General features: G+C 41.3%; 1 protein-coding gene across 1 annotated transcript; it reads right to left on the reverse strand.

The window, feature by feature from the left end:
- Positions 1–16,922: 16,922 nt before the first annotated feature.
- LOC112262978 (angiopoietin-related protein 2) lies at positions 16,923–40,019 on the reverse strand. The gene is made up of 5 exons (XM_024438898.1): positions 39,490–40,019; positions 26,529–27,469; positions 19,010–19,203; positions 17,541–17,811; positions 16,923–17,361 (listed from the first exon to the last, which is right to left on the reverse strand). The coding sequence occupies exons 2-5, from the start codon at positions 27,436–27,438 to the stop codon at positions 17,162–17,164; spliced, it is 1,575 nt and encodes a 524-aa protein (XP_024294666.1). The 5' UTR covers positions 27,439–27,469; positions 39,490–40,019; the 3' UTR covers positions 16,923–17,161.
- Between the last annotated feature and the right edge of the window lie 32,070 nt (positions 40,020–72,089).

A 72,089-nucleotide genomic window follows, 5' to 3' on the forward strand; every position in this document is an offset into this window, starting at 1 on the left:
ACCGAAGGTGAGCATTTTCTCACTGAAGTCGGTTACGACGCTGAACTGCAGACAGGTCCAGACCTTGGTGATGATGACGAGAATGCAGATGAGCTTCTTCCCTAAGGTGGTTTCTGACAGTTCATTATAAAAATATTTGGTTGTGCAAAACCACCTGTTCATCAGTTGTCTGGGTGGCTGGTTTCAAATGGTCCCGCAGGTGAAGAAGCCAAATATGGAGGTCCTGGGCTGGCTAAAAGTGATCTGCGGTTGTGAGGTCTGTTGGATGTACTGCCAATTTCTCTAAAATGATGTTGGAGGCTGCTTATGGTAGAGAAATTAACATTAGATTCTCTGGCAACTGCTCTGGTGGACTGTAGTCAGCATAACAATTGCACATTTTAGAGTGGCCTTTTATTATCCCCAGCACAAGGTGCACCTGTGTAATGATCATGCTGTTTAATCAGCTTCTTGAAATGCCACACCTGTCAGATGAATTATCTTGGCAAATGACAAATAATCAATAACACGGATGTAAACAAATGTATGCACCACATTTGGGAGAAATAAGCTTTTTGTTCATATGGAACATTTCTGGTATCTTTTAGTTCAACTCATGAAACATGGGACCAACACTTTACATGTTGCGTTTATATTTTTGTTCAGTATATATTCCATTTTGGGGCGGCAGGTAGCCTAGTGGTTAGAGTGTTGGGCCAGTAACCGAAAGGTTGCTAGATCGAATCGCTGAGCTGACAAGGTAAAAATCTGTCATTCTGCCCCTGAACAAGGCAGTTAACCCACTGTTTCTAGGCCGTCATTGTAAATAAGATTTTTTAATTAAATGACTTGCCTAGTTAAAAAAGATTACATTTAAAAAAATAAAATATCCTGTGGTTCCACTCCTTGTCCTTACTACATGCAGGGTTGGGGAGTAACGGATTCAATGTAAAACCACAGATTTCATGGTGGTCTCTGATTTGAAGGATGACAGCACTCTACGGCGATACGGATATCACTTATTGATATCTACATAGCGCATTGATGTGAATCACACTGCTGCTCTCTCATTTAGCCATTTGCGCCTTACGTATTGTGGTTGTTGTGGATGGCTGTTCACAAATTTAAATGTGTATTTTAACCCAATATAATGGTTGAATTCAATCATTGTTTTTGAAACCAGTGGACAGCAGGTGAAATATGAGCTCTTGCAACAGCTGCATAGTGCGGATCCCAGCCTATGGGCTTTCATTATTCAGTCTAATTCATGCTGATAGTTTTTTAAAATCCATAGTCCTAATGGAAAAGTGCTCAAACTCGCACAATTTTGATACACTTAAAAGGGCAATATGTAGTTGCTATATCCATTTTTTGACTTATTTAAGCAATAAGGCACTAGGAGGTGTGGTATATGGCCAATATACCATGGCTAAGGGCTGTTCTTATGCATGACGCAATGCGGAAGTGCCTGAATACAGCCCTTATCCATGGTATACTAGCCGTATACCACAAACCTCCGAGGTGCGTTATTGCTATTATAAACTGGTTACCAACTAATTAGAGCAGTAAATGTTTTGTCATACCTGTGGTATACAGTCTGATATACCACGGCTGTCAGCCAATCAGCATTCAGTGCTCAAACCACCCAGTTTATAAATATATCCATTGAATCTTGAAAAATATAATAAATGCCTCATGAGCTTAGTTAAACTGTTACACTCCATGAGAACCCAAAATATAAGCTTGTTTTTCTCCAATGTTTGTAAACATTTTAAATGTAAACAATCACTGTATAGCCTCATAAAATGCTAAAACAATCATTTTGATATCATGTATGGTCAGTCCTTGCATCCATAGCTCTGTCTATTAATCTTAGTGGTTACATTTCTCCTGGCCCATCCCTCAGCTTTTTACCAAAACAGAGGCATGGTGTTCATTTTCTTATTGTTTCATCTGTAGATTTGCCCTTTAAACAGTTGCATATTATCAAGATATCTAAGTGTCACCAACAAAAAGGTAAACCTTAGGCCTATAGCAAATGGCATTCATTTGTACACATATAAATAGCACATTTCAGTAGTGCTCAAAGTATGCCATTCAATGAACGCAGCATTTATTGTTCAACTAGAATCAATGAGCCCAATCAGTCCCCCATGACAACAAAATCATAAACAACAGAGTAGGACTGGCTAATAGGTCCTTAGTTTTGGGGTCATGCTCAGGTTAAACAATTTGGCTAATCTATACTTCCATATTTCCAAGTCCTATTTTTGAAGATTAAGTGGTATAGCATTTACTGGAATGACTTGAATTCTGTAATATAATTTTGGTTTTTAATGTAAAGATATAATTTAATCATGTCAGAAGAAGCCTACGTACCCAACCCAGTAAAATGTATGGCCAGCAATTTTACAAGCCCTTAATAGAATAACAAATAATTAAAGAGCAACAGTAAATAACAATATCGGGGCTATATACAGGGGGTACCGGTACAGAGTCAATGTGCACCGGCATTCAGGTAATATGTACATGTAGGTAGAGTTATCCGATTCCGTTACTGAGTTTGGGTAATCCAAAAGTTACTTTACTGATTACAATTTTGGTCAGGGAATTGTAACGGATTACATTTAGAAAGTAACCTTTCCAACCCTGACTACACGTACACTGCCCTACAGACAGTCATGCACTGATACACTCCAGCTACATAGCCTTTAGGCCCAAAGCCACAAAGACTAACTGCAGGGAGCCATGAAATGCATCTAATGGAAATTATCTCTCAATGCCCTGCCACAGCCATTGATGTATGAGGGAGATACTGGCGTCAATGAGCCTGAACAGTAATATGAGTCAGTCAGCGTCATTATATGTGTATATGTAGATTCAACACTAGAACATGGTTTTGTCTGTTTGGGAGGATGCAGTGGCGGTGGGGACTCAGCCTCACTGAGTGGGTTTTTCCATTGTGGTGTTTCCACAAACAGACGCAGCGGCAGCCGAAGTGGCTGTTCTGTTTATGGAGACAATGAGACACCTATTGTAACTCTGTTTTGGCAAAGTTGAAGCTGGCTGATGAGCTGACACTATATTTAGCTGACAGTTAGGCTACACTCACATTCATGTCCATGATATACAGTACCTCGCTCCTCAGATTTAGATCCATAAATGGAACTCTCTTATACCATTTCACTTACCGAGATACATTTTGAAGCAAACAATCTGCTTAGACCTGAGCATATGAGTTATTGCTTAAGGTTGAAGAAATGACATGTTTAGGCCTGTTTCTGAGTGCCACTCTAGTAGATTCTTGTCCCAGCAGGTTGGTTGGTTCTTCACCAGGCTGGTTAAGGCTCGATGTGCCGACTCAACTCAGTGAATAGCTGATTGAGAGCCAGCCCACTGTCAGAGCAGCTTTACAGTCCACCTTGAACATAGACTGTTACATAAGAAATTGTATTTGTGCTCTTCTGGCAGAGACCTGAACATGAAAGGGGGAGGATGAGCTCGGCTTAAGTTGTCCTGTCTCATCGGTCTATGCTGATATGTGACACACAACTACTTCCATTCGTTTGTATGGGTTACCTTCGGTCAAGTCACTTGAAACTTGTGGGGAAACGGAGAACACCGTTATGTTTGTGGGATTCTCATCCTACCTTAGTGGTCATATTAGTTTGTAGGCCAGACGTTTTTGATTTTTGGGATGTCTCACAGTCTGACAAATGCGGAGGCCGACATAGGAGGATGTGATGGATTGAGACGCAGCCCCTGCAAAACTGATATCTCCAGCTTAAACTGACGGAATTTAATGTGGATTTTTTTGTTACTTAGATTTAAAAATATATATTTTTTTACCCCTCTTCGGAGGACACAGCTTTGTTTTTTACAGCTTTTTTGTTACATATACATACATTTTACATATACATTTTACATACATATTTTGCATACATGGTACTTTTAGAGAAAGCAATCACATTACAATAACACATTACCAAACATACGCTCTTTTATCCCACCCCTCAGCTACTCTCAGCCCATCCCACCTATCACCATAAACTACCCTCGCATGGATTCCATGTGCCATATATTTTTAAATTGTGCTGTGATGTTTTACGTACATTTTGAACCTTTCTAATCGTATATTGTCCACAGATTGTGAGCTAAAGATGAAAACCTTTCCTACGAGTATTATGTTATTTATTGACTGACTATGGCTTTCCAAATCGCCCAACATTGCTATTTGTAAGGTTAATTTTCAGTGAATGTTGTGATTTGTAACCATTCCTGAACCTGTGACCAGAAACAAAGGATCAATACCAGAATAAATGATCATGTCTCTTCGCACCAAAATCTACAGAACTGAGATCGTTGTATGCCCTGTAGCATTCTGTTGGTGGCAATAATTTTGTATAATTTAAATGGAAAAACTTGACGTTATGAATTAAGTGTAGTTTTTTGTATCAGTTCATATACCATGTGTCATGGAATTGGTACATAGCTGTCAACATCTATGTCCTCAAATTAAACTGGTATAGTTTTCTATTTATGCCAATTCCTTTCAGCCAATTTTAATCTTTAATATATGGCAGGCAAACAAGTTACCTACTTTCTCCCTTTTCCGCTTTCCTCCACAATTGTTGTGTTAATGCTGCAATCACTTGGTTCTAAGTTTGGATTGAGCAGACATTTCTATATCTTTTCGATAGCTGCACATGTTACATAACTCCACCGTTTCTTAGTAAATATAATCGTTTTTTTTCCATGAAGAATGTTTTTTTAATCAGTATATCTGAGTTTAACCATAACATTTGTTGTAATATTTGTTCTATCTTTTCTGGAGGATAAAACTGAAATTGTAACTAGCTTTGTATGGCTTCTTTAAGAAAGAACGATACTTTAAACAAAATATCATTTTAAATGAGTTGGAAATGAGAAGTTGTAATCTGTATAAAGGCAATTTTTTTAAACAAAGGATGAGTCTTTCTTAATCTACTGGAGAACCATTTTGGGTTTAAGTATAACTTAAGTATGAGCGAAGCTTTAATATTGAATCATTTTAGTCCCCCAAACTCATATTAATTATATAAATAGGCATGTTTAATTTTGTCTGGCTTAGCGTAACAAATAAAATGATTTTTGTTTTGCTCGTATAATTTTAAAAACTGAGTCATCTGGAGTATGCAGCGCCGTTAGTAGGTAAGTTAACTCTGATAGGACCAAAGAGTTCATCAATGGGATTTTTCTATAAATAGACAAGTATCTACCTTTCCATGGTTGCAGAATCTTATCTATTTTTGTTAACTTTCTATTGAAATTTATTGTGGTAACTGAATACCAAGTATGTATACTACACCATTCACCATGTGCCCATTTTATTGGTAAACTACAAGATAGTGTTTACACTGTGTCTTTAACTATCCAATACATAATATGGTACACTTGTCATATTTAGGTTTTAGTCCAGTCTAAAAAAAAATATCAAGATGTTCAATGAGACTGTGCAGGGATCAAGATTGCGGACTCAAGAAAAAACTGGAGTCATCAGCATACATTGAAACACTCTGTCTTATCAGGATAAACAATATCTGGTAAAACCTTTTTTATTCTATTTTTGCATCACAACATTGAAGTGTAAGAGACCTCCAGGTTTTTTAAATGGACTGGACCTTTATACTTACCACCTGGGTCCTGTTTTAGTTGTAATGAAATCAGACCTTCTTGTTGAGTATCTGAAAGTCTACCATTTTTACAGGAGTAATTAAATAAAGAAAACCCTGGAATGAGTAGACGTGATAAAAACCCACTGATTTTTGCCTACTACTTAATTCATTTTTTTCATTTTTTTTCAAATTTAGGCATGACATGCCAGCAACAAACACTGACACTATACACCCAAGTTAAGCTGATCAAATTATGAAAGACAAAAATTATATTTTTGAATTCTGTAAAGTGAGTGTGGAAGAAGTAAATAAATTACTATTGTCTATCAACAATGACAAGGGTCTGACAACTTGGATGGAAAATTACGGAGGATAATAGAGGACGATATTGCCACTCCTATTTGCCATATCTTCAATCTATGCCTACTAGAATGTGTGTGCCCTCGTGCCTGGAAGGAAGCAAAAGTATTTCAGCTACCCAAGAATAGTAAAGCCCCCTTTTACTGGCTCAAATAGCCAACCAATCAGCCTGTTTGCAACCCTGAACACAAAACTTTTGGGAAAAATTGTGTTTGACCAGATACAATGCTATTTTACTGTAATCAAATTGACAGCAGACTATCAGCCTGCTTATAGGGAAGTACATTCAACAAGCACAGCACTTACACAAATGAATGATGATTGGCTGAGAAGTTTATAATAAAAAGATTGTGGGGCTTTAACGTTATGTGTTATGACTTTACGTTATGGCCTCCTGCTATATTGTGGATAAAGAGTTACCTGTCTAACAGAACACAGAGGGTGTTCTTTAATGGAAGCCTTGAACATTTAAATCGCTTGTCAGCAGATGTTTTTTCTGCAAGAGCACTTCAAAAAAGGTGAAATTGAATATTTAAAGAGGAGCTGGGTTGGAGAGGCCTAAGCTGCCACCTAATGTAGTAACAGCAGAGGTGTAGGCATCTTGATGAATACGAATACACCCTTTTCCCTTATATCCCAGCATATGGACCAAGACAGATGTTTTCTCATTTTGAATTGTACCTTACACGAGGAAAAAATACACATTGATTTCATTGTGTATTCCCCAGGGGAAACCTGGTATTTTGTAGATAGAATTCAAGCTATATTAGATCAAACCCAGACAGATACGATTATTTCAGCAGGTGACCTAAATCAAGCATTCAACAAGTTAGACAGACGTAGCAATACTAAAGGGAAATTCATGGATCCTCCAAAGAGGCTGAAAAATGTCATCTCTACAAATATTTCACAGCACACCTGGAGATTATTCTGAACTCTGAAACTCTCTTTTTTTTCTCAAAGTAAGAAAAGCTATTCGTGAATTGACTGCATTTGCTTTCCCCAAAAATGGACTCAACAATATGCCTGGTTCTAAAATCGATGATAAAGTGATATCGGATCATTCTCCTGTATCATACTTAACACCAACAGAAAAATACACACTGACAGAATATGGAGAATGAGCATTTTCAAGACATTTAAATATGTAAACAAAAAAATAAAGACTTATCATTACAAACCTAGACAAAGAGGACAAAGAAAAGCTGACCACGACAACATTTGGGATGCTTTTAAGGTATACATTCTGGGAATGATAATCTTATACTCAGCTACAGTTAAATCTGAGTTAGAAATGAAAATGGAAGAAAAATAAATCACTATATTAGAAAAGGCCTGTAAAACATCTTTACAAGGTAAAGAAGAATATACCATTTTTGAACTTAAGCAGGAATACGATCTTTTACTTTTGAAGACGGCCAACGACTCCAGGTTAAACTCAAATAAAGCATACTATTTAATGGGAAGTAACCTGGTAAATACCTCACAAAACCAATACATGCCAAACTAGTTATAATTGTCAAAGATAAGGATCCAAATGCTTTAATTAGAAACAACACTAATAATATTTAAATCAGAACTAAATAACAGTTGGACTGATCCTACTGCCGCCTTAGACTCAATAACCCTGAAGCAACTATCAGCAAAAATGGAAATCACCCAAAAATTTTAGACACTGTTAAAACATTTGCACTCAGAAAAGCTTTCCCATAGAATTGTATTTCATATTCTGGAAAAAAGTAGCATCCCTATTTACTTAAATAACACAAGTCAATTCACAACTCTATTCAGTGCTTCTGAGTTCCATGTATCTAACAGTTATTTCAGGAAAAGTGTCATGCAGATTATAGACCCTGAAATGTAATAAATTGCGACAATAAAATAAAACTCATAAGCATAAGAATGGAAAAACTATTACCATACTTGATACATATTAATGAAACAGGGTTTATAAAAAATTGCCACTATTTTAGTACATATTTTAGTATAATACAGTATGCTAAAAAACAAGTTGGGAAAGATGAACAGAGCAAAGTACAGAGAGATCCTTGATGAAAACATGCTCCAGAGCGCTCAGGACCTCAGACTGGCGTGAATGTTTAACTTCCAACTGGACAATGACCCTAAGCACACAGCCACAACAACACAGGAGTGACAAGTCTCTGAATGTCCTTGAGTGGCCCAGCCAGAGCCGGGACCTGATCGAACATCTCTGGGGAGACCTGAAAATAGCTGTGCAGCGACCCTCCCCATTCAACTTGACAGAGCTTGAGAGGATGTGCAGAAAAGAATGGGAGAAACTCCCCAAATACAGATGTGCCAAGCTTGTAGCGTCATACCTAAGAAGACTCTACTGTACTCGCTGCCAAAGGTGCTTCAACAAAGTACTGAATAAAGGGTTTGAATACTAATGCAAATGTGATATTTCTGTTATTTTTGTTTGCAGAAATGTATAAAAAACAGATTTTGCTTTGTCATTATGGGGTATTGTATGTAGATTGATGTGGGGGGGAACTGTTCAATCCATTTTAGAATACTGCTGTGACGTAACAAAATGTAGAGAAAGTCAAGGGGTCTGAATGTTTTCTGAATGCGCTGTATGTATATATGTGTCCCCCCAACCCACACCCTTACCCGAAACCGGGTTTGTATCCTCTACCAATTTTGCTACCCAACCCTTCCATCCTCTTTTTATCTGTTTAGTCTGGTCCTTGATTCAAATTTTACTTTGATTATTGCAAATTATTTCATGATCTTATATACTGCACTTGCTTGTATGTAGGCCTACTTTTAATGTAAGATGTCCTTGAGTACCCTTAAAGGCATCCACCAAATAAAATGTATTATTATTAATATTACATATTGACGAGGTGCTTTCTCATCCCCAGAATCTTGAACATGAACAACTTCTTAGTGAAGAGCACTATAACAACATGGAAGAAAATGAAATGGATTCTACAAGAACCAATGTCAGCCCTAAAAACACACCCCTATGGAATAATTATTGGATAGCTTTTCAAAATCCACAGATAAATTGGCCCACATGAAAAACTAAAGGCATAGAAACCGTGGTAATTACATGGTAATAGGAAATACAATTATTTCCATAACAGAATTAAAAAGCAATTTTGGACTGCCCAATGAAGCCATTTTCAAATATGCAACTTAATTTTTAAATCACTAAGTTTTCACCGGAAAGCTTTTGAAAATCAAAGTAATTTTGAGGGAAAGAAAATATACTCATATGATGAGATATATGATGAGATATACACAACCTTACAGAGAACCTAACCAACTGACAATCTCTTAGAAAATATATAAACTATTGGAACCAAGACTTTAAAATAACTGATATTAGCACAAGATGGAGGGAGTGTTGGAACATAATGAACAAACATGAATTACAGCTAATGAAAATCTACGCTTAATCCATTATAAACTAATGTATAGAATGTATTATACAACCAACCTAATTCACAAATTCTACAGCACAACAGCAGAGTCATAACTAAAGTGTAAAACTAACAAGGACTCAATAATTAATTCCTTCCGGTAGGGCTATAAAGTCAAAAAGTTATGGGCAAAGTTAGAATGTTGGCAGTCAGAAGTTTTACAATAAGTTTACTTTTAAACTGTCTATCTGCATATATCAAGACATGGCATATGAGGTTACGGTCAGATACCCAATGGGATGGACCCTACTTTTCTCAACTACTTAACTGGAAATCAAAGGATCCTCCATCACTACAACAGTGGATGGGTCAAATGTACTATCATTTGAATATTGAAAAGATGTGGGCTACAGAGAAAAATAGAACAGTGCAATTTGAGGCCATATGGCATAGAGTGCTACAAGCACTGGAAAGTTCCAGGGGATGAAGAATGAGGGCGAGTGTGGTTGTGAGACATATGAGATGTGTATAGTTGAGGTGGGAACATGTGGGTCTGTGCAGGTGTCAAGTTATTGACGTTTGTTGGAATTTGTGTGCATCTGTTTGTCTTCTGTTTTATGTATGGTTGTTATTGTTTGAGGATAAAATATGTAATCATACAAAACTAGAATAGTAGAATACACAAGGTGCAATTAAAAAATGTGGTTGTGCATCAGGAGTTTTCTCTTGTCATGTCAGTCACATGTCAGAATCAAATGTTAGATTGGTAAGTTAGTCAAGCCAGCTATCTAAACTTGTAGTAATCATGGCCGAATACCAACTGTTAGCTGAAAAACTGCACATTTTTTTCTCTCTGCCCCATAGCAAAATGTGTAGAAATGAGGAAAGCTTGCTTTAAAACTGCAGCATTTTCGCAACTCCCCATGGTAAAATGTGTAGAATTGCAGGAAATTCACCTTAAGCTGTTTTTATCTCAATATCAAATTGTTTTCAATTAAAATGGTCAAAAGCAAACAAAAATAGCTTCTTCGCCACGAGCAATTTCTCAAGCAAGGATTTTGCTAGGACCGTCTAGGAGTAGTCTGAGTGGGAAGGAGAAAACTAGCTGTTATTGGCATAGAGGGTTGGAACTCTCTTTCTTATAGCTTAAACAGGCAGAAATTTCAGGCGGTCTGTTCAAACAGCCCTTCCACCAAAAGGGCGTTATCATCATTTTGCTAGGTGGCTGTGCTAACGTCTTTTAGATTATTTTATTCTTAAGAGCTGTTATAAATAAACATGCACATCAAGCTTTTATCTGACTGTTTATTATTTGTTTGGACACGTCTCATTGGTTAACAGATCCCACTGAGCACATATGTCAGTTTAACGTCTAGATTTGATTTACATTTGATTGAGTTGTCAACTAATGTAAATTCACAAAAAAAATGAATGTCATTGGATTAAGTAAAAATGTCAGTGAAACTCTATTAATTGCAGTGTAACCATGGATATTGCCCATCTCTAGAGAAAGGATATGCATCTACTAAGTTTTGATATACTGCTATAGTTTCTTAATGCATGAATGTCCTGTCAGCTCTCCTAAAGGGAAATATTTTCAGACTGCATTACAAATGGCGTGCTTAACAGTTTGCCATTAGTCCATGAATGTGCCTCTCTCTCTCTTTCTCTCCTTTCTATCTTTCTTTCTTTCTTGCTCGCTCTCCCTCTCTCTCTCTCTGCATTTTCCACCCTGGTTTGGAAATCCCTGGTTCAGTCAAATAAAAGCACTGTCTGCTGTGAGGGTAAGGGACTGTAGCATGCCTGGGGTTTTACAGGCTGTCAGGTTTCATTTGTCATCCCATGTTCCACTGGCCCTGTGGTTGATAAATGCTACGTCAGAGACTTGAGACAGTGGCTCTGTCTCCTTAGTCACATGTGGCCTAATATTGTCCACAGGAGAGGAGAGCAGCTAGCTGACATCTTCATCGCAGACTGCCTGTAATTAGCTTAATCTCCATGGAGCCATGCCTTGTCTGGCTCGGCCTCTCAAACATTCTCGCTCGCTCTCTCTCTCTCTCTCTCTCTCTGTCAATCAATCTATCTATCTCTGTGTGTGTGTGTGTGTGGCCTGTAATAGTAGATCCAAGACACATGAACATATACAAGATCATACAACAGAATGTACAGTAGTGTCTGTACATAAAACTAGAACTCCCAAAGAAAAGCAAAGAAGCTGCACATAGTTTATTGCAGCTGTATAGTGATACATGTTAGCTTTGTTACATTATATTACAAATTATATTTTATGTACAGACAAAATGTGTTGAGTCATTTTACACCAACAATACATTTATACAGTACATACATTGTTCCTTGGTTGCAAGCAAAATTCAGTTTTCATGTCAGAAAGCAATATTGAAATATGACATGTAACCTTTATATTTGATAAAATATCACTCTACCATCTAGACTTATGATCAAGTCAGTTGTCATTGTATAGTCGTAGCCAACAGTTTTGAGAATGACACAAATATTAATTTTCACAAAGTTTGCTGCTTCAGTGTCTTTAGATATTTTTGTCAGATGTTACTATGGAATACCGAAGTATAATTACAACCATTTCATAAGTGTCAAAGACTTTTATTGACAATTATATGAAGTTGATGCAATGCAAGAGTCAATATTTGCAGTGTTGACCCTTCTTTTTCAAGACCTCTGCAATCTGCTCTGGCATGCTGTCGATTAACTTCTGGGCCACATCCTGACTGATGGCAGCCCATTCTTGCATAATCAATGCTTGGAGTTTGTCAGAATTTGTGGGGTTTTGTTTGTCCACCCGCCTCTTGAGGATTGACCACAAGTTCTCAATGGGATTAAGGTCTGGAGAGTTTCCTGGCCATGGACCCAAAATATCGATGTTTTGTTCCCTGAGCCACTTAGTTATCACTTTTGCCTCATGGCAAGGTTCTCCATCATGCTGGAAAAGGCACTGTTTGTCACCAAACTGTTCCTGGATGATTGGGAGAAGTTGCTCTCTGAGGATGTGTTGGTACCATTCTTTATTCATGGCTGTGTTCTTAGGCAAAATTGTGAGTGAGCCCACTCCCTTGGCCGAGAAGCAACCACACACATGAATGGTCTCAGGATGCTTTACTGTTGGCATGACACAGGACTGATGGAAACGCTCACCTTGTCTTCTCCGGACAAGCTTTTGACCGGATGCCCCAAACAATCGGAAAGGGGATTCATCAGAGAAAATGACTTTACCCCAGTCCTCAGCAGTCCAATCCCTGTACCTTTTGCAGAATATCAGTCTGTCCCTGATGTTTTTCCTGGAGAGAAGTAGCTACTTTGCTGCCCTTCTTGACACCAGGCCATCCTCCAAAAGTCATCACCTCACACCTGCAGATGCACTCACACCTGCCTGCTGCCATTCCTGAGCAAGCTCTGTACTGGTGGTGCTCCAATCCCGCAGCTGAATCAACTTTAGGAGACGGTTCTGACGCTTGCTGGACTTTCTTGGGTGCCCTGAAGCCGCCTTCACAACAATTGAACCACTCTCCTTGAAGTTCTTGATGATCCGATAAATGGTTGATTTAGGTGCAATCTTACTGGCAGCAATATCCTTGCCTGTGAAGCCCTTTTTGTGCAAAGCAATGATGACAGCACGTGTTTCCTTGCAGGTAACCATGGTTGACAGAGGAAGAACAATGATTCCAAGCACCGCCCTCCTTTTGAAGCTTCCAGTCTGTTATTCGAACTCAGTCAGCATGACAGAGTGATCTCCAGCATTGTCCTCGTCAGCACTCACACCTGTGTTAACGAGAGAATCACTGACATGATGTCAGCTGGTCCTTTTGTGGCAGGGCTGAAATGCAGTGGAAATGTTTGTTGGAGGATTCAGTTCACTTGCATGGCAAAGAGGAACTTTGCAATTAATTGCAATTCATCTGATCACTCTTCATAACATTCTGGAGTATAAGCTAATTGCCATCATACAATCTGAGGCAGCATACTTTGTGAAAATGAATATTTGTGTCATTCTCAAAACTTTTGGCCACGATTGTACTTCGGTTTTACTGGACCCTGTACCTTGGACTACTGTGCCACACAAGCATTATGCATAGTTGAATGATATACATCATTGTTTACTGTGAGTTTGTAAGACAGATATCAGGTGATGATTGTTGACAGTACCAGACTATTGTATCTGTGCCTCCTTTAACATCCGTGGTAGACGGATGTTAGATTGTATGTCTTAACAAAGATGATGGCTAATGGTGAATGAATTGCAGGTACCTGTACCAAGAAATGTGATTATTGTTTCCTATAAATGACTCACCTGAAGAGCTTGCTTTAAACAAAATAAGGCTAGTCACTGGATATAATGTCCTGTGTCATCTTCATTCTAATACAAATATTTATTGCATTATAATACATACGGACTTCAATATAAGATTGCAATCCCAAGCTACTTTGTGTAAGTACTGTGAACTGACGGACTCTCTCCTCATTTTCTTTTTATCTTTGTTTTATCCCAACTGAATCACGCCGTTCCATTAGTTCTAAGGCAGCAGTACACCTTACTCAGTGTAAAGTTAACAGACACATTTTAATAGAATTTGAAGGGAGAGCTGTGCTAGTGCATATGTTTGTCTTTGGAGCAACATTTGTTTTTAATATGGATCCCCATTAGCAGCAGCTACTCTTCCTGGGGCCCAGCAAAATTAAGGCAGTTATATACAATTAAAAACACAACATTCAAATTCACAACAGATTTCACAACACATTAAGTGTGTGTCCCCAGGCCACTATTCTACTACCACATATCTACAACACAAAACCCATGTGTACGTGTGTGTATAGTGCGTACGTTATCATGTGTGTGTGTGCCTCTTCACAGTCCCTGCTGTTCCATAAGGTGTGTTTTTATCTGGGGGTTTTCAATCTAATTTAACTGCTTGTATGAGTTACTTGATGTGGAATATGTATAGTCTGTTCTAGACTTGGGGACTGTGAAGAGACCTCTGGTGACATATCTTATGGGGTATGCATGGGTGTCGGTGCATTCAACACGTAAAAACGTCTCACAAATACAAGCAGTAATAAAGTCACTCTCCTATATTTTGAGCCAGGAGAGATTGACATATTAATGTTAGCTCTCCGTGTACATTTAAGAGCCAGCCGTGCTCTCCTGTTCTGGGCCTGTTCTGTCCAGTCGCGTGGCACCTGACCACACAACTGGACAGTAGTCCAGATCCTACAAAACTAGGGCCTATAGGACCTGCCTTGTTAATAGCATTGTTGACAAGACAGAACAGCACTTTATTATGGACAGACTTCGCCCCATCTTAGCTACTGTTGCATCAATATGTTTTGACCATGATAGTTTACAATCCAGGATCACTCCAAACAGTTGAGTCTCCTCAACTTGCTTAATTTGCACATTATTCATTACAATATTTAGTTGAGTCTTAGGGTATAGTGAATGATTTGTCCCAAATACAATGCTTTAGGTTTTTGAAATATTCAGGACTAACTTATTTCTTGCCACCCATTCTGAAACTGACTGCAGCTCTTTAAGTGTTACAGTTATTTCACTTGCTGTTGAAGTGTATAGTGTTGAGTCATCAGCATACATTGAAACACAGGCTTTACTCAGAGCCAGTGGCAGGTCATTAGTAAAGATTGAAAAAAGTAAGGGGCCTAGATAACTGCCCTGGGGAATGCCTGACTATACCTGGATTATGTTGCCGAAGTTTCCATTAAAGAACACCCTCTGTGTTCTGTTAGACAGGTAACTCTTGATCCACAATATACCAGGGGATGTAAAGCCATAACACAAACACTACCGTTCAAATGTTTGGGGTCACTTAGAAATGTCCTTGTTTTTGAAAGAAAAGCATATTTTTGGTACATTAAAATAACATAAAATGATTGATCAGAAATACAGTGTAGACATTGTTAATGTTGTAAATGACTATTGTATCTGGAAACGGCTGATTTTTAATGGAATATCTACATTGGCTTACAGAGGCCCATTATCAGCAACCATCACTCCTGTGTTCCAATGACACGTTGTGTTAGCTAATCCAATTTATAATTTTAAAAGTCTAATTGATCATTAGAAAACCCTTTTACAATTATGTTAGCACAGCTGAAAACTGTTGTGATGATTAAAGAAGCAATAAAACGGGCCTTCTTTAGACTAGTTGAGTGTCTGTAGCATCAGCATTGGTGGGTTTGAGTACAGGCTCAAAATGGCCAGAAACAAAGAACTTTCTTCTGAAAGACATCAGCCTATTGTTGTTCTGAGAAATGAAGGCTATTCCGTGCAAGAAATGTCCAAGAAACTGAATATCTCATACCAATGCTGTGTACTATTCCCTTCAGAGAACAGTGCAAACTAGCGCTAACCAGAATAGAAAGAGGAGTGGGAGGTACATTATAGGGTCTAGTTTGAGAAACAGACAAGTCCTCAACTGGCAGCTTCATTAAATAGGACCCTCAAAACACCAGTCTCAACGTCAACAGTGAAGAGGCGACTCCGGGATGCTGGCCTTCTAGGCAGAGTTGCAAAAAAAAGCCATATCTCAGACTGGCCAATAAAAATCAAATAATTAGATGGGCAAAAGAACACAGAGACTGGGCACAGGAAGATTGGAAAAAAGTGTTATGAACAGACAAATCTAAGTTTGAGGTGTTCGGATCACAAGGAAGAACATTCGTGAGATGCAGAAAAAATGAATAGATGCTGGAGGAGTGCTTGACAGCATCTGTCAATCATGGTGGAGATAATGTGATGGTCTGGGGGTGCTTTGGTGGTAAATTGGGAGCATTGGACAGGGTAATAGGGACCTTGAAGAGGGAAGGCTATCACTCCATTTCGCAACGCCATGCACTGTGGACGGCGCTTAATTGGAGCCAATTTCCTCCTAAAACAGGACAATGACCCAAAGCACAGCTCCAAACTATGCAAGAACTATTTAGGGAAGAAGAGGTCAGCTGGTATTCTGTCTATAATGGAGTGGCCAGCACTGTCAACAGATCTCAACCCTATTGCGCTGTTGTGGGAGCAGCTTGACCATATGTTATGTAAAAAGTCAATCCAACTTGTGGGAGGTACTTCACAAAGCATTGGGTGAAATCTCTTCAGATTACCTCAACAAATTGACAACTAGAATGCCAAATGTCTGTAAGGCTGTAATTGTTGCAAATTGAGGATTCTTTGGCACAATTATTATTTAAATTAAAAATCAATATTTATAACCTTGTCCACGTCTTGACTATATTTCCTATTCATTTTGCAACTCATTTATTGTATGTTTTCATGGAAAACAAGGACATTTCTAAGTGACCCCAAACTTTTGAACGGTAGTGTATGTTTTTCCAGCAGTAGATTATGATCGATAATGTCAAAAGCTGCACTGAAGTCTAGCAAAACAGCCCCCACAATCTTTTTATTATCATTTCCTCTCAGCCAATCATCAATCATTTGTGTAAGTGCCATACATGTTGAATGCTTTTCCCTATAAGCGTGTTGAGAAGCCGTTGCTAATTTGTTTACTGTGAAAACGCATTGTATCTGGTCAAACCCTTTTTTTTTTTTTTAACGAAGGGACTTTGAAGCAACATGATGCACCCTGCTTCTCCTTTATTGCTTCTCCGAGGCTTAGATATTTGCACTTTCTATGTCATCGTCCTCTTGATCTGGTTGTGTGAGATTCCATTGTATCAGAGATCAAGAGCTTTCAATTTAAGTTTGTGGAAAGGAAATAGTTTTGCAATGGATACTTAATGAAAGGTGTTTGGGTTCGGTCTTATCATCATAGATACTTTCTTCAGGGAGTAGGCCCCTCCTCTGAATTCAGCCCAGTAGACTCCATCTTGGTAGCGACTGCGGTAGTGTCCACCTCTGTACCATACTCCATTGAGGTTAGAATGGGCACATGCATTGTACCACCAGCCTCCCTTCTGGTAGTGGGCACAGTTACCTGGGTTGACGCAAATATTAGTTAGGCATCATTGTTGAATCTCAATCAAAATCTATTGTCGGCCTATGCACTAGGTTAAATGTCAGTTAATTTGGCAAATTGTCAGAACACTGAAGCTTTTATCTCACATTTCTGTTGTTATAGTGAGAGTGTATGCAACTGTATGATCTTGACATTACCTGTATACACATCATGGTCTCTGTCCAGCGTAGTAAACTGTTTGCCGTTGTGCCAGGTGAGGGAGTCTCCGGCGTTGCCATGGTAGCGGCCCACCCTGAGTTTGTAGAAGTCTGCCTCAGGCTCCAGCCTGAAGCTGGCGTACTCTGCAAACACCTTCCTACCAGACCAGTCCTCCAGAGTCACCAGCAGCTTGTAGTTCCCCTGGTTGGTCAGCCAGTAGATGTTCTCCAGGCCCAGCCAATACTCTCCATCTATGTTTCCAAAGCCTTGCTATGAGGGGAAAAGATACATACAACACAGTCAACATGATGGGCTTTACACAAGTCCTGTCAGCTGTAAGCAGTTGATCTGGAGTTCTGGGGGATAATTCATAGGCTCTACTCTTTTTTAAAATATGTTTTATTTTTTATTTAACTACAGAGGCTCTACTCTACTCAAAGCCCTTGAAGTACTGAGAGGAACAGTCCCTCTAGAACGCCCTGAAAATTAAGCTCCATATGAATCTGTCTTAGAGTGTTGTTTATTGTCAGAAAAAGTAACATCAAATGACCCATGAACCAACTACACCATAGCCAGCCCGGTATTCAGTGGTTAGTTCTTCATTATCTTTCATTTATCAAAAACGTATTGATGGCCTGTGTAGAAGAATGGGAGATCTGTGAGCTTGTTACAAGATGTGTGCTGGTCTGGACTGTTCTGCCTCAGCTCTGTGCCAGCCTAAGTCATAGGATGTTATATGGCTTACATTACATTGTAGATGCTTTGTTTCTTGGGATGATCTGGCTATTGTACACATTTACTTCCCATGTGTTTTAAGGTGTATTGTAAGGTCTTGGAAAGTTCTCTGGCAAAGATTTAAACAAGACCCTTGCAAATTGTCTGCCCTATGATGTTCACCCTTCAATTGCTTCACCCTTTTCTAGTGCTTTAGATCCTTTTACTGGCTCAGGAAAAATATTGGCAATAGTCATCCCTTAGTATTTCATGCTGTCCTCATAAATGCCTGTGTAAAGTTGTATAAATGCCTGAATTCATCAATGTCTTTTTCCTCATCATAAACCATTGCCATGACGTAAATATAAATAATTTTTATGGACCATGAATCATTTTACAGTGGGCTGTTTTTTTATTGTGGCATTTATTTCCAGTATGGCAGCCTCTCGTCTACACGTTTCCCATTAAGTCTGTATGCGTCCTATGTGGACTAATTTCACAAAGACCCAACTCATGTTGGCGGGTGTTATGAGTCATAGGCCAGTGGTGTGACTGACAGGTGCAGAACCCTGTAGGTACCACAGCAGAGCAGGCAGTGCAGGGGACCATTCTCCTCAAACAGATCTGCATAACGTCAGACACACCAGACATGTCACCTGTTTCACTCAGCCACAACATACAGACACAAGTCTACACTGAACCTGCCTCCCTCTTTACTAAATTAGTTTGCCGTAGTGTGGAGCTGTTTACCTACCTTATAAGTCTCCCAGTTCCTGAAGAAGTTGACTGATCCGTCCAGCCTCCTCTGGATGACAGTCCAGCCACCAGGGTCATGTCTCTGGTCACACCACACCTGCATCAGTCTGTTGGCGTTCTCTGGCTTCACTAGGTACATGCCACTAGCCGTGTGGCCATCCTCCAGGGCCTGCAGGCAGTCCTTCCATGGCCCTGTATGGGACAGGACAGGAGACAGAAACCATGGTGGAGTCAATGGAGGTTGCCAAATGATATATTTTTCTATAATATGAGTCACTCGCTTCTTTAGTCTTCATATATTCATAATGAATACCACAGTATTATTGTGTGACTATCACAGTATTAGAGACAGAGGCTATGTAGCCTAATTGACCACAGCATGATCTACTGTTACAGATGCAGGATCTTCATGTGATCACCCTGTTGCAGGAATGGAAAAACTTTAAGCGTATTTGAGCTTTAAAAGAGCTTCTAAAGTTTGTCATTTCCACTTTGAAATGTCAGAGTTGATTTCCACGAAAAATGTATCAATATCTACAAAAAATGTCCATTAATTATAATCCACATAATAATTAACATTTCCATTTGCTGAAGGATTATTTTCCTGCTCTAGCAAAGTGGCTCAAATTAAGATCCTACATCTGTAATGCTGCTACTACCATCATTCAGTAGGAAAAGCTCTCAGCTTAAGGCCAGCGTTGACTTTGGCTGCTGCTCTCACAAGCGAAATGGCTGCAGGCAGTGCAGCCAAGAGCAACATTGGCATATGGCTAAAGGGAGACCTGATTGCTGAATGATGCAACAGTAGCAGATGGATCAGCAGGTACTCTAATGGTCCCTTAGTGATGAATGACATCATGGGCATTGGGCTTTAAGAAAATACTCTTTCATTGAAATAGAGTTAAAAAATCTAATATTTGACGTCTTCCTAAACCCATTTATGATACAGCAACTATCATAGTAAACCTCTGAGCAAAACGGAACAAACTTTGGACAGTACTCTCTGTAGGTGCCTCTCCTTGATTTCACCCATTTAGCATGCATGTTTCCCATGTTGTTATTGTCAGTGGGTGTTTTTGACCTACCCCGGGTGGAGGTAAAACCATATCCTGTACTATACTGACCCAGAGAGCTGTTGCGCTATTATGCAGATCGGAGACATTCCATCTGAACTATAGGGGTTTCAAATAGCATGTGCTCTTAGCAGTGGGCTCTAGTTTGGCCATTCTCTGATAATCTAATCTCTGATATCAGCCATGGAAACTCTGCTGAGACAGTGGTCTCCTTCATCAAAATACTTGTGTGTTTATGTGGGTGGTGTGGCTTTGAAATGAAGCCTCTCACCAGGACACACAGCATGGCACTACATGCCACTCACAACCACACAATGTGACATACAGCTGTCTATATGCTAGATGCAAGGGCCATTTCTCACTCAGAGAAGTACACATATCTTCTGGTAGGGGTTGGAGGGTGAGGGTGGGAGTGATTAAATAAAGGTGTTTGGGTAAAGGATGTTCAGTGTAAGTAGGGGGGATCCTTCCTTACCCTATTTCCTCCCGTTCATCTACAGTGATTGAAGTGGACATCAATAAAGAATCATAGCTTTCACTTGGATTCACCAGGTCAGTCTGTCATAGAAAGAGCAGGTGTTCTTAATGTTTTGTATACTCAGTTTGTAACAGACCCAAATGCTAAGATGGATGCCCTGAAACCAAAGATTGAGCAGGATGTGTTTTATATTGCTCTGCAGTATATGACTTAACGAGGAATGAAGTTTATGTTAACTTCTGCTTGTGTTTGGTTTATTCGTTGGTGTCTTGGTGTTCTGGTTCATATCTGTAAAAACAGGAATTGGCGTATTGCCTGTTAGCCATTACTCTCCCCCTCAGAAGATCTCTAGTCCGCATACATGGAAACAGTCTTCTATAGGACTCCTGACTCCACTTTTTTAATTGGATGTGAAAGTGTTAACCTATTCAAGAGTTTACACTGATGTGATTCGCCAAATGATCCTGTTTAGAACACAATGGACATTTGTACAGAAACAGGAGGAAGAGAGGTATCCACACAGAGGCAGAAGCGGCTGGTCTGCATCCAGCCAGGGTAGGGAGAGAGCAATATGAGGAAAAGGCAGTATGTGAGAGAGGGGTGATGGAGAGAGAGGAAGACTAGACAGGGAGATGTCAGGCTTTTATAAAGCGACCACACTGACAGCCTGGCTGTATCAAAATATAAAGGAGGAAAACATGGAGCTAATTCCAAGCAGGACTGTCAATCACAAGGTGTCACACAGAGACATATGAACCAAGGTTCACATTGTAACTTAATAGGCTAAAACGGCTATAGTCACTTCTATAAAATAGATTTTGCTAAGATGGCATGTGAGAAGTAATCCATTAGCCAGCCACCTCCTCTCCAGAAAGATCTGTGTTGTTCAGACATAAGCCAGAGGACTGCACTACTGATAAACCCTGCCACTGTGGCAGAACCCTGCTACTGTGGTGAGTTTGTATAAACTTTGGGGTATGAGTTGCAGTTGGCCCTGGCAGAAAATTGTTTGCCTCCCTTCAAATAAAATAACATTTTAATTGGCACATGCATCGTAAACAGCAGGTGTAGATTAACAGTGAAATGCTTACTTACAAGGCCTTCCCAATGATGCAGAATAAAAATAAAATAATATTTCAGCCAAACCCATTGCTGACAGGTGTAGAAATTGAGCACACAGCCATGCAATCTCCATAGGAAACATAGGCAGTAGAATGGCTTTACTGAAGCGCTCAGTGATTTTCAACGTGACACCCTCATAGGATGCCACCTTTCCAACAAGTCAGTTCGTCAAATTTCTGCCCTGCTAGAGCTGCCCCGGTCAACTGTAAGTGCTGTTTTTTTTTAAATATATTTTATTTTTTTACTTTTATTTAACTAGGCAAGTCAGTTAAGAACAAATTCTTATTTTCAATGATGGCCTAGGAACAGTGGGTGAACTGCCTGTTCAGGGGCAGAACGACAGATTTGTACCTTTGTACCTTATTGTGAAGTGGAAACGTCTAGGAGCAACAAGGGCTCAGCCGCGAAGTGGTAGGCCACACAAGCAAGCTCACAGAACGGAACCGCGGAGTGTTGAAGTTATTAGAGTGTAGAAATCGTCTCTCCTCAGTTGCAAGACTCATTAACGAGTTCCAAACTGCCTCTGGCATCAACGTCAGCGCAAAAACTGTTTGTCAGGAGCTTCGTGAAATGGGTTTCCATGGCCAAGCAGCCGCATACAAGCCTAAGATCACCATGCGCAATGCCAAACATTGGCTGGAGTGGTGTAAATCTCAACACTTTTGGACTCTGGAGCAGTGGAAATGCTGTTTTTCATGGTTTGGGCTAGGCAACTTAGTTCCAGAAGTGAAATCTTAACGCTATAGCATACAATGACATTCTAGATGACTCTATGCTTTCAACCTTGTGGCAACAGTTTGGGGAAGGCCCTTCCCTGTTTCAGCATGACAATTACCCCGTGCACAAAGCGATGTCCATACAGAAATGTTGGTTGAGATCGGTGTGGAAGAACTTGACTGGCTTGCACAGAGCCCTGACCTTAACCCCATCGTACACCTTGTGATAAATTGGAATGACGACTGCGAGCCAGGCCTAATCGCCCAACATCCGTGTCTGACCTCACTAATGCTCGTGGCTGAATGGAAGCAAGTCCCTGCAGCAATGTTCCAACATCTAGTGGAAAGCAGAAGAGTGGAGGCCGTTATAGCAGCAAAGAGGGGACAAATTCCATATTAATGCCCATGATTTTTGAAGGAGATGTTCGACGAGCAGGTGTCCACATACTTATGGCCATGTGTATGTACATTTAGGCAGGGGTAAAGTGACTAGGCAACAGGATAGATAATAAACAGTAGTAGCAGCGTATGTCATAAGTGTGGAAGTGTAGAAGTGAATATGTGTACGTGTTATATGTGAGTGAGTGAGTGAGTGAGTGAGTGAGTGAGTGAGTGAGTGAGTGAGTGAGTGAGTGAGTGAGTGAGTGAGTGAGTGAGTGTGTAAGTGTTGAAGTGTCAGTGTAAGTATGTGTGAGTGTGTATAGTCCAGTGTGTGCCGATAGAGTCAAGAATAGTTAGTACAAAAAGGGTCAAGGCAGATTGTCCGGGTAGCTATTTTGTGAATTATTTAGCAGAGCACAGAGCACAGTGTCTACACATCAGTCAGGAAAGCACACTGTGACACAGTGTCGAGGGAAAGAGCTTACCATGGTCAAATACTGTATAGCGTAAGCCAATGTCACCTACTACATTCAAATGACATGGTATCTAGTGGAAGTATCTGTTCACAAGAAAATACTAATCAAATCACTTTGAGATGATTGAGAGATCTCCCTAGAGTCCCATACATCCTCTGGCCAATTCCTGCTGCTAGCCTGTGGTGGGGTTTCCTCTCATAACTGGAAGACTATTCTTACCATGGTCAGGGTTAGATTGACCATGAAATGCAGTGTAAGCTGGCTTTGCCCCCTCGGCAGTGGGCTTGTAGCCCATGGTGAGTTGAGACCACACAGAGCTTGTCTCTAAACTCCCCCTAATCTGGTGTCTGTTTCTGCTGAGACACATGTCTGTCTGTGGCTCAGCACTCCCATCCAACAGCAATAGTCACTGGCACAGGCATACGAACTAACACCTCACTGTTAACAGTTACAGTGCCTTGCGAAAGTTTTCGGCCCCCTTGAACTTTGCGACCTTTTGCCACATTTCAGGCTTCAAACATAAAGATATAAAACTGTATTTTTTTGTGAAGAATCAACAACAAGTGGGACACAATCATGAAGTGGAACGACATTTATTGGATATTTCAAACTTTTTTAACAAATCAAAAACGGAAAAATTGGGCGTGCAAAATTATTCAGCCCCTTTACTTTCAGTGCAGCAAACTCTCTCCAGAAGTTCAATGAGGATCTCTGAATGATCCAATGTTGACCTAAATGACTAATGATGATAAATACAATCCACCTGTGTGTAATCAAGTCTTCGTATAAATGCACCTGCACTGTGATAGTCTCAGAGGTCTGTTAAAAGCGCAGAGAGCATCATGAAGAACAAGGAACACACCAGGCAGGTCCGAGAAACTGTTGTGAAGAAGTTTAAAGCCGGATTTGGATACAAAAAGATTTACCAAGCTTTAAACATCCCAAGGATCACTGTGCAAGCGATAATATTGAAATGGAAGGAGTATCAGACCACTGCAAATCTACCAAGACCTGGCCGTCCCTCTAAACTTTCAGCTCATACAAGGAGAAGACTGATCAGAGATGCAGCCAAGAGGCCCATGATCACTCTGGATGAACTGCAGAGATCTACAGCTGAGGTGGGAGACTCTGTCCATAGGACAACAATCAGTTGTATATTGCACAAATCTGGCCTTTATGGAAGAGTGGCAAGAAAGCCATTTCTTAAAGATATTTGTTGTTTAAAGTTTGCCACAAGCCACCTGGGAGACACACCAAACATGTGAAAGAAGGTGCTCTGGTCAGATGAAACCAAAATTGAACTTTTTGGCAACAATGCAAAACGTTATGTTTGGCGTAAAAGCAACACAGCTCATCACCCTGAACCTACCATCCCCACTGTCAAACATGGTGGTGGCAGCATCATGGTTTGGGCCTGCTTTTCTTCAGCAGGGACAGTGAAGATGGTTAAAATTGATGGGAAGATGGATGGAGCCAAATACAGGACCATTCTGGAAGAAAACCTGATGGAGTCTGCAAAAGACCTGAGACTAGGACGGAGATTTGTCTTCCAACAAGACAATGATCCAAAACATAAAGCAAAATCTACAATGGAATGGTTCAAAAATAAACATATCCAAGTGTTAGAATGGCCAAGTCAAAGTCCAGACCTGAATCCAATCGAGAATCTGTGGAAAGAACTGAAAACTGCTGTTCACAAATGCTCTCCATCCAACCTCACTGAGCTCGAGCTGTTTTGCAACGAGGAATGGGAAAAAATGTCAGTCTCTCTATGTGCAAAACTGATAGAGACATACCCCAAGCGACTTACAGCTGTAATCGCAGCAAAAGGTGGCGCTACAAAGTATTAACTTAAGGGGGCTGAATCATTTTGCACGCCCAATTTTTCAGTTTGTGATTTGTTAAAAAAGTTTGAAATATCCAATAAATGTCGTTCCACTTCATGATTGTGTCCCACTTATTGTTGATTCTTCACAAAAAAATACAGTTTTATATCTTTATGTTTGAAGCCTGAAATGTGGCAAAAGGACGCAAAGTTCAAGGGGGCCGAATACTTTCGCAAGGCACTGTAAATACGAGCAGGATAATAAATGCAGCAAGGTTTGTGAAAGGGATGAGACTTGAACAAGGGGAGAAATCACAAGAACACGATATACTGTAGCTATTAGGCATGTTTTGTTAGAAGACCACTCTGATTATTGTACTTCTATTATCAGCTTAAGACCATAGTTAACTCGCCACACACACTTCATGACATTCAGTCTCATCCACATCTCTGTTGTATTCAGTCAACTACACAGTTCACTAAGTTGCCAAGTAATCATCCAGTAACTTAAGCTTCTAAATGTACTAAATCAATGAGGATGGTTTCAGACAGCTCCTCCTTCAGTGGCCTCAATACCAGAGGGCTCCAGTCCAACCATCCATGAGCATACAAAATATGTGTTTTAGGATGCTTTGTGGATTATCATCAGCTGACTGTAGTATCAAGCCCATTAGATGATATGCGTCGCAATGGCTTTTAAACAACATCAGCTCTGTTTTCCCCTAGAGGCCTTTTCTCAGGGAATGTTTGAGGCTTATTATTCCCATAGACAATAGTGAGAAGAATGGATAAAGAATAGATAACTGCTGTTGTCTGGTAATGAATGATTTCGAAAGACCAAACTAGTCTCTCACACAACCCTCTGTTTCAGTCTGTCTGACATTAGTCTGATGAGGGTTCATAGAACCTGCCAGCTTCTCTTTTTCCGCTTGAATCCTCATTTACAGTGAGCTCCAAATGTCATTCACTTATATGTGTATTAAATAGTAAAACCTTAAGTATTTGGTCCCCGTTTTCCCAGCACGCAATGACTACATCAAGCTTGTGACTCTTTGAAGTCACTTTTATTGTAAATAAGAATATAATATATTTCTAAACACTTCTACATTCATCTGGATGCTACTATGATTACGAATAATCCTGAATGAATCGTGAATAATGATGAGTGAGAAAGTTACAGACGCACAAACAGCAATATTTGTGCGTCTCACTCATCATTATTCACGATTCATTCAGGATTATCCGTAATCATAACAGCATCCAGATGAATGTAGAAGTGTTTAGAAATATATTGTATTCTTATTTACAATTCAAGTGACTGAATGGTAAAGTGCTGCGCCCGAGCTCAATGTAAATGTAACTTCAGACCAGATCTGTATCAAGGAATATTCATTTCAATAGGTGACTATAAGCATACAGGCTGCTCAATGAAACAGAGCGACTCACCAGAGGGTTTGTTGGTGGTAGAAGGGCTGCCTGTGCCACTGGGCATGGTAGGAAGGACAGGCAGCACAGACTTCTGGTCACTCTGAATCTCGTTGTTTATCTGGTTGGTGAGGCGTGGGTAGGTGGGAGGTTGGTAGGGCTTGTTGATGGGTGGTGATGGTGCGGGTGGGGGCTGAGGCCTGGGCTGGGGTACAGGGACTGGGCGAGGGAGGCTGACCGGCTGACCCTGACACTGCTCCTCCAGAAGGGCGATGAGGACCGACTGGTTGTTGGCCAGAGAGGTCAGGTGCTGGTACTTGTGCTCCAGGTCCTTGTAGCGGTTAGTGAGCTGTTGCATCTCCGAGGTCTGGTTGAGGATGCGGTTCTCCATCTGGGACAGCTCCAGGGAGTTGTCCCTCTTCCTGATGATCTCGTGAAGCAGCTGCATGTAGAGCTGGGTCACCCTGGAATTCATGTTCCTGCTCTCCTTCCTCAGCAGCTTGACCTCGTTGACAATGCCTCCGTCCACCTCCACTAGCTGCTGCAGCATCTCGATCTGCCTCTTCTGCTTCTGCAGCTCCCCGTTCAGCAGCTCCAGCTCCTGCTTGTTGACGCGGTTCTCCAGCACTGCTTCCGGCTCCTTGCGGTTCACACAGATGGCCCCTGTCACCTTCTGCTGGGGAACGATAAAGGTGTATGAACAACCGTCAGGCTGCTGGGAGTCGGCGAGGGCCCGTCTGCTCCTCCGCCCCGAATACAGGAACTCTCTCTCCAGACCATCCTCACTGCTCTCAAACTCCTGGGATGAGGTTCTACCCTGGCTCCTGGCCTGGGGGTTGCTCTCCTGGCGGTTCCCCTGGCCCTGGGGCTGCTGGGCTCCAGACACCAGACCATACACCAGGAACAGCAGCACCACTGCAGGGAGCTCCATCAGTCTGGGAAGGGCTCTCACTCACACACACCTTAGGGTTAAGAGGCAGAGGGAATATGAGAGACATGGAGGTCATTGCTGTGGTATAAATACTGAATTATTACACAAATACTGTGACACACCCACCAGGTCAGCTATCTTGTTCAAATTATCTCTAATTGCACAGTATATTGTTTCAATAAATGGATGAATGTGTTATAAAGCCTAAACTGTTACCTTTGTATTATTTCAACTAATTCTCATATTCACATCTTGGGTTTAGCATGTCTCCAGTGAAAGGGTTTTGTTTGGTCAGGTATTGTCACCCTGGTAATGGTGTTTTTTCCATGGGTCTTGTCTGAACAGGCTGAGAGAAATGACATGCTGATTCCTACAAGATCTGGCATCACCTATTCTATGCTTGTGATATCATTGAGTGGGTTTCACTAAGCCTCCCACTATTATCAAACAGTGGAAATCTCAACTGCGAGCCAGGTTAGATTTCACCAAGGGGCCAAGCTGGTGTACCATAATGTCTCTAAACAGGCACCAGTCTGATGGTTTAAGGCTATGTTTGTGAGAGCATGGCTGGCTCTGGCTGTCTTAGATTGGGTATTATGAAACCTTTTTCCTGGCCTGCCTGTTCAGTCCACCAAGGCCCCTTTTGGAGACCCATAGGGCTGGAGTCTACTCTTACATGGACAGGACATCAATGGGAGGCTTCAGAAGTCCACTGATTGGTACCAGAGGCAGCCTGTCCCTTAGGATGGCTTCTTCCTAGTCTCCATTTCACGAGAGGGCCAGGCAGACACACAGCTCAGGGAGCAGACATGCTCTGTCCTGGGACCTCCTATTCATTCCAGATTCCAGCCCAGAATCCAGGGCAGACTGGGGGTTGTTAGGGCTGAAGAAATATAGGCCACCATAAAAGGAGGCCTTTCCCAATAAGGATGCTGTGACTTTGTATTATATAATGTATACTGTATGTAACTATCAGTGGTGGTAAAAGTAAAGATACCTTAATAGAAAATGACTCAATTAAAAGTGAAAGTCACCCAGTAAAATACTACTTGAGTAAAAGTCTACAAATATTTGATTTTAAATATATTTACTGTAAGTTTCAAAAGTAAATGTAGTTGCTAAAATATACTTAAGTATCAAAAGTAAAAGTATGAATTTTTTAAAATTCCTTATATTAAGCAAACCAGACACAGCACAATTATTATTTAATATTTAGAATTTACGGATAGCCAGGGTCACACTCCAACGCTCTGACATAATTTACAAACAAAGTATTTGTGTTTAGTGAGTCCACCAGATCAGAAACAGTAGGGATGACCAGGGATGTTCTCTTGATAAGTGTGCGAATTGGACCATTTTCTGTCCTGCTAAGCATTCAAAATGTAACGAGTACTTTTTGATTTCAGGGAAAATGGAGTAAAAAGTACAGAATTTTCTATAGGAATGTAGTGAAGTAAAAGTAAAAGTTGTCAAAAATATAAATAGTAAAGTACAGATACCCCAAAAGTAGTACTTTAAAGTATTCTTACTTAAGTACTTTACACCACTGGTAACTGTTTTACAAAAGGAAATGCAGAATCTTAAAATGTATGTTTGAGTATGAAAAACACAGCCAGACACCATAAAATGTGACTTTTTGTATTCTGCTTGGAGTTGTGAACTGTAATTCAGTGGGTGAGATTCAGGTGTGTTAAATGGAAGCTGTTGGAGTGTTAATAGTCTAATCCTTTTGACCCATGCTATGTTATTTATTTTAGCTAGTAAAGTACTGATCTCTCTAGTTGCTAAGTCTGTTTTAATCAAATCAAACTTTATTTGTCACATGCGCCGAATACAACAGGTTACCATGAAATGCTTACTTACAAGCCCTTAACCAATAATGCAGTTCAAGAAATTAGAGTTAAGAAAATATTTACTAAATAAACTCAAGTAAAAAAAATATAAAAAGTAACACAATGAAATAACAATACCGAGGCTATATACAGGGGGTACCGGTACCGAGTCAATGTGAGGGCGTACAGGTTAGTCGAAGTAATTTGTACATGTACAATTTAAGTTGGATGTTTACATACACTTAGGTTGGAGTCATTAAAACTCGTTTTTCAACCATTCCACAAATATCTTGTAAACAAACTATAGTTTTGACAAGTCGGTTAGGACATCTACTTTGTGCAAGACACACATTTTTTCCAACAATTGTTTACAGACAGATTATTTCACTTATAATTCACTGTATCACAATTTCAGTGGGTCAGAAGTTTACAGTTTAAACAGCTTGGAATATTCCAGAAAATTATGCCATGGCTTAAGAAGCTTCTGATAGGCTAATTGACTAATCATCTGAGTCAATTGGAGGTGTACCTGTGGATGTATTTAAAGGTCTAGCTTCAAACTCAGTGCCTCTTTGCTTGACATCATGGGAAAATCAAAGGAAAACAGCCAAGACCTCAGAAAAAAAATGGTGGACCTCCACAAGTCTGGTTCCAAACGCCTGAAGGTACCACATTCATCTGTACAAACAATAGTACGCAAGTATAAACACCGCTCAGCAAGGAAGATGCCACTGCTCCAAAATCGTCATAAAAAAGCCAGACTATGGTTTGCAACTGCACATGGGGGCAAAGATCGTACTTTTTGGAGAAATGTCCTCTGCTCTGATGAAACAAAAATAGAACTGTTTGGCCATAATGACCATCGTTATGTTCAGAGGAAAAAGTGGAAGGCTTGTAAGCCGAAGAACACCATCCCAAACGTGAAGCATGGGAGTGGCAGCATCATGTTGTGGGGGTGCTTTGCTGCAGGAGGGACTGGTGCACTTTACAAAATAGATGGCGTCATGAGGGAGAAGAAATATGTGGTTATATTGAAGCAACATCTCAAGACATCAGTCAGGAAGTTAAAGCTTGGTCGCAAATGGGTCTTCCAAATGGACAACGACCCCAAGTATACTTCCAAAGTTGTGGCAAAATGGCTTAAGGACAACAAAGACAAGGTATTGGAGTGGCCATCACAAAGTTCTGACCTCAATCCTATAGAACATTTGTGGGCAGAACTGAAACAGCGTGCACGAGCAAGGAGGCCTAGAAACCTGACTCACTTACATCAGCCCTGTCAGGAGGAATGGGCCAAAATTCACCCAACTTATTGTGCTTGTGGAAGGCTACCTGAAACGTTTGACCCAAGTTAAACAATTTAAAGGCAAAGCTACTAAATACTAATTGCGTGTATGTAAATCTCTGACCCACTGGGAATGTGATGAAAGAAATAAAAGCTGAAATAAATAATTCTCTCGACTATTGTTAAAGTGGTGAATAAATAATGTGGTGATCCTAACTGACCTAAGACAGGGAATTTTTACCAGAATGTCAAGAATTGTGAAAACTGAGTTTTAATGTATTTGGCTAAGGTGTATGTAAACTTCTGACTTCAACTGTAGGTTGTAGGGCTGGGCAATATGACAATAGAAAAACATCTATCGTTTCATATTATGCTCTATCGTTTATTTTGTTGTGTCGCAAATCACACTCTTTACGGCAATATTTTTTGTCAATTGGACGAAGCTTTGCTTTCTTCCACATGTGCAACACAAACAAACATGGAAGAGAGTGAACATGACACTGAGCTCATACCTTAAAGAGGGACAACTTCGGTTGCATGGACGTGGTTTGGGTATGAAAAGTCTGACACGGACCAGAAAACCGTCTTCTGCAAAATACGCCGCAGGCTGGTCCCGACAACAGGCTCAAACACCACTAACCTCTTTTACCACCTACGCAAGAATCATGTAAACATTACAGAGAGAGTCTACAGATGAGAACCAAAAAAGTACAGTCCAATGCTCAAAACAAACCCCCGACTCAGACGTTGCAAGAGGCTTTTGGAAGGAGATAACAGCTGCCATTACAACTTACATCTGCAAAGACATGGCCCCAATATACACTGTTGAGAAACGGGGGTTTCGTGAGTTGGTGCTAACATTCGACCCAAGGTACTAAATGCAAATTGATATGTGACACGTACTAATGCCAAAATAACATGCAAAACAGGCCTATATTTATTTTGTTTGCAGCTATACTTGAAGTGTTTTGTCAAGTTCTGACCTTAGTTCCTTTGTTTTGTCTTTGTTTTAGTATGGTCAGGGCGTGAGTTGGGCTGGGCAGTCTATGCTCTCTTTTTTATAATTTGGAATTTCTGTGTTTGGCCTGGTATGGTTCTCAATCAGAGGCTGCTGTCAATCGTTGTCCCTGATTGAGAACCATACTTAGGTAGCCTGGTTTCACCTTTGAGTTGTGGGTGATTATTTTCTGTTCTGTGTTTTGCGTCACCGTTCAGGACTGTTCGTTTTGTCGTTTTATTGTTTTTGTTCAGTGTTCAGTTATCGAATAAATTTAACATGGACACTTACCACGCTGCGCATTGGTCCTCCTCTTCTTCCACCTACAACGACCATTACATGTTTTCTATTTAGCTTTTTAGATTTTATACATTCATATTTTATATTTTGTTACATGCTTAATTGAAGTTCTAAATAAAATAAATAATCAAATATGAGTAAGTACCTTTTTATTTGTTGAGTATAATTCAAAATGTAATAAGAAATAGGCCTTTCCATGTGGTCATTTTGCATAAACTATTTATTCATTGAATTTACAGAAAATGTGCTATATCTCGCGATATGTATCGTTATCGGGATATGAAATTTTGGCCATATCGCCCAGCCCTAGTAGGTAGGGGTAAAGTGACTATGCATAGATAATAAACAGTGAGTAGCAGCAGTCTGGGTGGCCATGTAATTAATTGTTCATCCGTCTTATGGCTTGGGGGTAGAAGCTGTTAAGGAGCCTTTTGGACCTAGACTTAGCGCTCCGGTACCACCGTGCGGTAGCAGCGAGAACAGTCTATGACTTGGGTGACTGGAGTCTTTGACAATTTTTTGGGCCTTCCTCTGACACGCCTAGTAAATAGGTCCTGAATGGCAGGAAGCTTGGCCCCAGTGATGTACAGGGCCATACGCACTACCCTTTGTAGTACCTTACGTTCGGATGCCGAGCAGTTGCCATACCAGGTGGTGATGCTCTCGATGGTGCAGCTGTATAACTTTTTGAGGATCTGGGGACCCATGCCAAATCTTTTCAGTCTCCTGAGGGGGAAAAGGAGTTGTTGTGCCCTCTTCACGACTCTCTTGTTGTGTTTGGACCATGCCAGTTTGTTGGTGATGTGGACACCAAGAACCATGATAGTTTGTCGGTGATGTGGACACCAAAGAACTTGAAACTCTTGACCTGCTCCACTACAGCCTGTCGCTGGGGGCATGTTCGGCCCTTCGTTTCCTGTAGTCCATGATCATCTCCTTTGTCTTGCTCACATTGAGGGAGAGGTTGTTGTCCTGGCACCACACTGCCAGGTCTCTGACCTCCTCACTATAGGCAGTCTCATCGTTGTTGGTGATCTGGCCTACCACTGTTGTGTTGTCAGCAAACTTAGTGATGGTGTTGAAGTCGTGCTTGCCCACTCAGTTGTGGCGGAACAGGGAGTACATGAGGGGACTGAGCAAGCATCCCTGAGGGGCCCCCATGTTGAGGATCAGCGTGGCATATGTTGTTGCCTACCCTTACCACCTGGGGCAGGAAGTCAGGAAGACCAGGATCCAGTTGCAGAGGGAGGTGGTTAGTCCCAGGGTCCTTAGCTTAGTGTTGAGCTTCTGGCTCGTGGTCTTATGAATGTTGACCTGTTTAAATGTCTTGCTCACATCGACTACGGAGAGGTGATCACACAATCGTCCGGAACAGCTGGTGCTCTCATGTATGCTTCAGTGTTGCTAGCCTCGAAACGAGCATAAAAGGCATTTAGCTCATCTGGTAGGCTTGCGTCACTAGGCAGCTCACGGCTGGGTTTCTCTTTGTAGTCAGTTTGCAAACCCTGCCACAGCTGACGAGCATCAGAGCTGGTGTAGTAGGATTCAATCTTAGTCCTGTTTTGATACTTTGCCTGTTTGATGGTTCGTCTGAGGGCATAGCGGGATTTCTTATAATCATCCGGATTAGTGTCTCACTTCTTGAAAGCGGCAGCTCTAGCCTTTAACTCGATGCGGATATTGCTTGTAATCCCTGGCTTCTCGTTGGGATATGTACTGTACGTACGGTCACTGTGGGGACTACGTCGTCGATGCACTTAAACATATTCCGGTCTGTGCTAGCAAAACAATCCTGTAGCGTAGCATCCGCTTCATCTGACCACTTCCGTATTGAGCGAGTCAGTGGTACTTCCTGCTTTAGTTTTTGCTTGTAAGCAGGAATCGGGAGGATATAATTATGGTCAGATTTGCCAAATGGAGGGTTAGGGAGAGTTTTATATGCGTCTCTGTGTGTGGAGTAAAGGTGGTCTAGAGTTTCTTTTTCTCTGGTTGCACATGTGACATGCTGGTAGAAATGAGGTAAAACTGATTTAAGTTTGCCTGCATTAAAGTCTCCGGTCATTAGGAGCGCCGCTTCTGGATGAGCATTTTTATGTTTTCTTATGGCCCCATGCAGCTCATTGAGTGCGGTCTTAGTGCCAGCATCAGTTTGTGGTCGTAAATAGATGGCTATGAAAAATATAGATGAAAACTCTCTTGGTAGATACTATGGTCTACAGTTTATCATGAGGTACTCTACCTCAGGCGAGCAATACCTCGAGACCTCCTTAATATTAGACCTCTCGCACCAGGTGTTATTGTCAAATAGATACACACCCCCACCCTTCGTTCTACCAGAAGTAGCTGTTCTGTCCTGCCGATGCACGGATAACCCAGCCAACTGAATATTATCCATGTTGTCGTTCGGCCACGACTCGATGAAACATAAGATATTACAGATTTAAATGTTGGTATTTTAATAGGATCCCCATTAGCTGTTGCAAAAGTAGCAGCTACTCTTCCTGGGGTCCACACAAAACATGAAACATAATACAGAATAACATAATACAGAACAAGAACAGCACAGAACTACATACATTTTTTTACAGGCACACATAGCCTACATATCAATGCATACACACAAACTATCTAGGTCAAATAGGGGAGAGGCGTTGTGCCGCGAGGTGTCTGGTATCTGTTTTTTGAAACCAGGTTTGCTGTTTATTTGAGAAATATGAGATGGAAGGAAGTTCCATGCAATCAGGGCTCTATATAATACTGTATGTTTTCTTTAATTTGTGGGACTATGAAAAGAACCCTGGTGGCATGTGTTTTGGGATAAGTGTGTGTGTCAGAGCAGTGTGTAAGTTGACTATGCAAAATGTCCCATTGGTAGGATAGTGTCGAGCGGATTTCATCCATTTTCCAGTGATTGCACGTTGGCCAATAGAACGGGTGGTAGAGGTGGGTTACCCACTCGCCAACGAATTCTCACAAAGCAACCCGATCTCCGGCCCCTGTATTTCCATCTTTTCTTCACGAGAATGACAGGGATTTGGGACTGGTCTTTGAGAAGCAGTACATCCTTCACGTCTGACTATATTAAGAAACAATCTACATCCAGTTTGAGGTGAGTAATTGCTTTTCTGATGTCCAGAAGCTCTTTTTGGCCATAAGAGACATTAGCAGCAACATTATGTACAAAATAAGTTACAAACAATGCAGAAAAAAACCCACAAAATAGCACAGTTGGTTAGGAGCCCGTACAACGGCAGCCATCCCCTCCGGCGCCATTATCTCACTTGATGTCAGGTGAGTGTGTTTAGCTAGCTGTCCTGACTCTGGCTCTCTTGGGTGACTGCCACTGTTAAGAGGAGCGGTTTCACACTGCGTATGGAAAGTTTGACACACAGAGCAGCTGATGCTATTCCTGCGCCTGTTTTAAGATATTGATCAGATTGCATCAGGCCTGAACCGTTTACTAAGAGACTCAATCACAAGATTAAGCACACATCCTTGTCTATACTGTATATTATTTCCTATATGTATTTAGAATATTGGAATTTCAATCTAAACTTAACCTGGAAAGAATGTTGAACTCTTAGCTAAGCCTTCTCTGGACCATTACATTGCTCTGTTTAACAGTGTAGAGGGAATGTTGTCTAATAACAATCTTACCTGATACAGTTTATCTCTGGACAGAGGTTGCATTTAAATTGTGTGATTAGTGCACAACAACCAACTTTTAAGATGCAACGCTTAGATTATCACAGGAGTTCATGAAAAAGAGACACTTTGACTGTTTGTTCCAGATTTCAAAGGGCCTTGTTATTAGAAAAATAGCCGAGCAGCAGTTGAAGGGGCTGTGGTGCTTTTGGAAGCGGAGGGGATGACACTGACTGCAAAGGAGAATGTGACCGCAGTTTAAGGGTAACAAGGGCCTGCACCCCTTGGGTTCCTTAATTGAAAGCTGCTGCAGATTGGATTACAGAGGAGCCCTGTGCAACACCTCCCCAGAGTCAGGACAAGCCTTTCTGATCTCATACCTCTAGAGTGGGAGGCTTGGTGCAGGGCAGGCGCATGGCTGCTGGCCTGATTCTGTTGACTCTATTTAGTATTAGAGTAACTGCATTACCTGCTCAGTAGTTACTGCTAGAGGTCTGACCCACAGGAGAACCACGTGCAAGATGTCCAGACAGCCTTCAGAATCAGAGGGGAGAATACTTTTGTTTTTGCTTTGCTATTCTGGGCATGGGGCCAGCCCATTAGGTTGAATAGACGGAGAGCAACTGTCCAAGATCAAGACCCTTGGAGATCTCTGGCTGGTATGAAGAAAATGAGTGTTGAAGATAATGTATGAAAGCGATAAAGACATGGAGTGGGAGAGACACACGTATACTAAGTTAAAACTGTTTGAGCTGTAAACGTTCTAACACATTTAAAGCTCTATATCGTCGCTGTCCGATTTGGCAATTTTTCATTTGTTACATTTATTGAAAGCAGTAACTCCCCTCAATGTACTCTAAACATTTCATGACTCTAGGACCAAGTACATTTATTCAAAATAGCTTCTGAAGTTTCATAATTGTATGTTCTTAATAGAAAAAATATGATTTTTTTTTTACTTTCCTGAAAAGTTTGTTTTGGAGGTTTTCATCAGACATCAACGATATATGTTGTTCTCATGAATATAAAAGTCTATTTTTGCCTACCAGTAAAAGTTCAAAAGAAGCCATGGTTAGGTTTTGTTTTACTGTGAAACACTCCTCTGATACAGTATGTGGGTCTCTTTCATGGAGTTAATCACTAATCAAACCATATGACATCATCACAGCCAATGCTGATTGACAAAGAGAAGATGGTAAAGGTTGGATTTTGCTACATTATCTAAACACAGGCTATAAGTCCTTATTAAGAACATCTGCTGAGCTCTTTGTGGGATGTAAAACAGAAAATAAAATGAATTCCTCAGGGTGAAACAGAGGACAACAACACTTGATAATGACCAATCAGGTCTAATACAACAGTCACGGTCTCCACTCTGTTAATGGCCTGGGACTACTGTGGTACTGCTGTGGCTTCCCTCTCTGAAACATGAGCTGTCTGTTTGAGGGAAGTTATGCGCCAGCCACTTCATGACTGCAGAGGAGCCCCACAATACCATGCGGTTAGCCAGGAGTCTCCCAGCCACCTCAAAGCTGGAGGAAAATGCCTGAGCTTGTAGTGAGGGAGTGTGTGTATTCAAATAACACCACATGCCAGACTCAGGCTCCCAGGGACCAGAGAGGTTCCCATCTGCCCAAGAATATCACCCTGTTATTAACACCTGAGGCAACGACAGCAGGCCCCATGCTCTCTCCTCCTTCATAGTTATACACAGACAGCAGACTGACTGGCCTTATTATTGTCGTGACATCATTTCTGTTTAAATGAGCAGTCATTGACTGCATGGCCACGAGCAATGTGTATGATTTACTGGTGTTGAGTAGCTTCATTTACTGTCGGGCACAGAGGGCACCACGGAGGACACCACGGAGGACACCAGAGAGGACACCGCAGAGGACACCTCAGAGGACACTGAACACCTGTGTCAACACTCAGTGGATAGGTGTTTAAGAGGACAGTGATACTGTAGACAAATAACTACAGTAGCTTTATGGATGATGGTGCCCTTGAGGTAAACATTGTTCCTAAGTAGGGCTGTCTTGCTCATTAGCATGTCTGTCAAATTCACAGGTCGGTAGTGACTTTATCTAATAGTGTGACAGGTAGTGCTTTGTGTGGTTCAGTGTGGCTGTGAGCAGCAGCATGCTCCAGTGTTTTTGTTCATGCTCAGCACATAGTAATTAGTAGGTGAGCAGAGCGGCCCGGCAGGCCCGGCTGATGTCCCTCGCCCCAGCCCCTCTCATTTCAGAGTGAGTGTGGCATTCCTCACATTCTTAGCCACCTCATTAGAGTGAGCTGCCACAGACACTACAGACAGACACACTGTTATCTGCGGAGAAAGAAAGAGAAAGAGACCCCTCCTCTCTGCCCCAACTCTGCTGTACCTATACGTCAGCTCTACCTCCTGCCCTACAACACTGCAGCAAGTCATACAAACAACAGAAGCTCTGTTATCTCAACTACCACCCCCACTAATACAAGTGCACTTCAATCTTAACAGTTTATTACTAGTCACAATATATAAATTCAACACCTCCAACACTACAGCACTGGAGCACTGTGCAAAATGAGGCACCCGTACATGCTCAAATTCAGAACAATTATAGTGAGCCATAACAGTGTTGGTTGTATGACATGCAATATGTTTTGGATCAGAATCAAGTTAACTTTGTACATGGTAATCTGGGTTATTACTTTATCTATGGTGACCACATTGTTTCCTCAAGCATGTAATCCTGGTTAGCCCATAACATAACACTGTAGACATAATTCAACTCAGCCCCAGACTCAGCCTAAACTATCTGCTCGGTCTGATTGTGTTGAGTCTGAATCTGCCGCCATTGTTATGGCTTTCCATGGCACAGAATAGTTCTGATGATAATTTACCACATTTAGTATGGTTGCTTTATTTGACTCTTTCTGGCTTGTTTGTTGTTGTGTGGTGTGGTTTTGGCTGTCACATTTCCTCTGATGGTGTCAGGCAGGGGGTTTCAGGAACCATTTCAAAACGTTTCTAAATGCACCCTCAAAGCCCTCTTATCCAAGCACAGCCCTGGCAGCAGAGACAAAGCAGAGATTCAACAGAACAGCTCTCTTCTTCCCTGTCCACTTCAGCATGGGGGGACATCCTGACGCAGGGGAAGGCTGTACCCAGTACTCTATGGATCATTTTAGTAAAATATATCTATCTATATCCATTAATGTACAAATGACAGCAAACTCATTTAGACTAAAATGAAACTGTGCAAGCTTCTTGGGTTGTAATTTGAAATTTTGTGATATGAAATATTTTATTTTTATGAATAATCAAACATTCTCAAACAAACAACTTCTGCTGGTGTGAACCATATCAGAAAATAAGGGCATAGTTGTTTGTGGCTCTGCTTACAATCATGACTGCCCCATAGATGTTCCTATTAAAAAGCCCAGGCTCCTGCTATTGGCACTATTCACTAGCAGCCTATCTTTGTTGTTCGAGTACACCTTTGGAGTCCTCTGTGATGACAAGCTGAGTGTTTATCAGTAGTTTACAAACCCTTGCCCTGGAAAGCCCATGACTTTAGTCTCTCTACTTTGTGTTGACCCCTATCTTCTGAGTCTATATCAGATCCAGCTGCTTTGTTAATCCCAGACAGGGGAATTAACCCCGGACAACAGACCTCCTTGTAGCTTCATATAGATAGCACCCAGGTTCTAAGCTTCAAACTGGTCAGCAGGAATCTCTGGCTAACTCAACAAAGAGTGGCCAAAACCTGTCTGACACTGTGCAGCTCAGTGGTCAATTTCAAACAAAGTTACTAAATTATAAACTGATAATCAACAGATTAGACAAGTGAGCTAATTAAATCAGTGAAAAGTACATATTGAGGCTCTACTTAGGAGCAACACTAGCAACACTTACAGAAGTATGAGCAAGCCATGCTGGATTACTGCATATAGACATTCAATACAGAAAAAGATGCAGTGAAAGTGAAAGGCCACTGAATCCTTACCAGATAATTGTCAACTCTAGCTTGTTATTCCTTCAGTTCTCTTGCCCTTCTGGCAACACTGATCGAAGTGTCCCCTTGAAGAAATTCATCACCGGTCTGTGTGAAAGCTGTTTGGGGCTGTCCTCTCTCTAGATCACTTGTTCTTTGACACCTGCATCCGTCCTGTCACTTAAAAGTGGTCTGTGGTTTGAAGCCTGTTATTAAAACACCTTCATTATAGAATCAGGAGCTGCACTTGTCGGGAAGATGTCCTTTGTACTGAAGGCATTGAGCAAAGATGAAAAAATCCACTTGAAAAGACTAAATACATTAAATCCACATTTGTTTTTAGATGTAATGTGTAGATTCCTCACAGGCAGTGAGAAAGCAGGAGACAGTGAGAGGTCACTGTGCTCTCTGTAGCCCGGTAGGAGAAGAATGTCACTTTCTGAGTGCTGAGTCCATCACTTCTGCCTCACAGCTCTCAGACGCAGTCTTTTTCTCCTGCCCTCCTTACCTCCCCTCTCCTTTCTCTCCCTCTCTCTCTCAGTGCATTTACATGATGAAAAATGCTCTGGCACAACGTTTCAGTAAGCTGACAAATTGAGCTCAAGCCCTCCCCTGTCTCCTCCCCTTGGCACAAAGACATCCACAAGCATGAGATACAAGCTCTGACTACACATACACCACATACCCCTCTCTCATTCACACACGCACACACACACACGCGCACACACACACAGACACACAGTTTCCCAGCCCTCTCTCAGCCTCTCAGTCCACCACCACTATTGGCTGTTGGTTGTAACAGCAAGGAGTGGTGATGTCACAGCAATCAGAGCCTAATTGGGCATGTATGTGAGCCAGCGCTGTAGGAGGAAGGAAGCTGGTTATAGAGATATGAAGAAAAGCACCCAAGCATTGGTTTGAGATAATAGTGGTTGAGCTTTTGATTGGACGAGAGAAAGTGGATCCAAGACCAGAGCTAAGGAGCAAGCTTTCTCTGTTGTAAAGCAGGCTGCTCTGTAGAGGGCTCCAGCTTGGGCTGAAGGGGTGAAGAGGATGATTGAAACTGTTTCTTTATTTCTTCAGTTCCTCAACTTTCTCTACCCAGGGTTACTTGTTGTTTGCATTATTGTGTTTGTGTGTTGGGTTTGTTGATGTTGTTTGAAGGAGATGACTGGACTTGGTTGTGATTGGGAACATCTTGCTCAATATGAACAGAGTCATAGTGTGTTCATGATATGTCAGTGTGTAGACAAGCTTGCCAAAGCTCCGAGAAAAGCAGTCATGCAGAGAATTGACAGTGACAGTCTTCACCTGGCTGTAGTCAAATGGGTTTTGTTGTTCTCTTATTTAGCTTAAAGATTTAATTGTTTTTTTTCTCAGAGAAATAGTATTGCTATCAGGTTTAAGGATGACACTTTAGTTGTTTATGCGTTTATTCTGAATGCTGTCCGATCCAGTGTGATTAGCAATTAAAACATTTGTTGAATTGCTTTTTTCCAACAGTGAGGGCTTACAGTTTTTCTCGATTGCTTAAACACAAAAACTGGTTCCTGTAGCACAAAAACCCATACCCTTACGTCATTCCCAAAAACACACACACATTTCCCATAACCGTAAACACTATTCACTTGTTTCCACGCATGTTTCAACATTCAAAACTCTTTCTGCAAAACCTTACACAAAAGTGGCTAAATAAATCATTCATTGCACGATATATTCATTCAGCAAACACATGCTCTCAATATAATTAACTCAAGTCATCACAACCCAAACTCAAAGAGCAAGCCTTTCTCCAGGTGCAAACACTAAGCCTCAAAATTGTTAACACATAAATTAGAATTGCAGGATCAATAAATAGGGCGTAGAGGCGTGTCCATGTGCTTTGGAACAATGGATCGTAACAATGCTGATGTGGCAAGACAACAGAGAGGAAGAGGACGACGACAACAACAAAGACAAGTAAATCTCAGATGAAATCCGTGCCACCCTAGTTCATCATGTGAAAACAGATCATTTGCCTTGTTGTTACTATGATACATGTAATGTTGTAGTGCGTATTGACTGAATCTCCACTTTGTTCTTCGTGTAGTTTTTACCACAGTAATGGATGACCATAGGTCAGTAATGGACAAATTTCATTTTTGCAGAACTGAGAGGCGGCCATCTATTGGAGGTAGACAAAGACTTCTCACAGCTGAGCAGGAGACTGTCCTGGTGAAAATGGTGATTGCCAGTAATGCCATCCGTTTGAGGGAAATTCAAACCTAAACAGTTGAAGACCAGGTAGTCTTCCAAGGAATTGACAGCATCAGTATTTCCACCATTGACCAGATCATTCAGAAGAACCACACAAGGACAAAGCAGCTGTACCGTGTGCCTTTTGAAAGGAATTCAAACAGAGTTAAGGAGCAAGGATTCCAATATGTGCAGGTAATTGCTATACTGTACAGAATTTTTACAGTATGTAGAATATGGCCCATCTCTCCAGCATATCAATTCAGTACTGTATAGTAATGTGTTACAGTATATGCAGTATACAATATTTAATTCCAGTACAGTAGTACACTATAGTACTGTATTTGTAGTACAGTAAAATGTGTGTTTTAATTTTAATTTTACATTTTTTACTTCTGTAGAGAATCTTTGAGCTGGATGCCTTGGCTGACCCACAGGACGACATCTTCACCTTCTAACCAAAAGGAGCAAAAGGGTACGCAACATCATTGGTCACTGTGCCATCATACAAATTCCTGGCCAGAGGAGAGGCAACGTCACCCTATGTGCAGCCATCAGAAATCGTGGCGTCCTCCACCGCCATGTCAAAGTGGGTCCATACAACACGGCACAACTCCTTCAATTTCTAGATCAGCTGCACGATAACATTCTTCAACAGGAAGGGGAGCCAGGGCAACCAGAGCAAGCCCAATATGTTGTCATTTGGGATACGGTGAGTTTCCCATTGGGCTGCTCTGGTTTGCGCCTGGTTCAATGACCACCCCAGGTTCACCATTATTTTTTTGCCAGCATATTCCCCATTTCTGAATCTGATTGAGGATTTTTTCTCAGCATGGCAGTGGAGTATATGACTGCAACCCCTACGCACAGCAAAACCTCCTGGAGGCAATGGTGGACGCCTGTGGTGATGTGTCTGTGGAGTCTATCCAGGGTTTTCTAAGTCACACAAGGGCATTTTTCCCATGCTGCCTGGCAAGAGCAAACATAATGTATGACGTTGATGAGATATTATGGAATGACACAGACCTGAGACAAGATGATGAGAACGCTGATGCTGATGCTGATGCTGATGCTGATGCTGAGTACCCTGTACATTTTCTGCAATTGGAAATAAAGCTTTTGGAAATTTGGAATTTTACTGTGCATGGACTCTTCCTTACATGTTTTGTCAGTGTGACAATTCAAAGGTCAGGTTTTTGACCAAAACAGCATTTACAGTAGTATTCCCTTATCCACAAATGAAAGAGGTATTTATTACAGTACTGTTTTGAAGTTCTCTCACCAGGGTGTTCCTGAAAGGGTTATCTGGATAATCAGTGCTGTGATTTTACAAAGTTCTAAATGATTTCTCTGAACCTATTCTAAACATTCTGGTAGCAGTGTTTTGAATGAATCCATCCAGTGTGTAACAAACAATCATGTAGTCTGTGTTTTTGACAGCTTGCGTGTTGTCTGAGTGCAAAGTTTGAAGTGGGACACAGAAGTTAGATGTTTGTACCATTGGGTGAGTTTTTAAAATTGTGTGTGAAGAGTTGAGAAAACGGTGAGTTGTTCCAGGAATTGTGTCTTAGCAATCGAGAAAAACTGAAATAATAACTAAATGTAAGCAGTTGCCATTGTTCTTGTTCAGACTTGGTTTGTGATACATGATCAAAGATGACTTCAGATGTCTAGGCCTAGGCTAGTTGGTCAACTGAAACAGCAGGCTACGACGTTATTAAATGCTACCAGTTTATGTAAAGATGTTACTTCTCTGCTTTTTATTATTGGTTGGTGTTATAATATAATCATTAAGTTAAACTGTGGGTTTTGACAATGTACAGGATGTCTGGCTTTTCCCTTGTGCTGCATCCATTATAAATGTGATTCAGATGTTGCCTCTCACTGCTACAAAGGTGCTATCTAGAACCTAAAAGGGTTCTTTGGCTGTCCCATAGGAGAACCCTTTGAAAAACACTTTTTGGTTCCCATACATCCATCGCTTCTGAGTATATTACTCCCTAATGTTCAGTCTCTGGACAATACAATTCTGCTGTACATATACTATTCGACAGATATACTGCATATTCTATCCATATACTGTCCATGTTGTCTATACATCCCATCACATACAGTACCAGTAAAATGTTTGGACACACCTACTCAGTCAAGGGTTTTTCTTTATTGTTACTATTTTCTACATTGTAGAATAGTAAGGAAGACATCAAAACTATGAAATAACACATGCAGTAACAAACATAAAAATGGTTAAACAAATCAAAATATATTTTATATTTGAGATTCTTCAAAGTAGCCTCCCTTTGCCTTGATTACAGGTTGGCACACTCTTGTTGTTCTCTCAACCAGCTTCACCTGGAATGCTTTTCCAACAGTCTTGAAGGAGTTCCCACATATGCTGAGCACTTGTTGGCTGCTTTTCATTCACTCTGCGGTCCAACTCATCCCAAGCCATCTCAATTTGGTTGAGGTCGGGTGATTGTGGAGACCAGGTCATCTGATGCAGCACTCCATCACTCTCCTTCTTGGTCAAATAGTCCTTACACAGCCTGGAGGTGTGTTGTGTCATTGTCCTGTTGAAAAACAAATGGTAGTCCCACTAAGAGCAAACCAGATGGGATGGTGTATTGCTGCAGAATGCTGTGGTAGCCATGCTGGTTAAGTGTGCCTTGAATTCTAAATCACTGACCGTGTCACCAACAAAGCACCCTCACACCATCACACCTCCATGCTTCACGGTGGGAACCACACATGCGGAGATCATCCGTTCACCTACTCTGCGTCTCACAAAGACACGGTGGTTGGAACCAAAAATCTCAAATTTGGGACTTATCAGTCCAAAGGACAGATTTCCACCTGTTCAAATGTCCATTGCTCATGTTTCTTGGCCCAAGCAAGTCTAAACATAATAAAAAGTAAGTTTGAATGACATTGAGGGGCAGTGTTTTTACAGTTAATGCTGGTTTGCCTGAGGCTGATGCCGTGCAGGTGTTTGTACACATGCATATACACACACTCTCATTCAAATACACACATACACAGACACACACACATGTAATAGTGCCAGACATCCACTCAAACGTACACAGTTGGTATTGCTGTTATGATTTTAGTTGTCCTTGATGTCCTTTGTTTTTTTTCTATTTAAAACAAATTAAAAATGGCATTGTTTGCTGTTTAAATTCAGTCTTTCTTTTTTCTCTTTAGTTCATTTTCTTGGTTGTTGGTGCAATGGGGGGTTCTTGGGGGGTGGGGAATGGAATTCATTGTCTTTTTTGGGGAGGGGGGACAGTGGAAGGATCTTGGAGGGTTCGGGTTCACATTTTTTGGCCTGGTGAGTGGTTTCACAGCAAGTATATTGTATGTTTTGGATATAAAATGTTAAAAATTAAGTGTATTTTTATTATTGTCCTCCAGTAGTGGTTTCTTTGCAGCAATTCGACCATGAAGGCCTGATTCACGCAGTCTCCTCTGAACAGTTGTTGAGATGTGAGATGTGTCTGTTACATTAAGTATTTATTTGGGCTACAATCTCTGAAGTGCAGTTAACTCTAATGAAAGTATCCTCTTCAGCAGAAGTACCCCTGGGTCTTATTTTCCTGTGGCGGTCCTCATGAGAGCCAGTTTCATCATAGCGCTTGATGGTTTTTGTGACTGCACTTGAAGAAATGTTCAAAGTTTTTTAAAACATTTTCCAGATTGAGTGACCTTCATGACTTTAAAGTAATTATGGACTGTTGTTTCTCTGTGCTTATTTGATCTGTTATTGCCATAATATGGACATTTACCAAATAGGGCTATCTTAGGTATACCAACCCTGCAATACCTTGTCATGACACAACTGATTGGCTCAAATGCATTAAGGAAAGAAAATCCACAAATTAATTTTTAACAAGGCACACCTGTTAGTTGAAATGCATTCCAGGTGACTACCTCATGGAGCTGGTTGAGAGAATGCCAAGAGTGTGCAAAGCTGCCATCAAGACAAAGGGTGGCTACTTTGAAGAATCTCAAATATAAAATATATTTACATGTTTTGGTTACTACATGAATCCATATGTGTTATTTCATAGTTTTGATGTCTTCACTATTATTCTACAATGTAGAAAATATTTTTTTTTATTAAAAAACTTGAATGAGTAGGTGTGTCCAAACTTTTGACTGGTACTGTATTTATACTCTGGACTCCAACATTACTAATCCTAATATTTCTATATTTCTTAATTCCATTCTTTTACTTTTTAGATTTGTGAGTTTTGTTGTGCATTTCTGCACTATCGGAGCTAGGAACACAAGCATTTCGCTACACCCGCTTTAACATCTGCTAAATATGTGTATGCCACCAATACAATTTTGATTGATTCGATTTCTACATGGAACCCAGAAGGGTTCTACCTAGAACCAAAAATAGTTATCCTATGGGAACAGCCGAAGAACCGTTTTGAAACCCTTAGCTTTTTTCTAAGAGGGTATGGGTATACATGAGCCCTAGTATAGGCTAGAAGCCTCCCGTCCATCAGGCCAGCCCTAACCTCTCATCCACCAAATAGTAAAAAACAAGATTTACATTTATAACCCTCTATTGTTTAAACACGAAAAACATTGTTTGCGAGCCCGAGTTAATGTGATACTGACAACAATGAAATGGCCAGGTTATAACTTGACTGTAACCTGATAAGTTATGTTTAATGCCATAGCTTACCACCTTGCTCAATTTAGAGTAGGTATTTTGCTTTCACGTCAATCTCTTATAACACTGAAGTTATTATTTTAACAGCCAACAAGAAACCTAATAGACCCTGCCTATATTGGGATTACACTGATTTGCTGCTTAACTGTGAAAGTGCAGTAGGCCTGTATCAATGAATGAAATAGTTTGCACTTATGCATTTTAAGATAGGACAGGAAAAGCTATTTGGAAAAGGTAAAGAGAGTGCTCTGGTGTTCTTCTTGGCTTTAGCTTTACTTAGCTGGAAAAATCCCTGGAAAATGTTTCGTAGATAAAAGTAAATGCATATTGTGGATTCAAAGGTATTGAAAATAAATGACAATATCGCAAAGCCATTAAGAGAAAGTAGCAGTTAGGCTTTGACTGGAAAGCTTCCCACTGGGCAAAAACTGGTTGAATCAACTTTGTTTCAAAAATTCAATGAGATGACGTTGAATCAACATGGGAAAACTGATTAGATTTGCAAAAAGTCATCAATGTAAGGGAATTTCATCTTTCTTTCACCCAAGTTTGAACCTAAATCAAATGACATAGTGAAATGTTTTGTTGATTTCACATTGAATTTACTTTAGTTGACAACTCAACCAAATGTAAATCAAAACTACAAGTTGAAGTGACATCTGTGCCCATTGGATTGCAGCTCACAGAAACCAACTCATTTAAGAGGGTTTCTTCTCACTCACTTGAAGACTGCATGAGATCCATCTACCAAACTAAGCATCCTCATAAAATTCCAAGTGCCATCCCTCACTGAGCTAGAGCAAGTGTTTTACAATACTGACAGTGTGTTCATCATTATTGATCACTTTAATGAATGTCACTTCCAAGAATGACCCTTCTCTTTCCTCCGAATGTCAATGGAAAAATCTCAGGCATCTTTCCTTATACTGAGAATATACAACTGTCTGTGCAGAAACAAAGGGCCCGGGGAAGAGAAGAAGACAAAGGAACCAAGACAAATGGTATTTTATATCACTACTATTTTACAAGCTAATATCTTGGAGCAAGCTTTGATCAAAGTAACTTTAATTAAAACATGAACATACATGTCCCGATGGAGATCTGTCTCCAGAATGTGTCAGTCAGTCTCTTTACCTCTCCTCTTCCTGCTCATTAGAATAGCACCTGCATCTGACAATGCAGTTTGAATGTGTATGAACCCATCTCTGGAGATGGAGAGCAGGTGTTCCGCAATAGAGTGACTCCCAGGTCTTCCTCCAGAATCACGGCAGTGTTACACTGTCGATCACTTCTATTTCCATTTCTAATCTACAACAGGTGTAAGAAGAAAATCCAATAAAAATGTCAGAGGAACGTGTTACTCATATTGAAATAGTGACCAATCAATGCATTATAAACCAAATATGCACACATGGGATGAATCAAGGAAGAGTGGGTTCTTACTGGAAATGTTTCACAGATGGGCTTCTTTGTTAGTGAATGAGTGTGTTGAGAAAGCTGTTTGGTTATTAACGGCATCCGTCAGAGCAGGATTTAATCTGGGAAAGAACGGAAGAGGAAGCTGCAGACAAATGAGTTGTTCCAGCTCAGCTCAGCTCAGCTCTGTCCACTGATGTGATGCCCATCAGCATGGGCGCCATTGTGAGGACAAGCAGGTGTAAACCAAATGTGGCCTACCTCTGAAAATCACATGGATCTCCTAACATACTATGCATTGGAAAAGTATTCAGACTCCTTGACTTTTTCCACGTTACAGTCGTATTCTAAAACTGATACAATTGTTTTCCCCCCTCAATCTACACACAATACCCCATAATGACCAAGCAAAAACAGGTTTTTAGATTTTTTTTGAAAATGTATACATAAAAAATATATATAATTAAAAATCACATTTACATAAGTAAAGCACCTTTGACAGTGATTACAGCCTGAAGTCTTCTTGGGTATGACGCTGCAAGCTTGGAACACCTGTATTTGGGGAGTTATCCCCATTCTTCTCTGCAGATCCTCTCAAGCACTGTCAGGTTGGATGGGGAGCATTGCTACACAGCTATTTTCAGGTCTCTCCAGAGATGTTCGATAGGGTTCAAGTCCAGGTTCTGGTTGGGCCACTCAAGGACATTTATTTTATTTTAATTGTATTTATTTCACCTTTATTTAACCAGGTAGGCAAGTTGAGAACAAGTTCTCATTTACAATTGCGACCTGGCCAAGATAAAGCAAAGCAGTTTGACACATACAACAACACAGAGTTACACATGGAGTAAAACAAACATACAGTCAATAATACAGTAGAAACAAGTCTATATACGATGTGAGCAAATGAGGTGAGATAAGGGAGGTAAAGGCAAAAAAAAGGCCATGGTGGCAAAGTAAATACAATACAGCAAGTAAAACACTGGAATGGTAGATTTGCAGTGGAAGAATGTGCAAAGTAGAAATAAAAATAATGGGGTGCAAAGGAGCAAAATAAATAAAATAAAATAAAATAAATACAGTAGGCATAGTTGTTTGGGCTAAATTATAGGTGGGCTATGTACAGGTGCAGTAATCTGTGAGCTGCTCTGACAGCTGGTGCTTAAAGCTAGTGAGGGAGATAAGTGTTTCCAGTTTCCAGAGATTTTTGTAGTTTGTTCCAGTCATTGGCAGCAGAGAACTGGAAGGAGAGGCGGCCAAAGAAAGAATTGGTTTTGGGGGTGACCAGAGAGATATACCTGCTGGAGCACGTTCTACAGGTGGGTGATGCTATGGTGACCAGCGAGCTGAGATAAGGGAGGACTTTACCGAGCAGGGTCTTGTAGATGACATGGAGCCAGTGGGTTTGGCGACGAGTATGAAGCGAGGGCCAGCCAACGAGAGCGTACAGGTCGCAATGGTGGGTAGTATATGGGGCTTTGGTGACAAAACGGATGGCACTGTGATAGACTGCATCCAATAGGTTGAGTAGAGTATTGGAGGCTATTTTGTAATCGCCAAAGTCGAGGATTGGTAGGATGGTCAGTTTTACAAAAGTATGTTTGGCAGCATGAGTGAAGGATGCTTTGTTGCGAAATAGGAAACCAATTCTAGATTTAACTTTGGATTGGAGATATTTTTTTATGTGGGTCTGGAAGGAGAGTTTACAGTCTAACCACACACCTAGGTATTTGTAGTTGTCCACGTATTCTAAATCAGAGCCGTCCAGAGTAGTGATGTTGGACAGGCGGGCAGGTGCAGGCAGCGATCGGTTGAAGAGCATGCATTTAGTTTTACATTGATACTTGTCCCGAAGCCACTATTGCGTTGTCTTGGCTGTGTGCGTAGGGTCGTTGTCCTGTTGGAAGTTGAACCTTCGCCCCAGTCTGAGGTCCTGAGCACTCTGGATCAGGTTTATCATCAAGGATCTCTCTGTGCTTTGCTCCACCCATCTTTGCCTCGATCCTGACAAGTATCCCATTCCCTGCTGCTGAAAAACATCCCCACAGCATGATGTTGCCACCACCATGCTTCACCGTAGGGATGGTTCCAGGTTTTATCCAGACGTGACGCTGGCATTCAGACCAAGGACTTCAATCTTGATTTCATCAGAGCAAAGAATCTGGTTTCGAATGGTCTGAGAGACCTTTGCCTTTTGACAAACTCCAAGCCGGCTGTCATGTGCCTTTTACTGAGGAGTGGCTTCCGTCTGGCCACTCTACCATAAAGGCCTGATTGGTGGATTGCTGAATAGATGGTTGTCCTTCTGGAAGGTTCTCCCATCTCCACAGAGGAACTCTGGAGCTCTGTCGGAGTGACCATCTCCCGAACCAAGGCCTTTGTCCCCCAATTGCTCAGTTTGGCTGGGCAACAAACCATTGCTAGCGGTCTTCAGCTAACCGGTCATCAGCTAACTTTTAGCTCGGAAAGCTCTCGCCAGTTCGAACAACGCGACTCTAACCAGAGCATAACGGACCTATATATATATATATATTTTTGTATCCCCGGATTCCCACCGTAAACGGAACATTTTCAGCTGGATCTTCACAACTAGCTAACTAGCTAACCGCAACCCCGGATGATTACTCCTGGCTAGCGTTTCCACCCACTTAGCTTGAAGCTAGCCCGGCCAGAGCTCCTGTGCTACCACCGAAGCATACTCCTGGGCTACAATATCCGGACCCACGACCGGTCTATCGATGTCACCGCATGAAGAGGCATAAACAGACTCACCCCATCGCGACGCCCCCCAAAGGCTAACTTTCTAGCCCTTGCTATCTCCTTGCTTGCTAATTCGGCCTGCTAACTGCTAGCTTGTTTAGCCCCGGTCCGCTAACTGCTACCTTGTTTAGCCCCGGCCTACTAACTGTTAGCTTGTTAGCACAGGCCTGCTAACCGTCTGAATCGCCGCGTCCCAAACACTCACTGGACCCATATTTACTTTCAATCTCTTTTCGATTATTAATTTGTTTATACCTTCCGGTAACCTGCCTCACCCAATGTGATACGGAATCGCTATTATTTTTAATTTTTAGAACACACTCAAGAACCTCCAGAAGCTAACCAGCTAACTAGCTACAAGCTATTTAGTCATTGTTAGCCACTGCTAGCGGCTTTTACCTTACCTGGATAATACTCGCCAGTCCAGCTTCCCTGCCCCATCCACCGCTGCCCCCTGGACACTGAACACTCGGCTACATAGCTGATGCATGCTGGACTGTCCATTAATCACGGTACTCCATTCTGCTTGTTTATGTTTTATCTGTCGGCCCCAGCTGCACTCAGGCTCTGTGTGTAGTTAATCCGACCCTCCCTGCCTAGTCATCGCCATTTTACCTGCTGTTGTTGTGCTAGCTGATTAGCTGTTGTTGTCTCACCTACTGTTTTAGCTACTGTTTTAGCTACCTCTCCCAATTCAACACCTGTGATTACTGTATGCCTCGCTGTATGTCATTCTCAAATGTCAATATGCCTTGTATACTGTTGTTCAGGTTAGTTATCATTGTTTTAGTTTACAATGGAGCCCCTAGTTCCACTCTTCATACCCCTGATACCTCCTTTGTCCCACCTCCCACACATGCGGTGACCTCACCCATTACAACCAACATGTCCAGAGATACAACCTCTCTCATCATCACCCAGTGCCTGGGCTTACCTCCACTGTACCCGCACCCCACCATACCCCTGTCTGCGCATTATGCCCTGAATATATTCTACCATGCCCAGAAATCTGCTCCTTTTATTCTCTGTCCCCAACGCTCTAGGCGACCAGTTTTGATAGCCTTTAGCCGCACCCTCATTCTACTCCTCCTCTGTTCCGCGGGTGATGTGGAGGTAAACCCAGGCCCTGCATGTCCCCAGGCACCCTCATTTGTTGACTTCTGTGATCGAAAAAGCCTTGGTTTCATGCATGTCAACATCAGAAGCCTCCTCCCTAAGTTTGTTTTACTCACTGCTTTAGCACACTCTGCTAACCCTGACGTCCTTGCCGTGTCTGAATCCTGGCACAGGAAGGCCACCAAAAATTCTGAGATTTCCATACCCAACTATAACATTTTCAACATTTTTCAAGATAGAACTGCCAAAGGGGGAGGAGTTGCAGTTTACTGCAGAGAGAGCCTGCAAAGTAATGTCATACTTTCCAGGTCCATACCCAAACAGTTCGAACTACTAATTTTGAAAATTACTCTCTCCAGAAATAAGTCTCTCACTGTTGCCGCCTGCTACCGACCCCCCTCAGCTCCCAGCTGTGCCCTGGACACCATTTGTGAATTGATCGCCCCCCATCTAGCTTCAGAGTTTGTTCTGTTAGGTGACCTAAACTGGGATATGCTTAACACCTCGGCAGTCCTACAATCTAAGCTAGATGCCCTCAATCTCACACAAATTATCAAGGAACCCACCAGGTACAACCTTAAATCTGTAAACAAGGGCACCCTCATAGACGTCATCCTGACCAACTGGCCCTCCAAATACACCTCTGCTGTGTTCAACCAGGATCTCAGCGATCACTGCCTCATTGCCTGTATCCGCTACAGAGCCCCAGTCAAACGACCACCCCTCATTTCTGTCAAACGCTCCCTAAAACACTTCTGTGAGCAGGCCTTTCTAATCGACCTGGCCCGGGTATCCTGGAAGGACATTGACCTCATCCCGTCAGTTGAGGATGCCTGGTCATTCTTTAAAAGTAACTTCCTCACCATTTTAGATAAGCATGCTCCGTTCAAAAAATGCAGAACTAAGAACAGATACAGCCCTTGGTTCACTCCAGACCTGACTGCCCTCGACCAGCACAAAAATATCCTGTGGCGGACTGCAATAGCATCGAATAGTCCCCGCGATATGCAACTGTTCAGGGAAGTCAGGAACCAATACACGCAGTCAGTCAGGAAAGCTAAGACCAGCTTCTTCAGGCAGAAGTTTGTATCCTGTAGCTCCAACTCCAAAAAGTTCTGGGACACTGTGAAGTCCATGGAGAACAAGAGCACCTCCTCCCAGCTGCCCACTGCACTGAGGCTAGGTAACACGGTCACCACCGATAAATCCATGATTATTGAAAACTTCAACAAGCATTTCTCAACAGCTGGCCATGCCTTCCGCCTGGCTACTCCAACCTCAGCCAACAGCTCCGCCCCCCCGCAGCTACTCGCCCAAGCCTCTCCAGGTTCTCCTTTACCCAAATCCAGATAGCAGATGTTCTGAAAGAGTTGCAAAACCTGGACCCGTACAAATCAGCTGGGCTTGACAATCTGGACCCTCTATTTCTGAAACTATCCGCCGCCATTGTCGCAACCCCTATTACCAGCCTGTTCAACCTCTCTTTCATATCGTCTGAGATCCCCAAGGAATGGAAAGCTGCCGCAGTCATCCCCCTCTTCAAAGGGGGAGACACCCTGGACCCAAACTGTTACAGACCTATATCCATCCTGCCCTGCCTATCTAAGGTCTTCGAAAGCCAAGTCAACAAACAGGTCACTGACCATCTCGAATCCCACCGTACCTTCTCCGCTGTGCAATTGGGTTTCCGAGCCGGTCACAGGTGCACCTCAGCCACGCTCAAGGTACTAAACGATAACATAACCGCCATCGATAAAAGACAGTACTGTGCAGCCGTCTTCATCGACCTTGCCAAGGCTTTCGACTCTGTCAATCACCATATTCTTATCGGCAGACTCAGTAGCCTCGGTTTTTCGGATGACTGCCTTGCTTGGTTCACCAATTACTTTGCAGACAGAGTTCAGTGTGTCAAATCGGAGGGCATGCTGTCCGGTCCTCTGGCAGTCTCTATGGGGGTGCCACAGGGTTCAATCCTTGGGCCGACTCTTTTCTCTGTATATATCAATGATGTTGCTCTTGCTGCGGGCGATTCCCTGATCCACCTCTACGCAGACGACACCATTCTATATACTTCCGGCCCGTCCTTGGACACTGTGCTATCTAACCTCCAAACGAGCTTCAATGCCATACAACACTCCTTACATGGCCTCCAACTGCTCTTAAACGCTAGTAAAACCAAATGCATGCTTTTCAACCATTCGCTGCCTGCACCCGCACGCCTGACCAGCATCACCACCCTGGATGGTTCCGACCTTGAATATGTGGACATCTATAAGTACCTAGGTGTCTAGCTAGACTGTAAACTCTCCTTGTAGACTCATATCAAACATCTCCAATCGAAAATCAAATCAAGAATCGGCTTTCTATTCCGCAACAAAGCCTCCTTCACTCACGCCGCCAAACTTACCCTAGTAAAACTGTCTATCCTACCGATCCTCGACTTCGGCGATGTCATCTACAAAATTGCTTCCAACACTCTACTCAGCAAACTGGATGCAGTTTATCACAGTGCCATCCGTTTTGTCACTAAAGCACCTTATACCACCCACCACTGCGACTTGTATGCTCTAGTCGGCTGGCCCTCGCTACATATTCGTCGCCAGACCCACTGGTTCCAGGTCATCTACAAGTCCATGCTAGGTAAAGCTCCGCCTTATCTCAGTTCACTGGTCACGATGGCAACACCCATCCGTAGCACGCGCTCCAGCAGGTGTATCTCACTGATCATCCCTAAAGCCAACACCTCATTTGGCCGCCTTTCGTTCCAGTTCTCTGCTGCCTGTGACTGGAACAAATTGCAAAAATCGCTGAAGTTGGAGACTTTTATCTTCCTCACCAACTTCAAACATCTGCTGTCTGAGCAGTTAACCGATCGCTGCAGCTGTACATAGTCTATCGGTAAATAGCCCACCCATTTTTACCTACCTCATCCCCATACTGTTTTTATTTATTTACTTTTCTGCTCTTTTGCACACCATTATCTCTACCTGTACATGACCATCTGATCATTTATCACTCCAGTGTTATTAATCTGCAAAATTGTAATTATTCGCCTACCTCCTCATGCCTTTTGCACACAATGTATATAGACTCCCCTTTTTTTCTACTGTTATTGACTTGTTAATTGTTTACTCCATGTGTAACTCTGTGTTGTCTGTTCACACTGCTATGCTTTATCTTGGCCAGGTCGCAGTTGCAAATGAGAACTTGTTCTCAACTAGCCTACCTGGTTAAATAAAGGTGAAATAAAATAAATAAAAACAATCCTGTCTCTGAGCTCTACAGAAAATTCCTTTGACCTCATGGCTTGGTGTTTGCTCTGACATGCACTGTCAACTGTGGGACATTATATAGACAGGTGTGTGCCTATCCAAATCATGTCCAATTAATTTAATTTACCACAGGTGGACAATTAAGTTCTAGAAACACCTCAAGGATGATCAATGGAAACAGGATGCACCTGAGCTCAATTTCAAGTCTCATAGCAAAGGGTCTGAATACTCATTCAAATAAGGTATTTCTGTCTTAAAATGTCTAAAAACCTGTTTTTACTTTGTCATTATGGGGTATTGTGTGTAGATTAATGAGGCATTTTTTTATTTAATCCGTTTTAGAATAAGGCTGTAATTTAACGAAATGTGGAAAAAGGGAAGGGATCTGAATACTTTCCGAATGCACTGTATGTATCCCTGAAGAAGTCCATTAACAGTGGGGAGACTCTCATGACTCTCCATTAACAAAGGGGAGACTCTCATGACTCTCCATTAACAAAGGGGAGACTCTCATGAACACGGTAGTGTCACGGGACTCGTCTGAAGTCACCAATGCTGATGTGCCAACTTCTGTCTGTAGCGTTCGAACCGTATGAGCCACAAACGAATATGACCCCACTGTGGAAAGGGGGGACTCTCACGTACACGATGGTCTTCTCCATTATGCTTGGCTGAAGGTAACCCATACAAATGAATGGAAGTATGGAGGTAGCTTTGAGCCAGCATGTGTAAAAAAAAGTGTCCCAAAAAAAACATATATATTTCCTGAGCTTTCTTATATATCCTAGATGTAGGTCTTTTTTGCCATTGGATGTGTTATTCAATGTGTTTCAATGGGCTATATTATTAAATGACAAATTAAATATTTATTTTTAAACCTAAAGGGGTCCTAAAATTCCAAATCAAATAGCTAAATGATCCATGGTATTACCATCTAAAAACAATTCCATACGTGAGCTTTGTTAGTGTTGTCTCTCATTAGTACTAGAAACAGAATATTCTAGATATTATTTCTGGTGTCTAATTTGGCTGCACCTCTCTTAGTTGATGTGCTGTCCACTCTCCATCTTGAGTCTAGACCTTCTTCCGTTTTCTCCAATATTCAGTAAGACGTTTTGTTTTATCGCAGTCCTAAATACTGTTTTAGTCAACAATATTTAGGAATGTATTTCTGGCAAGTTTTTGTTAAAGCAATCCAAAAATATCAGAAGTCATCGGCTTTCAACCTCTGTATGACTGTAAATACCACAGCTTTTGTTTGAAGTCTTGTGTTCCTAAAACTTGTAACATTTGTTCCTGATATCATAAAAGTCCTTATACATAATATGATGTAAACTAGCTGTACACTAAACCTTTTTTCTCCAACTCTTCTAATTATGTGTCAAGCGTGCACATATGAAAGCAAATGCACATGATGAGATAGGGTAAAGGCTAAATGTTGAAAGGTGCAAGGCTGAACTATACTTCAGGATTTTGTCAATGAAGCCCATTATCTACTTCCCCAGAGACAGATGAACTTGTGAATACCATTTTTATGTCTCTGCATGCAGTCCAAAGGGGGTTACTAACTAGCGTTAGCGCAAAGTCTATCATAACTACTAGCATGCTAGTAGATGCAGTTCCCATAGACTTACGGTTATTGTGCTAATGCCAGTTAGCATTGGTTCACAAAGCTACTTCTAACTTCCTTTATACTGGATGCAGAGACACAAAAATGTAATTAGCTGCCCTCCCTATCCACAGACAGCCATTATAAAGAGAGGCCTATACAAAGAAGAAGAGGTCTGCATTGCAGGGAGCCAGGCTCTGTGAGTTGTCACAGCCAATCAAAGACTCCCTTGCTAAATGTAACCGCATCTATTTAAGGATGGAAAAGAGTGTCTCATACAGAGCATTGTGCAAAGCAATTATGGTTCACATTAAACTGGAGTGTTTGTGGTGGAAAGTGAAGTAATAGAAATCTGAACACAAAATGGTAATGGATCAGTAGATGATTTTATGTGGCTCTTTGTTTCAGGCTGCATAGATCTTGCAGCATGTAGCCTTGTAGATAAGAGCATTGGGCCATTAACCGAAAGGTTGCTGGTTTGAATCCCTGAGCCGACAAGGTGAAAAGTCTGTGACCTAGAGCAAGGCACTTGCAAGAGCATCTGCTAAATTACTAAATTGTAAACTGTCTTGCTGTTACTCTAAATCAGGGTTCCCCAACTGGCGGGCCACAGGTGATTTATTTATTTTTTAAATTGGTGGACATAAAAGACTGTAAAAACACCAGGAAATCAGCTACTAGTGATTTTCATTTTGTCCCCAAGTATTCCCATGCATTATAGAGAGACGTGATCGTATGCAAATGTAAGCACGTTTTGAAATTGTTATGTTTTAGTCAAATACAATATCTGTCCGGGCTTCCTGCTGATAATTTGAGGTCTACAAATTATTTGTAATTATGTTCTGGCCCCCGGACCAGCCGCTCAAGAAAAAATTGTCCTGCAGCTAAGGCTAGTTGATGATCCCAGCTCTAAATGCATCAGGCCCTTTATCTTAAGTAAGGCCTCTCTATTTCATCCTAAAACATATAAGTTGCAGAACTGCCGAAAGGAATCCCTTACGATTTTGGTATGCATTTTCTCTATGGCAAGGATCATGCTGCAGCTGTTTCTTTCATCATGGCAGGCCATTTGAGGTAATGTACTCTATGTTGTTTCAATCATTACTGCATCCTGGTAACTGTGACATGAAGTTCTGAAGTCCTGCTGAAGCCCAGGGCTGAAGTCCATCTCCTTGATGTTCCTTTCTGGTTTTATCCCTCTTTTAGGCGAGGGATGTACTGTATCATCGTATGGTATTAAGCAGTAAGCTATAGACAAGCCATGGGAAGATAAACAATAATAAGAAAACCAACTTTGTGACATTGCATCGTTTTTATCCGTATTACTGTGATCAGTTCAGTGTGGCCAACTGCAGATGGATTAACTGGCTTTCCAGTGTTCATAAGTACAAGCTCCCAGTTACTGTTGAAATGCTTTGTTTAACTTAGCTGTATGTACTGTAAATGGAACAAAGCCTGAAAACAGCAGTGACCTTATTCCAACTGCAAAGTCATGCCATGCAGTACTGTAGCGTACAGTAGGTATGCCTTCAAGGTCACCTACATCGAAAAGTAGATAAGATACATTTCAGAAAGAGAGAAAACATCATTTTACACCAATGAAAGTGAAGGAATAGAGATGAGGCTGACGTCTCTGTGATTCAGCTGTACGGTGAGTGCCTGATGTGAGCTCCCTACTGAGACACACACACACACACACACACACACACACACACACACACACACACACACACACACACACACACACATACAGTGGTGTAAAGTACTTATGTAAAAATACTTTAAAGTACAACTTAAGTTGTTTTTTGGGGGTACTATTTATATGTTTTACTATTTTTACTTTTACTTCACTACATTCCTACAGAACATTATGTACTTTTTTACTCCATACATTTTCCCTGACACCCAAAAGTTTTGAATGCTTAGCAGGACAGAAATGGTCCAATTCACACAATTATCAAGAGAACATCCCTGGTCATCCCTACTGCCACTGATCTGGCGACTCACTAAACACAAATGATTTGTTTCTGAATGATGTCTGTGTTGGAGTGTGCCCCTGGCTATGCGTACATTTTTTAAAAACTAAACAATTGTGCCGACTGGTTTACTTAATATAAGGAATTTGAAATGATTTATACTTTCACTTTTACTTTTGATACTTTAGTACATTTTTGAAAGTACATTTACTTTTGATACTTAAGTATATTTCAAACCAAATACTTTGAGATTTTTACTCAAGTAGTATTTTACTGGTGGGCTTTCAATTTTACTTGAGTCATTTGGTATTAAGGTATCTTTACTTTTACTCAAGTATGACAATTGGGTACTTTTTTCCACCACTGTACACACACACACACACACACACACACACACACACACACACACACACACACACACACACACACACACACACACACACACACTCACACCCATACCCCCATAGTGTAGTATGCTTACCGCTCAGCCCCTGCAGGATAAACATGGGTCTACTGCAGGACAAGGCCAAAGCGTGTCCCTGTCTCCCTGGCAATGGTGGATGGTCCCATGGTAACCCCGAGCGACCTTGACATCCCTGGGCTGATATCAACTTTTACTCACTGTTTGTACCCTGCATTGGCTGACAGCTCTCAAACCAAAGGTGAAATATATAATATAGGTTTATTTTTCAATGGAATTTTTGTATCAGAACATGCCTACTCCCTCGGGATGGAGTATAACATGTAGATGGGTTAAGCCATTGGGGGAATTTTTATCAGGAAATAATATTTATTTCTGGATTACTTTTGTTTACTTACAGTACACTCACACTACGGACTGTTCCACTCCACTCACACACAAGCCCCAGAGCTAAAGTGAACAGTCAGATAAACGGCTCATCATCAGTCATTTACAACTACAGTATCACACAGAGAATTATAATGTCTGGGAGAATTATTGATCTGTGTCGCACCTGTTCTGATCTGCAGAACAGGCCATCTGTAACTACAGTCTCTTGTATACAGTACTCTTCCTGTTTGCTCAACAAGACTGGGGACCTTTCCATGTAACACTACTAACACTTTATTATTTTCCATCCTCTCATTTACTTTTTAACTTTGTGATGTTTCCTTTCATGAATAAATGGATGGTTCTATTTGCTGTGCATCTGGTGGTGTGCCTGAGGAGGTCTGGTGTTTTGGAGCTGTAGAGACAGCTGGGAAGATGAACTGTTCTGGGGTGAGACTGACTCAACCGCAGGTCACATCTCTAAGTGAGTCATGGTCTGCTTTTTGAAGAAGAGGGCAGGGGGTCAATGATCTCACTATTTATACGCCAACGCACGGTAGAAGCCTATGCGTTTACGTAACATTTAGATTTACACATGCTGTTGTTGTTTTGTTTGTATTCTGTTATCAGATCATTTCACATTGATCATATGAGTAATCCCTCTTTGGACTCTTTTGCTCCTGACGCAGGGGAAAGCACAGTATGCAATGCCGGATGTGATTGTTAAAGGAAAAATCCACAAAAAAACTATTGTTTGATATTTATTTAATTAGACTGTCTCAAAATGTTTTGCATGTCAGTAATCACGTTTTCAAGATAAAGGACTTTCAAAAAGCAAATTGTCAGTTGCCACATCATCACGAGGATGCGTTTTGCTGTTTTGATGGGGGAAGTGACTATTAGCTTTTTGAATGTCCCATATCTTGAAAATGTGATTGCTGACATGCACAACATTTTTGGGAATGTATCAACAGTGGACTAATGAAAAAAATATCATAATATTGTTTTTTTGTGGATTATTCCTTTAAACTAAGCCATGGTGTGTTCCCATTGGATAGAAGTTGAGTTCAGTTTTATGATCAGTGGGTCTGGCTCAGGATTCTGTCAGAATCACCCTGACTGTTTAAAAGCCTCAGAATGAAACCACTAAATGTGGAATTTGTGAGAATTCAGAGGAATGGGATTTTATTTAGACTTTATGAGTCTGAAGTTTAAAGTGTGAGTGACTATAGGAACATAGGCCTGTGTGACCGATTCTCCACTTTACTTGCTCATAAATCCCAACTGATTCCCAGATTATTTATCGATTCATCCCCACAAGTATTGAAGCTGCAAACTTCAAGTTTAGGGGATCTAGCCACCTGGTGTCCCCGGTCTAAATATTAACCCTGTGCCTTGCTGGCTGGGTGTGTTTCTTATATTTCCTGACATTTATACAAGTTACACCGCTGTTGTTCAACTGCAGCAGATTTTAAATGCCATTCAGCTTGACAGAAACCTTGGCCAAATATATGGAGAATAGTCACCCTGATGCACTTTGTGATGTATTTCTCCAGGATTACAGAGGAACAAGCTCATCTAACCGAGTACAGCTGTCCTCTACATTTATTACACTATGTGTCCCAAACTCTAATAGCCATGCCATTTAAAGTTCAGGGTTACATTGGTATGCCTCTGATTTCTAAAGCCATATCTTATGGTTTCCAGACATGTATTTTACAAGACTGACTTCTGTATGTCACTGGGAAGGAATCCAAGAAAACAAGGTCATGTAAAGATTTTAACAGGTGCTCCATGTCAAGAACCAAGGTCATCGTTTCAGAACATAATAGCAACAAAAAAGAAAGAAGTTCCATATCTCTGGACTGCCTCACCTAAACAGATAATGAATTGATAATACCAGAGAAGCCGGTGATTGGAGGATGTATTGACATGGGTATTGTTACTGTAGGCCTGAGACGATGTCGAGAGCTGGCAAACTGTGCCAATATATCCTCCAAACACCGGCTTCGAGGGAATTATCAGTTTTATACAACGGGTTACCATCCTATTCAAATAATGATTGACATATTTTCATTAAAAACTTTATTTTGATTACTTTAGTCATACTTTTTCATCCTTCCACGAGATATAGTCCTGATACAAATCTAGGGTTTCTACCCAAGCCGACTGGTCGTTCGTTCAATCGGTTCCCAGAGACGACCCAGTCGTTCGGTCTAAATGTTCTACTGCCATACTGGCTGGCAACGTTCTTATCCCTTGCTTGCTAGCTAGCCAACTATGGCTAACTTACAGTCATGTCAAACAGTGCAGCCAGAATAACAGCAAACTTTCTGCATTTGCATTTGTTTAAGCTGTTTTCTAGTGACATTTATTTGTATATATTCATAAGAATTAGCTAATGATGCGCAAAATAACTTAACTAAAAATACTTTAAAGTACTACTTAAGTAATTTTTTGTGGTATCTGTACTTTACTATTTTCATTTTTTACAACTTTTACTTTTACTTAACTAAATTCCCAAAGAAAATATTGTACTTCTTTTAAAATTTGCCCCGACAACCCAAAGTACGTGTTTCATTTTGAATGCTTAGCAGGACAGGAAAATTGTGAAATTGTCACGCCCTGACCTTAGAGAGCAATTTTCTTTCTCTATTTGGTTAGGTCAGGGTGTGATTTGGGGTGGGCATTCTATGTTGTCTATTTCATTGTTTTTGGCCAAGTATGGTTCCCAATCAGAGGCAGCTGTCTATCGTTGTCTCTGATTGGGAATCATACTTAGGCAGCCCTTTTTTCCACTTTCTTTTGTGGGATCTTGTTTTTGTAAATATTTGTCTGAGTGTTGGAGTGTGACCCTGGCTATCTGTACATTTTTAAAACAAGAAAATGGTGCCTTCTGCTTTGCTTATTTTATAAGGATTTTGAAATTATTTATACTTTTACTTTTCATACTTAGGTCTATTTTAGCAATTACATTTACTTTTGATACTTAAGTATGTTTAAATAAACCTTTTGACTTTCACTCAAGTAGTATTTTACTGGGTGACTTTCACTTTTACTTGAGTAACTTTAAGGTATCTATACTTTTACTCAAGTATCACAATTGGGTACTTTTTCCACCACTGGAGATTTCACCTGGCATAGAAAATGTCAGGACACTGTTGTTCAGGGAGCTAGCCAACAACACAGCTAACACAATCACTTCAAACTTAAGCTGGAAAGACTGCAAACTAGCTGCATTTAATTGTACCTGTTTTCTATTGACATTTCTTTGTATATGTTCCTAAAAATTATGTTGATTCATGATTTCGAGTGGCTTAGAAAAGCTGCCTGCATGCCTGTCTGTCTTATCCCGACTTCCGACCTCTACACGTTCTCTACTATGGGACAGCTGGAGATCGAATTTCAATATTGAAACAATGTTGCAAATGTCAGAGAGACATTGAAAACCACTTGCTCATCTAAAAGAAATGGGAGAAAATGTCTAGATGCTTTTAACATTGGAGATCAAGTTTATAAATTGTCTGGCTAGGCTGATGAGACAGTAGTTCGCTCAGTGAGATAGAACGGAGTAAATAGGCATTTCAAAGTCATAGCTTTAGCCGGTGGTAACTTGTGGAATAGACACCAGCTGGACTGCGGTTTTAACCAATCAGTGTCCAGGATTAGACCTACCCATTGTATAATGACTGAATGAGGAGATGAAAAGGCAATGACAGCTGCACCAAATAAATAGTATAGTAAAGGGAATTCTCTCTGGAATACCTGATGACATGGGACCTCATGGGGAAGGCCTGGTAATGCTGGAGAGTGTTTTTCAACAGGAGTGGTCCTGATAAATACTACAGCTTCCAGTTTGGTGGTCAGTTATCAGGAGACTTCATCTCACAACTAAAAATGATGTGGTTAATTACCTATTTGGATACTGGCAGAATATTTTACATACTTTCCCTCCACCTAAAAACAGTACCTTGCATGAAAATAAACAATGGTATGACATGTAGGTACAATTAGTAAGCATGATAAATGTTACATGTCTTTACTTAGATCATTTTAGTGGACTGTGCTGTCTTAGGTTGTTTACAAATTGGTTCTTTGGACCAATCACATCAGATCTTTTCACATCAGATCTTTTTCAGAGTTGATCTGATACCAATTATAGAAAACAAAACCATAATTGGGCTGCCTATCTAAATGCAGCCTGTTTGTCAGGAGTGAAGTAAAACACTACCTCCAGTTTACTAGTTACAACTCCAGTCAGCCAAGTCAGTGACCCCTGCTATTCAGTTATCCTAAAATCCTGAACAACATATTCGTGTCCAGCTCCGTTTTACAGAACCTTAAATAATTATGTTTAAATACTCAAATAATGTTAGACAGTAATGTTACACAACCTTTATGAGGATAACAACATCATTCTGAAAACAGTTTTGAACAAGCTGGCCTTCAAGTCAGATGTGGCTTGTAATGGTGCTAACATGTGACTTGAAGCGCATTTCCCTGCTGCCTCAGCTGCTTGACTGTGGAGAACAAAGTGTGTTCTGTTGGCATGTATTTAGATTCAGGTCTGCTGACTTTAATGAGCGATGTTCTGGGGACAGGCTAGTGAACAGTAGGAACAGCACTATGGGGGACTCCTGACCCATGTTCATCCATACCTAATTTCCCCTCTGTTGATGTACCTAGGTGAGCAAAGCTCCAATCCCTCCTGATGTTTGTTACAGTTTTGAGCCAAAAATGTCAAATCTCCAAAACACCTCACTGCATAATAATAGAGATCCAGCTGAAGAGTTACATGAAGCAGTATCAGGCAGAATATCGGTAATATCCATGTCACCCAAGTGTTTCCTTTTGTTGTTGTGATAACATTTTGGAATATAGATCTAATAAACCACAGCAGCACTGCTATGAGCAAGCTGGGTCAGAATCAGTGTCTGCACTTCATTCAGTTTCATCCAAGTCTGAAAGCAGTCTGAGTTAATTTCCTGTTACCAGATTGAGTCCAGAGCAGCTGGACCAAACTAAGCTGGACCTAACTAACTATTAGTAGATTCTTGTGGATCTACCATACTCTCAGCACTGACAGCACATATCTAAGGGAGTGAATGTATTTATAATAAGGGTAACATGGAGAAAATCAGACCAATTTTAAATGAAAATGGATGGCCCTCCCTTCAGGAAAATATATATACACTACCATTCAAAAGTTTGGGGTCACTTAGAAATGTCCTTGTTTTTGAAAGAAAAGCTATTTTTTTGTCCATTAAAATAACATCAAATTGATCAGAAATACAGTGTAGACATTGTTAATGTTGTAAATTACTATTGGAGCTGGAAACGGCAGATTTTTTTAATGGAATATCTACATAGAAGTACAGAGGCCCATTATCAGCAACCATCACTCCTGTGTTCCAATGGCACGTTGTGTTAGCTAATCCAAGTTTATGATTTTAAAAGGCTAATTGATCATTAGAAAACCCTTTTGCAATTATATTAGCACAGATGAAAACTGTTGTGCTGATTAAAGAAGCAATACAACTGGCCTTCTTTAGACTAGTTGAGCATCTGGAGCATCAGCATTTGTGGGTTCGATTACAGGCTCTAAATGGCCAGAAACAAAGAACTTTCTTCTGAAACTCGGCAGTCCATTCTTGTTCTGAGAAGTGAAGGCTATTCCATGCGAGAACTTTCCAAGAGACTGAAGATCTCTTACAATGCTGTGTACTACTTCCTTTACAGAACAGTGCAAACAGGCCCTAACCAGAATAGAAAGAGGAGTGGGAGGCCCCGGTGCACAACTGAGCAAGAGGACAAGTATATTAGAGGGTCTAGTTTGAGAAACAGACAAGTCCTCAACTTCATTAAATAGTACCCTCAAACACCAGTCTCAACGTCAAGAGTGAAGAGGCGACTCCGATATGTTGGCTTTCTAGGCAGAGTTGTAAAGAAAAAGCCATATCTCAGACTGGCCAATAAAAATAAAATATTTAGATGGGCAAAGGAACACGAACACAGACACTGGACAGAGGCAGATTGGAAAAAAAGTGTTATGGACAGACAAATCTAAGTGTTCAGATCACAAAGAAGAACATTCGTGAGACACAGAAAAAGGAAAAGATACTGGAGGAGTGCTTGACGCCATCTGTCAAGCATGGTGGAGGCAATGTGAGGGTCTGGGGGTGCTTTGGTGGTGGTAAAGTGGGGGATTTGTACAGGGTAATCGGGATCTTGAAGAGGGAAGGCTATCAGTCCATTTTGCAACGCCATACCCTGTGGACGGCGCTTAGTTGGAGCCAATTTCCTCCTACAACAGGACAATGACCCAAAGTACAGCTCCAAACTATGCAAGAACTACCGTTGAAGTCAGAAGTTTACATACACCATAGCCAAATACATTTAAACTCAGTTTTTCACAATTCCTGACATTTAATCCTAGTAAACATTTCCTGTCTTAGGTCAGTTAGTATCACCACTTTATTTTAAGAATGTGAAATGTCAGAAAAATAGCAGAGAGAATGATTTACTTCAGCTTTTATTTTTTTCATCACATTCCCAGTGGGTCAGAAGTTTACATACACTCAATTAGTATTTGGTAGCATTGCTTTTAAATTGTTTAACTTGGGTCAAATGTTTCAGGTAGCCTTCCACAAGCTTCCCACAATAAGTTGGGTGAATCTTGGCCCATTCCTCCTGACAGAGCTAGTGTAACTGAGTCAGGTTTGTAGGTCTCCTTGCTCGCACACACTTTTTTAGTTCTGCCCACAAATGTTCTATAGGATTGAGGTCAGGGCTTTGTGATGGCCACTCCAATACCTTGACTTTGTTGTCCTTTAACCATTTTGCCACAACTTTGGAAGTATGCTTGGCGTCATTGTCCATTTGAAAGACCCATTTGCGAACAAGCTTTAACATCCTGACTGAGGTCTTGAGATGTTGCTTCAATATATCCACATAATTTTCCTTCCTCTTGACGCCATCTTTTTTGCGATGTGCACCAGTCCCTCCTGCAGCAAAGCTCCCCACAACACCACCCCCGTGCTTCACGGTTGGGTTGGTGTTCTTCGGCTTGCAAGCCTCCCCCTTTTCCCTCCAAACATAACGATGCTCATTATGGCCAAACAGTTCTATTTTTGTTTCATCAGACCAGAGGACAGTTCTCCAAAAAGTATGATCTATGTCCCCATGTGCAGTTGCAAACCGTAGTCTGGCATTTTTATGGCGGTTTTGGAGCAATGGCTTCTTCCTTACTGAGCAGCCTTTCAGGTTATGTCGATATAGGACTCGTTTTACTGTGAATATAGATCATTTTGTACCTGTTTCCTCCAGTATCTTCACAAGGTTCTTTGCTGTTGTTCTGGGATTGATTTGCACTTTTCGCACCAAAGTAACGGAGAAGTTTGGGAATTGCTCCCAAGGATGAACCAGACTTGTGGAAGTCAACCATTCATTTTCTGAGGTCTTGGCTGATTTCTTTTGATTTTCCCATGATGTCAAGCAAAGAGGCACTGAGTTTGAAGGTAGGCCTAAAAATACATCAACAGGTACACCTCCAATTGACTCAAATTATGTCACTTAGCCTATCAGAAGCTTCTAAAGCCATGTCACGTTCTGACCTTTATTTCCTTTGTTTTGTCGTTATTTAGTATGGTCAGGGCGTGAGTTGGGGTGGGCAGTCTATGTTTGTTTTTCTATGATTTTGGGATTTCTATTTTTTGGCCTAGTATGGTTCTCAATCAGAGGCAGGTGTCATTAGTTGTCTCTGATTGAGAATCATACTTAGGTAGCCTGGGTTTCACTGTTTGTTTGTGGGTGATTGTCTATGTTAGTTGCTTGTGTCAGAACAGTTCTCATTATAGCGTCACGGTCGTTATTTCCTTTATTGTTTTGTATAGTTTGTATTCAGTGTTCAGTGCTTTCTTTAATTAAAAAATCATCATGAACACACACCACGCTGCATTTTGGTCCGCTTCATACGACGATGGTGACAAGCCATGACATAATTTTCTGGTACTTTCCAAGCTGTTTAAAGGCACAGTCAACTTAGTGTATGTAAACGTCTGACCCACTGGAATTGTGATACAGTGAATTATTAGTGAAATAATCTGTCTGTAGACAATTGTTGGATAATTCACTTGTGTCATGCACATGGTAGATGTCCTAACCGACTTGCCAAAACTATAGTTTGTTGACAAGAAATTTGTGGAGTGATTGAAAAATGAGTTTTAATGACTCCAACCTAAAGTGTATGTAAACTACCGACTTCAACTGTATTTGGGGAAGAAGCAGTCAGCTGGTTTTCTGTCTGTAATGGAATGGCCAGCAAAGTCACCGGATCTCAACCCTATTGAGCTGTTGTGCGAGCAGCTTGACCATATGGTATGTAAGAAGTGCCCATCAAGCCAATCCAATGTGTTGAAGTGTTTCAGAAAGCATGGGGTGAAATCTCTTCAGATTACCTCAACAAATTGACAACTAGAATGCCAAATGTCTGTAAGGCTGCAATTGCTGCAAATTGAGGATTCTTTGATGAAAGTTTGAAGGACACAATTATTATTTCAATTAAAAATCATTAATCATAACCTTGTCAACGTTTTGACTATATTTCATATTCATTTTGCAACTTATTTCTTGTATGTTTTCTTGGAAAACCAGGACATTTCTAAGTGACCCCAAACTTTTGAACGGTAGTGTGTGTATATTTATATATATATATATATATATATGACAGTACCAGTCAAAAGTTTGGACACACCTACACACTCCAGAATTTTTCTTTATTTTTACTATTTTCAACATTGTAGAATAATAGTGAAGACATCAAAACTATGAAATGACACATGGAATCATGTAGTAACCAAAAAAGCCTCTCCTGCGTTGTCTTGGCTGTGTGCTTAGGGTCGGTGTTCTGTTGGAAGGTGAACCTTCACCCCAGTATGAGGTCCTGAGTGCTCTGGAGCAGGTTTTCATCAAGGATCTCTCTATATTTTGCTCCATTCATCTTTGCCTCGATCCTGACAAGTCTCCAAGTCCCTGCCACTGAAAAACATCCCCACAGCATGATGCTGACATCCACCATGCTTCACCATAGGGATGGTGTCAGGTTTCCTCCAGATGTGACGCTTGGCATTCAGGCCAAAGAGTTCAATCTTGGTTTCATCAGACCAGAGAATCTTGTTTCTCCAAGCGGACTGTCATGTGCCTTTTACTGAGGAGTGGCTTCCATCTGGCATCTCTAACATAAAGTCCTGATTGGTGGAGAGATGGTTGTCCTTCTGGAAGGTCCTCCCATCTCCACAGAGGAACTCTACAGCTCTGTCAGAGAGACCATCGGGTTCTTGGTCACCTCACAATTATCATTTTAGTTATCCATTATAGAATAAGTCTGTAATGTAAGAAAATGTGGAATAAGTCAAGGGGTCTGATTCCTTCTCGAAGGCAGTGTATATTTACAACATCTTGCATATCTTAATTTATTCCCACAATTGATGAATAATATGAGTAATAATGTAACCACTTCTTTGAAGGATTGTTACCCATAACAACAGCCATGAGCAGGAATTCTACATTTGTGTCAACAGATGTGGAATGCATACACTCTTTCCCTCCCTCCCTCACTCCCTCACTCACTCACTCACTCACTCACTCACTCACTCACTCACCCTACCCCTCCCGAACAAACACCTCTGCCCCTCTCTCCCCATCCACCCATCGATTAACCTACAGTACATGCACCCACACATACTCACAACCACACACAAGCACAAATGTTGAAAGGTTGTTCCATCCCCGAGCCCAACTCAAGAGAAGACTTGATGTGTGAATGTGTATACAATGGTGCTGTTTAAGAAGGCATGCCAAATTGAGCAGGAATAGGAAGATTTGATTAACCAATATCTAGTCCTAGCTGATGCAGCTTGGATCCCCCCATCACCCACACGCACTGGTCCCCTGTTGTGACCCATCTTCCCAAGCACCTCTGTGCAGTCAGACTGTTTGATTATTCTGTGCCGCCAGGGCCACAATAATATGCCACCTCTCTGTGATTCTCTCCCTATGGGTTACTGCAGCCAGTGTTGCCAGCACTGCCACTACTTGGGTGGGGTACTCCACCGGAATTCCTACCGGCTAGGTACGAGCTCGTCAAGGTTCTCATTAGCAACTTTTGAGAAAATCCTTGTATACAGTATTATGCTCACCCATCCGGGGGCTTTGGCTTTTGGATGAATCCTGTCAGGCAGGCTCAGACTCTAGAGGGGGCGATGCTGCTTTAGTGGGTTTCTGACCGCATTCACCTTTCTGTCATGGTTTCGTAGGCTACTTGCAGTAGGCCTATAAAACAGATAAGGACTTCTCCTTAGTGGGTGGGTCGCTAAGGTCGGTGTCTAGGAGATATAAACAAACTATATCTTTTTAAAATGTATATCCCATATCTCTGCGAAAGTGCTCACAGACACACTGGGGCTCTTAATTTGAAACCATTTTTCTTAGTCACTCACTTAACTCATCACACTTTTCCAATCACACAAAACACACAGGCATCCCATCTTCCTACACACCCGCACTTCCCTCACATATACACTCATACATACCCACATACTGTGCCTTTTATGTCCTCTGCAAAATATATTTGACCTAAACCCTACCTGAACGCGTACAAAAATAAACAAGTGACCCTCTCCTACACTCAAAATAATAATTAAAAAATAAAGTAAATAGCAGAGAACATCCTTACCGTTTACCCTCACTTCTTGGACAAACCAGAGCCTTAGATATGCCGTTTTATAAATTGTTCTTTGTCCTGTAAGCATGACATGCAATGCAGTAATTGGGAGACAGAAGGTTGTGGGTTTACAGACCACCGTGGACAAGAGTAGGAGTGGAAAGATCTCCTTTATTGTAAAAGTGGTGCATGAATATATCATCGTATTTGCAGGCCTGAGAAAATGTTTGTTTTATAAACTTTTCATGCAATTCTACATTTTAGCAGAATCACACAAAGCACACACATTTCTCCAATGCCAAATCAGTGTGTCTTGTTTGAACAAGACTGTCCCTGTTTGCAAATAATGAAATCTGAGACCTCAGTAGGAATTTGAGCATACATGGTACCTTCAAAAGTTAGGCCTATCTTTCCACCCCAGACATGATTTGAATTTGTATTTATTATGGATCTCGTTAGAGATCTACTCTTCCTCTATGTAATTATGGCTCAATGTAGTACCGTGCGCGTCACATATTCTGTTCTGGACTTGGGGACTGTGAAAGGACCTCTGGTGGCATGTCTTGTGGGGTATGTATGGGTGTCCTAGCTGTGTGCTAATAGTTTAAACAGGCAGCTTGGTGCATTCAACATGTCAATACTGCTCACATATACAAGTAGTAATGAAGTGAATCTCTCCTCCACTTTGAGCCAAGAGATATTGACATGCATATTATTCATGTTAGCGCTCCATGTACATTTAAGGACCAGCCGTGCTGCCCTGTTCCAGCCGTGCTACGCTGTTCCAGCCGTGCTGCCCTGTTCCAGCCGTGCTGCCCTGTTCCAGCCGTGCTGCCCTGTTCCAGCCGTGCTGCCCTGTTCCAGCCGTGCTATCCTGTTCCAGCCGTGCTGTCCTGTTCCAGCCGTGCTGCCCTGTTCCGTGCTGCCCTGTTCCAGCCGTGCTGCCCTGTTCCAGCCGTGCTACGCTGTTCCAGCCGTGCTGCCCTGTTCCAGCCGTGCTGCCCTGTTCCAGCCGTGCTGCCCTGTTCCAGCCGTGCTGCCCTGTTCCAGCCGTGCTGCCCTGTTCTGGGAAAATTGTAATTTTCCAAAGTCCCTCTTTGTGGCGTCTGACCACATGCTGGACAGTAGTCCAGGTGTGACAGAACTATGGCCTGTAGGACCTGCCTTGTTGATAGTGTTGTTAAGAAGGCAGAGCAGCGCTTTATTATGGACAGACCTCTCCCCATCTAAGCTACTGTTGTATCAGTATGTTTTGACCATGGCAGTTTACAATCCAGGGTTACTCCAAGCAGTTTAGTCTCCTCAACTCACCCAATTTCCACATGATTCATTACAAGGTTTAGTTGAGGTTTAGGTTTTAGTCAGTTATTTGTGCCAAATTCAATGCTTTTAGTTTTTGAAATATGTAGGACTTTATTTCTGTCACCCATTCTGAAATGGACTGCAGCTCTTTGTTAAGTGTTGCAGTGATTTCAATTGCTGTAGTAGCTGAAATATACAGTTGAAGTCGGAAGTTTACATACACCTTAGCCAAATGCATGTGCACTCAGTTTTTCACAATTCCTGACATTTAATCATAGTAAAAATGTCCTGTCTTAGGACAGTTAGGATCACCCCTTTATTTTAAGAATGTGAAATGTCAGAATAATAGTAGAGAGAGTGATTAATTTCAGCTTTTATTTCTTTCATCACATTCTCAGCTGGTCAGAAGTTTACATACACTCAAATAGTATTTGGTTGCATTGCCTTCAAATTGTTTAACTTGGGTCAAATGTTTCGGGTAGCCTTCCACAAGCTTTCCACAATAAGTTGGGTGAAATTTGGCACATTCCTCCTGACAGAGCTGGTGTAACTGAGTCAGGTTTGTAGGCCTCCTTGCTAACACACGCTTTTTCAGTTCTGCCCACAAATGTTCTATAGGATTGAGGTCAGGGCTTTGTGACGGCCACTCCAATACCTTGACTTTGTTGTCCTTTAACCATTTTGCCACAACTTTGGAAGTATGCTTGGGGTCATTGTCCGTTTGAAAGA

The sequence above is a fragment of the Oncorhynchus tshawytscha genome, linkage group LG12 (genome assembly GCF_018296145.1).
Source record: "Oncorhynchus tshawytscha isolate Ot180627B linkage group LG12, Otsh_v2.0, whole genome shotgun sequence".
In the NCBI taxonomy this organism is placed as follows: Eukaryota; Metazoa; Chordata; class Actinopteri; order Salmoniformes; family Salmonidae; genus Oncorhynchus; species Oncorhynchus tshawytscha.

Bases quoted from the DNA above. Each gene is read 5' to 3' on its own strand.
- LOC112262978 (XM_024438898.1), bottom strand. From the start codon at position 27,438: ATGGAGCTCCCTGCAGTGGTGCTGCTGTTCCTGGTGTATGGTCTGGTG. The intron at 19,204-26,528 runs GTGAGTCGCTCT...TGTCCCATACAG, and splicing joins TACCACCAACAAACCCTCTG to GGCCATGGAAGGACTGCCTG. The intron at 17,812-19,009 runs GTAGGTAAACAG...TTCCCCTCATAG, and splicing joins GGAACTGGGAGACTTATAAG to CAAGGCTTTGGAAACATAGA.